We start from the raw sequence: 64556 nt of genomic DNA, 5'->3' as shown, positions 1-64556 counted from the left end.
TCCTGCACTCTTTGCGACAACAACGAAACAGGGATTCACATTGTGCTTCACTGCAGCTTTGCTTGGTCCTTCTAGTCTCTAATTATGCTTAAGTGCAACACATATTGGGTTGCTCCGTTTTCTCTTGAAAAATTCTTCTTGTTTTGGAATTCATTGGCAATTGGAAGGCATCGTATCTTGTGGCGGCTTATTTGGTACTTTGGAGTTTGGCATCTTTGGAAGCCTAGAAATAAACGGGTATTTAAGGATGAAGTGGAAAATCTCCATAGTCTAGTTTTCACGACTATTTACAAAGCGGTGGAATTCTATCGAGCTAGGAATTATAGTTTCCCTTATAGTGCGAATGATGTATTTCGTTCTATTGATTTTTTCTGTAATTCTTAGTTGATCTGTGACTTTTTTGTCTTCCACTTATTTTGTGGATGTGCTAATACACCTACCATTTATCTAAAAAAAATGTTATTAATTATACAAAAATATCATCTTCTTTGAAAAAATTAACTAATAATAACTATTTAATTTATACTCCCTCCGTCCCACTTTAGAAGTCCCATTTGACTTTACACACAGATTAAGAAAACATTAATTATTCTTGTCTTTTCATGTTTTGCCCCTATTAATGATAGTGGAATTTTCCATAAAACTCTTTTAAGATAACTAAAATAAGGGTAAAATGGGATATTCAATGGAAAAGTATTGTAAAGATAGTAATGAGACTTTTTAAATGCGACATCCCAAAATAGAATATGGGACTTCTTAAACGGGACGGAGGGAGTATTAATTATCATTAATTTCTTTAAAATTTAAAAACTTAATGATGAATCACCAAACAGAATCCGAGCTTTACCGACCTGCACACCACAAGCAAACAGAGGTCAGAAGGAACTCCGGTGGGGGTCACCGGACGTTCACTCCGACGCTCAAGTAAGGTTTTGAGGTAGAGAAAGAAGAAGAAGAAAAAAGGAGAGTGCTTAGAGTAGAAAAGAGAAATTACCTAGGGTTTGTCCTTAAACTCTCTATTTATAGTTAGGGTTTAAGGACAAACCTGCCTTACTGGCAAGCTGTGAGCCCAGTGGTCCCAGAAATCAGTTATGCTGACGTGGCAGAATATCCCTGCGGGAGGCACGGGTTGTTAGGTGTGTCAGAGGGAACATTCCTCGCGTACCTGTCAGAAGATCTTTTGTGGTCCCAGGATCTGGCACACGAGCGTGTGCTCACAAGCAGGACCTCGGAGCCTGGTCAAACCTTGAAGCCCGGATAACTTGGGGACCAAGTTATCATGGTTCTGGTATTTGAGAATGTCTCGAAACTCGGGTCGTATGGTCCGGTCTTTTCGGGTTTATGAACCCGGAGCTCGGATTGGGTCTGAAGGGAATACAACCCGAAGCTCGGATAGAATCGTGGATCCGACCTTATCAGTCCTGAATGTCTCGGATGATGTTCGAATGCCCATCGATCTGGTGACCCCCCAAGCCGCATGATCTATGATTCTGAGAAGGTCGGGAGCAATTATCAGGTCGGCGAAGCAACCTCGCCAGGAACGAACATCGCTAAATCAAGCATTCCGCCGACCTGATAATTGGGCCCGACCTTCTCAGAATCATAGAACATGCGGCTTGGGGGGTCACCGGATCGATGGGCATTCGAACATCATCCGAGACATTCAGGACTGATAAGGTCGGATCCACGATTCTATCCGAGCTTCGGGTTGTATTCGCTTAAGACCCAATCCGAGCTCCGGGTTCATAAACCCGAAAAGACCGGACCATACGACCCGAGCTTTGAGACATTCTCAAATACCAGAACCATGATAACTTGGTCCCCAAGTTATCCGGGCTTCAAGGTTTGACCGGACTCCGAGGTCCTGCTCGTGAGCACACGCTCGTGTGCCAAATCCTGGGACCACAAAAGATCTTCTGACAGGTACGCGAGGAATGTTCCCTCTGACACACCTAACAACCCGTGCCTCCCGCAGGGATATTCTGCCACGTCAGCATAACTGATTTCTGGGACCACTGGGCTCACAGCTTGCCAGCAAGGCAGGTTTGTCCTTAAACCCTAACTATAAATAGAGGGTTTAAGGACAAACCCTAGGTAATTTCTCTTTTCTACTCTAAGCACTCTCCTTTTCTATTCTTCTTCTTTCTCTACCTCAAAATCTTACTTAAGCGTCGGAGTGAACGTCCGGTGACCCCCACCGGAGTTCCTTCTGACCTCTGTTTGCTTGTGGTGTGCAGGTCGATAAAGTTCGGATTCTGTTTGGTGATTCATCACTTAACAAAATTAATACATAATTAAAATAATTAAAAAAAATTCCGATTTTTTTCCGATCAAATCTGCCAAGGGAGGAGGAGCAGCTCCTCCTTCCATGGAAGGAGGAGCACGCAGCTCCTCCTTCCATGGAAGGAAGGAGAAGAGCTCCTCCCATGGAAGGAGCATAAAAATTTAAAAATATTTTTTAAAAAAAATATTTAATGACAGGTTTTTAAATCGGAGAAGTATTATGGTAGATCAGATTTTTTTAAAAAAATAATTTATTTTTTAATTAATGATTAGGATTTATTTAAATATTTTAAAAGTTAAAGGATATATTTGTATTTTTTCAAATAAGAGAAAAGATGATATAATCCTTCTATTTGTTGTTATTAACATTTTTATCCATAAATTATTCAAATTATCAATTGTACCCTTAGTGGGGGTAAAGTTGAAAATGAAAAACCCGAAATAGAGTATAATTGAAAATTTTCCTACGTCGGGGTATAAACGAAAAAAAAAATTAAGGTGAGATGTTTTTAAGTAATTAGACCATTTGGGATTGGAAAGTTATTGCTTTTCATCTTTCTCGCAACAATTGTATTAACTTTTTATAATCTATATAAATATTCAATATTCTATTTAAATTTATTACCATGTTTTATTTTAGAGCATTTAACTTTTAATTTCATCAATCATTATTTTATACAATTGAATCAATTGATGTTTTACTTTAATTTAAAAATAATTGTGAGTTTAAAATGGAAATTATTTGTTCGAGACATATTTCAATTGAGTTTGATATACTTATTACAAATTATAAATTTAATGTATCGTATTGTATAACTTTTATCAAAAAATATATTATTATTTTAATTAAAAGTTTAGATGTATAAAATTATATACATAAATTTTACTTGTTTTTTCATCTGATCAATCTTTTTCTCTTGTCTTTGTTGATGGGCTTTGGACCACCATGTGTGGGTCAGAATATCACATGAATGGCTTGGCTACTAATAGCAAAGCCCTTGAGAAAATTAGAAAAAATACTCTCTTTTTAAAAATAATAGGATTTCCTACCTCAAGAAGGAAAAGATAGAGAAAATACCTCACCCTTTTACTATAATTATTTTTTTACTCTAAGACATATTTATATTATAATTATACCTACTTTTTATTATTATTTTACTCTAATTATATTTTTTTTACTCTAATAATATACCACCTGTTACTCTTTTTTTTCCTTTCTCTTTCCTTTCTCTTTTTTCTTCTTTCTCTTCTCTGCTTTCTTTTTTTTTCGTCATTTTTCTTCTTCTTCTTCTTCTTCTTCTTCTTCTTCTTCTTCTTTATTCTTCTTTTCTTCTCCATTTTTATTCTTTTTTTCATCATCGTTCCTTCATCGATCCGTTGTCGCTCCGCCATCGTTTCGTCGTCGCTCCGCCGTTCTTTCATATTTGATTTTATCGACTTTTTTCTTAATTCGTGGTGATAAATACAATTCATTTTAACTTTCAGATCTAAATAAATTAATCTTGATTTTTTTCAATTTTAGATCTAAAAAGCTGCATGAAAAACGATTTTATGATGAAAAAAACGATTTTCTGCAAACAAAACAGCATCTGATTATCATATGAGTATCACTGCATTATCATCACATTATCATAACACTGCAGAAAAAATTATTTTTTTATAAAAAAACAGCCTCTGATTATCATATGAGTATCACTCTATTATCATGTAGTTATCATAACATTGCGGGGAAAAAAATTCTGCATAAAATAATGTTTGATTATAAAATCGTTATCATAATATTATCATATTTCGTTATCATAACATTATCATATGATACCGAGATGATATTTATGGTATCAAGATGATAATGTTATGATAATATCTATGATTATGTTATGATAAAACAATATTTGATTATCATGTCAGTATCAGTATATTATCATGTTGTTATCATAACACTGCAGTAAGATAACTAGATGATAATGAAATATGATAATGTTAAGATAATATCTATGATTATGTTATGATAAAACAGTATCTGATTATCATCTCAGTATCAGTATATTATCATGTTGTTATCATAACACTGCAGTAAGATACCTAGATGATAATGAAATATGATAAGATTATGATAATTGGATGATAACGTGCGCAAAAATATAATTACAAAAGGATTTATGATAACCAGATGATAACGGAGTAAAATCATAAATATTTTTAAACCCAGAGTAAAAACATAAATCTGAAAAAAACGTGAGGTATTTTCTGCAACTTTTTTGTGTTGAGGTAAAATGTGCAAATATTTTTATTTTTGGAGTAAATACCTAAATTTCCCAAAGCCCTTTGACACGTATGTAATCCGACTCTATACATGGCCAGAATTAGGTGGGAACAGAGTGGACGGCCCCTCTCCCTCATTTTATCTCTCTTCTAAATATAGATTATTTTGTATTTTTTTTATTATATTTTCTAAATAATCATTAGTATTTTTTTTTGTTCTCTTTTCTAATAATTATTATTCTATAAATTCACAATATTAATGTTCAAGTATATACAAATTTACTACCGCATTATAGTTCAAATGATAACATACGCTAGACATAATTATACTAATGTCGTTGAATTAAATCTTTATAATCGTCAAAAAAATACCATCCCCAATAATAAACTATTTATATATATTACTATTTTATTTAAAAAATAAAGATGGAATATTAATTTTGTTTTTATAAATTATCACTATAAATAATTACTTTATCTAAAATAATTAATAATCAATTTAAACCTTTTAAATTTATTTTTAGTGTTAAAAAGAATTATTATGAGATTTTTATGCTACAGTTAGAGAATTCAAAGTAATTTTTTATTTTTAAAATAATGATATCAAATATATTTAAAACAATTAAGTATAATTAAAATGGATAAAGAATAAAAAATAATTAATTTAACTATTATTTTTAAGTTTGTATAAAACAAATCTTGTCTTTTGAAATGTTTTTTCCGCCACTGAATTATTGGTAAAAAAAACTAGTACTATTTGTAAAATTAAATGTTTTAAGTTGTATTCTTTTCGATACGTAATATTTGTGGCTTTAGCATTTGACGTAGGAATTAAGCAAATAATAAATACATCCAAATTATGAATATTTATATTAAATTAATTTCATTTCATTTTTAAAATTTGCTAATAATTATGACTGACTATTTGTTTGTATTAGTATGTTTTTTAATATAATTAAAGATAAATTTAGAAAACATAACACATTTTACTTTAATATTATAAAAAAATAGGTATTTAATTTTTTTTTATTTTCAAAGCAATAAATATTACAGATGAATAATGTTGCGAAGAGTATGAAGAGTGAGATTCATTCAGAGTGTTTATCATATGTATTATCATATTTATAACAAGTTAATGATCATTTGCGATAGAATTTTTTTTAATTATTATATAATTTTTCTACATGACCAATATCCCATTAATTTGTTGCACGAATTCAATAATTTTTAATTCAGAATAATGTGTTTGTATTTCCGATGTGAATTCATGGGTTAATGCAGTCTTAAATGCAAAATGGAGTAATGAAGGTCCAGCACTTTGTTCAATGTCTAAAGCTAGGAAACGGACATCATTATCCAGCTTGTACTAAAAGGGACCACGTGCAAGAGACAGCTAGATTACCACCTTCCTTCACACATTGCCCTCAAATGGTGGTGCCCTTTAGAAAAGATTCTCAAATTTAAATATCTCAACCCCTGAAAAAACACCTATAATATAATTATAATCCATGAGAGACTAGAAGTTTATTCATTTCAAAAGTATTTCTGAAAATGTAAAAAATACGCTGAAACATAAGATTCGAGAAGTTCTCGTGCAACTAAGATGTAATATAAGTTGACAAGAGAAGAGATAGATTTACTACATTTCCAGGAAGCTAAATGTATTAGAAAATCTGATGAATTGTCATCAGCACATAAGTTACAAGAATTAAAAGAATGATGATTCCAATAAATTAAACAAGGAACTCAGCAAGAAGGAAGATTCTAAGAATTACAAGTCAAAATCACTGTAAAAATTTCTTATCGACAGGACTAGAATTACACACCTAACACTCAAAAGTCACACAGGCTCAAACTCGAACACGCAAGACAAACAGCAAGTCATCCGAAAGCAACAATCAGCTAAAAACTCGAAATCAGGGCATAAGCACTCATCAGCAATGTGAATAACAGCTTTGTTCTGTCACCTCTCATTGATACGGCAAAAGAAGAGATGTCTTGTGGCCTGGCATAAGAGAAAACGTAAAATCAGTGTCAGAATTCATACTTCTGAGCTATGTAGCACGGAATCGGAAATGTTGAAACATGATGTGCTTAAACGGAAAACCACTAGATAAGAATAGGTTATATTTATAAAATTTTGGAGTCTCAAAGACATTTCTTAAAATGAGACACGACAAGTTTCTGTGTAACCTAGCTTCAGAGAACAGCAAAACAAGAAAAATAAACAGAAAAAAAAGGAAAATATTATGTACTTCTGCATTTTGCTGAGAGCACCACAAAAGAGGGCATTGTCCGGCATAGGCAACTCGGTTTTATTAGTTGCCTCTGGATTCACAACTCTAACATATGTTTCTTGCCCGAGATACCAGGAGTCGAGATTTTCGGTTCTCAGGTTCCACACTCCAACATTGTCAAGTGATACCAAAATTGCTGTCCAGGCTCCAGGATAAACCTGTATAGCAGCAATCACATAAAATTAGAGATTTACCTTGGGTACAAGCAGTCAATACAAGAATCTTATATTCAAGAGCTAAGATGAAATATAGGTGTCCTCAGCTATAAACAGCTTTGTTAGAAAGAATTAGCATAAAACCCAAAAAGCGGCAAAATGAAGATCAGATTAAGTTCAAAATTAGATACAAGCAATATGTAATATAGCTAGTGAACCATCGTTTTAGCACACCTGTACTGTGGAGCGTGCAATTCCGTCCCATTTATTATATGTGCCCCTGCTGTTCTCTGACCATTCACCATAATCCATCCTGAAATAAATTGATTGCAAAACAGGTGACTAAAAGCACAATTTTAAAACACAAATGAAGTATAGAAGTCGGACGTAGTCTCACCCAACAACAAAGACTGCATATCCACTCAAGTGGTAGCTCTGCATCTTTGTGTCATTGTTCTGCAGGATGACTTCCATAAATCCTCTGTATGTCCCATTAATTACTGATGTTTCCATTTTAGGTGGTCCAGTAAGTGGCTTAGAAGGGAAGTCAAGCTTATAAACGCCCTTCACTTTGAACCGGTCTGCAAGCCTAATTGGAGTAGAAGGATTGACAAATGATACCCCACTCAGAGTGGTTCGTTTTTTCCCATTAATAGTCACCGGTGCCTTATTTTTCAATACATAAACATCAGTCACGTTGATTGAGCCGTATCTAAATGAACCTTGTGGATTAGGACGTGCACCACTGGCAGACACATTCCACCTGCATAATTCGACCACAAAACAAATAAATTTCTTCATAATAAGAAAAATATTTTTCTCAAAATAAAGTTAATTCATGAGAATAATATGCTGAGATATTTCAAATGCAAACCTGATAGATCTTGCCTGGTTCATTGAAAATGTTTTGTCGAATTCATCATTTGGTGCAACAGGGAGAGGGCCCTTTGCCTTGCCTTTGGAATTTGTGTAGTGCAAGATAGCAACACCGGTAACCCTTTTCCATTGTGATTCATTTACAAACCTAGCACTACCTACAATGTAGTAATCAGAACTTGCATTCTGATCCATGGTTACCAGGAATGAATAAGATTGTCCTACATGAATATCTAAGCTAGTATAATTCTGTTGCACTGTGTATGATCCCTCCGATTCTGCTAAAAGCAGGTTATGGTTCTGAATCCTGAAATTCAAACTAGTTGATGTTCCGACGTTGTGTACGCGAATCCGATAAGTTTTCCCTGTTCAACATAGGAATTTTCATCATTCAGAATCAGAATTGTGAACTTGAGTCTCACGAGCTAATCAATGTAAAGAAAGCCTCTTGATAATAAAGTTTTTTTCAAAGCGACATCAAATCATTGACCCTCATATTTACCCTTTGATGGCAAGAAGAAAGCTGAAAAATACATCATCTGGGGAGATTTTAATTTTCTTGAACAGATCAAACATAGGTTTTCAGCTAAAACTTGGAGGCATTTGACAAGCAGCAAAATATGCTACTTTTCATTGTTCATGGCAGTTTCCAATTAGCAACTAAGAGAACACAATTTCTAACTCAAAAACAACTTCCCATTTACACAAGTAATGCAATATTCATTCAACCAGCACCAAATTCCACAATAATTATCACACAAACAAAAGAAATACACTACTCAATAAATAAAAGTGGGAGATTCCGGTGCCTAGACACATAAACCGCATTCAAAAAAACTGAAAAATGTTACCATGTGTCTAACTACTGCTATGAAACTCGGAACATGTATTATTACTTCAAGAGAGAACACAGCACAGAACCATCTACGCAACTAGAACATCAAACATATGCCGAATTGAAGTGTTGAAAAGTAGTCCTTGATGAATTATCCACGAAGCACAAAAGCCGCGTCTCATTCAAACAGAAAGAAATGGACGCGAATTCATTAAACTTTCACGAAAAGCATCTTATGAATGGTAGTCACCTGGTTCGACTTCAATAGTCTCATAATCAATGCCGTCAGGAACAAGAGTAGTGTTATACTGATAAGGGCCTTTGCCATTGATAAGAACTCCATCAGGCATCCCAAGATCCTTCCCATCATCAAGGGCCTTCCTCAAAGCCTATAATCCATAACCAACCAGTATCAAACACCTTATAGCTTTCAATTCTACTAGAAAAAAAAGTACATAGATGCAAAACTCAACCGACACTAACCGTATGGTTTCTTTTGTACCAATCACCGATCATAATGACAATGTCCCCAGATGGAGTATCAAAAGGAATTGAAATAACAGGACGGTTATTAATAATAAAGCCACCATATCCACCAGAAGCTCTCTGCATATGAAGAGAAGGAAAGTAAAAGAAACTGCCAATTTGATCCTTAACCTGGAACTGATAAGTCCAGTTCCACTTTGGAGGAATTGGACAGTTAGTGCCAAGAACTCCATCTTGCCATGAACTCCTCCTTTGTTGAATTCCAGACCTATAAGACACATCAAGTTCCATATTATGAAATTAGTATACAATAACATCTAAAATTCTAAATATCAACAAAAGAAACAAAGTTAAACACTAACACAGTAAAAATTCATACTTCAACTAATATCAGTACAAAATTTGCAATTGAAACAAAATTCCTACCAATGCATGAGAAGACTTTCATCCAATTTGTTTCTAACATTGACAACGACATTGTTGTTAGTGGTCACATTTATAGTAGGACCAGGAAACTTCCCATTTATAGCAATAACCTGCAAAACAGTGCACACATTATAAGCAATTAGTACAGACTATAGAGCTTCTACAGCGATTCAAAATAAACTATAAGCTCATTATGCTACCATATCAGCTAAAACTACAGCAAGCAACAAACTTAGCAGATCTGAAGCTAAACTTGGCAAAATGCAGAACAAAAAAACCAAAAATAAAGAGATCTAACAAAACCAACCTGCTGAGGCACACCAAGAGGAGAAGCTTCAATGTAAGAGACTACAAAATTGTAAGAAACAGTAGCATCTTCAGCAGAACACAATGTAAGAAGCAGGCAAATGTAGACAACAAGAAAAAAAGGAAAGAGTTTGGACAAAGCCATTCTTCTTTTTACAAAAAAAAAAAACAATCTTTTTGAAGTTTTAAGTACAACCCAGAAAAATAAAACAAGAACCCAGTTGCTACAAAGCTTAATTCTTCAGTTTGTTTTACATTATCAGGAGATGAATGAAAAAGAGAGTGGCTTTTTGGTGGGTTTAAAGCAAAAGAAAGTGCTTTTGTAATGTTATAATCTTCACTTTAGTTACTGTAATAATAAGGTATTCAAACTTCAAATAAGAGCTATGGAAGAAAAAAATGAGTGTAAAGTGTAATATTGGGGTTTTGGATGACTGATCCCTAAGCTTTTGTTTTTGTCGGTCACCAGTCATAATCCATATGAAATTGAAAAAATAAAATATTTTTATTTTTCTTCTTAGAAAGAGAATAAGAGGGTGACAGCCAATAGCCAGTTCACAATTTGAAGAACATCACACAAATAGATAGTAGTAGAATGGAATTGTTTAATGGAAATCTTGTTTGTTCAAACAAAGAAAAAATGTTATTCACTAATGACTATATTCTCTAATAGATTATACACCGAAAGTATTTTAAACTTTAATCAACTTATGATACAATAATATAGGCAAAAGGCTCACTTTAGCCCCTGAGGTCAAACCGAAATAATTAATAAGACCCTAAGGTCGAAGGTAGCTCAAATTAGACCCCGAAGTTGTCCAAAATGGTTCACATCCCACTGAAAAATTTGACACCGTTAGTTTTCTGTCAAGTGATGACGTGGCACGTATGAAAAAAGTTCAAAAACATCCTTAACGTTTAAAATACTTACCAATTTTTTATTTATAACTTTTTTTAACCATTTTCACCCTCTTCTTCATTTAAATATCAATAATTAAATAATACTTAAAATTAAAATATTTATTAAAACAATCGAAACTCAATTAGACTCCTTGAAACCTAATTAAACAAATCGAAATTCAATTAAACAAATCAAAATTCAATTAAACCAATCAAAATTCAATTTAAAACTGATTAAATCAACTAAAATTAAAATTTCGTAAAACCCATCGAATATTTTTCGAATCTATTTTTAAAAAAAAATATCACCGCCTTCTACCGACCGCCGGATTTTTTCCGGCGGTCTTCTCCGGTTCTCCCATGGGAGAACAGCCGGCTGTTCCCCCATGGGAGAACAGATCTGTTCTTCCCAACTTGGGAAGAACAGCCACTGTTCTTCCCAGGTTGGGAAGAACAGACCTGTTCTTCCCAACCTGGGAAGAACAGACCTGTTCTTCCCAACCTGGGAAGAACGCCGCTGTTCTTCCCAACCTGGGAAGAACAGATCTGTTTTTCCCAGGTTGGGAAGAACAGCACTGTTCTTCCCATGGGAAGAACAAGAAGAAATCTTGTTCTTCCCATGGGAAGAACAGTGGAGCGGAGATGACTGCCGGAAATAAATTCCGGCGGCCGGTAAAAGAGAATGGTCAAAAAATAATACCGTTTTTTTTTTCGATTAATTTTCTTTTTAATTTTTGTTCGGAATTTTTTTATCGAAAGTTATAGAGGTGTTATCCGGCGGGTGTGTAGCGGTGGGCGGGTGAATTAGAAAATCATAAAATATAAAATATTGTTTCTTTTTTATTAGATTTTTTATTTGATTTTTGATCGGAATATTTTTATTTGAATTTTGATTGGTTTTATTGAATTTCGAAGCGTTTAATTATGTTTCGAAGTGTTTAATTGAGTTTCGATTGTTTCAATAAATAAAAAAGAGGGTGAAAATAGTTAAAAAAAATCATAAATATAAAATTGGTAAATATTTTAAACATTAAGGATGTTTTTGAATTTTTTTCCTAACAGCCATGTCATCAGTTAGACAGAAGAAACTAACGGTGGTGCGATCTGAGCCAGTTTCGACAACGTCAGGGGGATAATTGAGCCAACTTCGACCTCAGGGCCTTATTAATTCTTTCGCTCTGACCTTAGGGGCTAAAGTGAGCCTTTTGCCAATAATATATAAGATTTTTTTTATTGTTTCTTCCATCTCATAATATGAATAAATTTATTATTTCCAATATTTAAAAATAATTATTTTAGTTTAAATTGTTAATTTAAATTATAAATATCATAGTTTAGTAACTTTAATTATTATATTATTGTCTTAATTCTTATTAGTTATTCAATTATCTAATATAAAAATTCATCTTAAACTTAGTTTATTTAAATTAGTTTTGATCCTAAAAAGCAATAAATATTTATAAAATACATATTTAATAATATTTAAAATATTTAGATAATTAAACTAATGATATGAGTTAATAAAAAATAATTTTTTATTTTTATTTTTGTGCCAATTTAATTTTACTTATTTTGGTGATACCGGAAGAATATAATTTTATAGGTATCAAATTTTTGAGTCACTAATATATATTCCATGTTATTTTTTTAAAATTTATTTTAGTTGAGATTTAAAAAGTAAAAACATGATTTCAAATCAAATTAAGTTTATATGGCAACTGTATTTTGCCATGTCATCGAATATTGCAAATATATATGCCAAAAATAATCACAAAAATTTTTTATATATTATTTGTATATCAACAAATATGACCGGCATAATTTTATTACTACATAAATTCAATTAAGTCAAAAATTATAAACAATTTCTTTTTTACTACGACCTAATAAATTGTTGTCAAATATTTATAATATTTGAGTGGTATCTCACTGGAAAAAAAAAATTGTTTGTTGATTGTAATTATGGAAAATTCTTACCTAATTCCGATTCATGAATTTTTCATGCACCTATCCAATAAGGTGTTAGAAAATCAAACACAATTTTCTCTTTTTTTTATTATTTTCTCTTTTTTCTCATTTCTCTAATGCCTTATTGCGTAGGTACGTATATGAATTTATCATGAACCGGGTTTAAGTAAGAACTTTCATGTGATTATAAAGGTCATTGTATAAGTTAAAATATTATCACCAAATGAAATGATAGAGGTAATTAATGTTTCTTTAGGTTTGAAGTAATATTTTTTTTCTAATTTTAATGTTTGATTACATTTATTATTAGGCTAAATCACCGGGGAAAAAACCCCCACCTTTTAACCCCTTTTTAATTTCATCATAACATTGCAATTTTATCAGTTGCATCCAAATTTGCACCTTTGGATTTTAATTCCACCCTTAAGTACTAAATTGATCTCTTCTCCATTTTAAAAAAATTAAAATAGGTCCTTTATTTTTAACTTTTTTTGTGAAAAAGAGTTCAAACAAATACATTATTATAGTTTTTATAAATGTTTTCCGAGTGGAAAAGAGTCCAATTTGATTTTGAGGGTGGAATTGAAATCCAAAGTTGCGAATTTGGGTGCAGCTGACAAAATTACAACGTCGGAGTGCAACTCAAAAGGTGCTAAAAGATGGGTTTTTTTGGGTGATTAAGTCTTATTATTACTACCTTTTATTGGTTAACTTTGTTTGCCAACTTGGTTAAAAATCATATTACCAAGATTAAAATTCAATTTAAATCCAAAAAAAACTAAAATTATTATAAACTTTTTTAAAAAACTATATGAATTGTTTTATGAGTTTTTGAGTTTTTATGAATGAAAAAAACATACAAACTAAATTAAATTGTATTTTTAATCATTAGTGCCATTTAATTAACAGAAAAGACTAATAGCAAATTTTATTCAAATTTTATGAAAAAAATTATTGACTTCCAAAAACTCGAAGATAGTATGAGTTTATCTAGAATGAGAGGCAAATAATACTTATTTTGATTATTATTCGTGAATTTATTCAATACAAAGAGTGTTTATCTTATGCATTGGTTATGCCATGTCATATTTATAATAATCCAATAAAAATTTGCGATAGAAATTTATTTAATTATTATTTAATTTTTTAATTATTAATTTTTTTACAAGGCTAACGTACCATTGGTTTGTTGCACATGCCGCAACGGTTGCATGCATAATTTTCCCGGTACAAAACACAATTTAATGCAAAAAATATACTATATTATATTATTGAAATTTGAATTTTAAAATATAAAATCTCAATTTATATTATAATAAAAAAATAAAAAAAAAACCTTACACATAACTATTGTAGTTCTATAAAAGAGGAAAGTAAGATACCCTTCAATGTTCAAAATGGCTAATTACATTTTATTTTTTATATGTGGACCCTATATCATAAAATAGCTTTTGCCCCTTTTTGGGGAGATGAGGCGGGGACTACCTATATTTTGTGGTACCAAAACAGTTTCATTAGATTATATTCAAATTCTTTATAGTTTTTATTAGGTTTTATTAAATATCACCCTTTTTTACTAGGCACCGCCCCTCCAAATTACCCTTTTGCCCTTTTAAACAAAATCAAAAAATTGTTCGCTCAGCCTCATTTGAATCGTGAAACTGTAATGACGGATAACGCTTCTAATTTGTCGGAAAATGAGTATCAAGAACTCGAGACGAGTATTCCAACCTTTTTTCGAGGTAATTTTTTTATCGATTTAAAAGTTAATTTTGAAAATTTGTTTGTAAAAAATCATGGGTCAACGCCCGCAGATCGCCTCGGCCCAAACAGGAAATCTCTAGGGTTTGCACGTAAGGTGCCTTTTATAGTTCACCCCATGCAAACCTGATGTAGCATATTATTTCCCTTCTTCGATCCCCACAATTCTGTTAGCTGATGTGGTGGCTTTTGGTTGCGTCTCGATGTAGTAAAAAAAATAGCATAAAAGGAATATAGTGATTTTTTTCTTGTTTTTATACATCCTCTTCTATTTTTTCTTGTCATGCAGACTAGAATTCCTGCGCATTTCTCCCTTATAGAAAGTTGAAGGGTGGATCCAAACGTTTCCCCATAGGCGGCGGCGGTGACCGGAAACGTCGCCGCCGCCAGATAAAAGCAAGCTACAAATATTGTACATATACATTCCTCACTAGCTAATAAATTCAAATTCTTAAAGAATAGCTTCTAATAAACCTTAAATATAAACTCTACACTAATAAACAACAAATTCTAAATAAAACCCGCAGTCAAATGCTCCTGTGATATCCTCGTCTATACCTTAATTTCTTCAATATTTTCACCACTTTCCACAAGCACCATACCGACATCCCTTTAATTATCACCAATAGGATTCCCATAAACCTTCGTAGATCTCAAAACATTGGTACTCCAATCCCCCAACTGTGAATAATATTGTCTGTTGGGCCATGGTTAAAATATGTGGTTGTATAGAAATTATCATCGAGAAGTGTGAAAACGCTATTGAACCGTAGCGGTTCAATAAGCATTAGACAAGGAAGGGTTAATAAATTCGCTTCCCTAACAGGACGATTCACTCCCACATTCTCGAGATAGTAAGTTCTCAGGGAGAAAATACTATTAACCAGTGCAGGAAAAGAAAGATTAGGATATCCTTGATCAAACGATACTTCCATCGGTATGTGTCTGCTATTTGGAAATGCACTTTCTTCATTTTTTCCATCCCAATGACCTTCCAGCCATAAATACTTCGTTACTAAGCTTGAATGCGATGGCATAGAAATTGACCCTTAAAATTTTAATGTCCATCGAAAACCCAGCCATATCAAAACGAACAACAAAATACTGATGATCGACCAATTATATAGCGACAGAATCCGTCGCCAAACACGTTTAGCGACAAAATTTAGCCATATAACGGCAGATTTTGGCTGTTTTCTAGTAGTAAATGACAGATTACGCTTCTAATTCGGGAAATGAATATCAAGAACCTGAGACGAGTATTCCAGCCTTTCCCGAGGTAACTTTTTTTTATCAATTTATAAGTTAATTTTGAAAAAAAATTCGTAAAAAATCATGGGTCAACGCCCGCAGATCGCCTCGGCCCAGACGGAAAAACTCAAGGGTTTGCACGTAAGTTTCCTTTTATAGGTCACCCCATGCAAACCTGATGTAGCATATTCTTTTTCTTCTTCGGTCCCCACATTTTTGTTAGCTGATGTGGCGGCTTTTGGTTGCGTCTCAATGTAGTAGAAAAAAATAGCATAAAAGAAACATAGTGATTTTTTTTCTTATTTTTATGCACCCTCTTCTAATTTTTCTTGTCATGCATACTAGAATTCATGCGCATTTCTCCCTTATAGAAAGTTGGAGGGTGGATCCAAAAGCCGCAAGAAGGATTCAGAATTTAAATTTTTTCCCTTAGGAAACGTTGCAGGCTTTAAGTTCAATCCACGCTTGGTGTCTGCATTTTGCAATCTATACAATGTAGACATTAATCTCTTCGAAATTGGCCAACACACGTTGGGGATTTCATTAAAAGACGTCTACATGTTTACATAACTTCTCATTGATGAAAAGCTATTAGTGATTGCTGAATCACCCGAGCCTCTCGATGTTTGCTCAAGGCTTCTGGGACGGGAAAGAGTCGGAAGAGATGCCAAAAATTTGGGCATCATAGTAATTAGTGAGCTAAAGAATAGGTTTATGATTGTTCTAGAGCACGTTGTGTATGATAGCTCAGAGTTTGACCACTATGTTAGGGGTACTTGCTTTGCATTATATGGAGCATCTTGTTTCCTTTCTCGTCGAGTGATCGCGTACCAGTTACATATCTGTAGTTTTTGAAGGACATTGACCAAATCGATGATTATGCTTTGGGTGCTGGAGTTCTGGCACAGCTCAAGAGTGGAGTCAAAAGATTTGTAGAAGAAGAGATAGAATGTGGTTATAGAGCATCATGGCTAGTTCAGGTGAGTCTTCGTTTTGTAATTCTTTTTTCTTTTACTTAATGATTTTTCTTTTTTTCTATTTTATGTAATAATTCGTCTTATTTTTTTCTTTGTTGTTTGTGGTCTAGCTGTTTATAATGGAGCACTTTCCTTCGTTGGTAAACTTTATCACTTTGTAAAAATTTCTGGGCTGATGGCCGCGGATCGCCTCGGCCCAGACCTATGACGTCCCAAGGGAACGTCGTCGGTCTGGCTTGACGACCCTACCGGGAAGCATTTCCTTTATGGGGAAACGTCTCAAGGAAACGTTCCCCCTTGTGGGGAAACGTTTCCTAACATTTCCCAATAAACGGCGGCGGCCAGAAACGTCTGTCGCCATTAATTTTTTTTATTTTTTTTCAAAATAAATTAGGTTTTTTTATTTAATTACTTATTAATATTAATACAAATGTTAATATTAGTTATTTACATTTTACAAGTTCAGTTTGAAGATTTTGGCACTGACGGTATCGATTACAGTGAATAGTTCTGTCTTGGAAAAATGTTTGAAAGTGATGCTGAAGCAATTAACTAGGCAAAAGGAATTGTTGTTCGTATTGGGTTCGAGTTCGTTTAGCCGCTAAATGAACGAGTTTGTTTAGTACTTATCGAGCTCGTTCGCGAGCTCGTTCGAGAAGCGGCTAAACGAACGAACACGAGGTAAACACGAATTGAACACGAACATTATAATCTAAACGAACCGAACATGAACACATAATTCAAAACTCGATTGAACATGAACGGAATATGAACATCTTGTTCGCTAAACGAGCCAAACTTGAACACTACAAAATTCCGCTCGGCTCAGTTTATTTACACCACTTTCTTCTTCTTCTAAATTAGTTCCTTTTCTTAGCATCTTATAACAAAAAAAGGACAAATTTGGTTGGAGCTCTCAAATTAAAAATTAAATCAACACTATAATTAATAGGTCAAATGAATGAATTTGTTTTATAATTTTCTAAAATTCAGAATAATATCTACAGGATTCTGATATTATAAATAAAAATAATTGTAAATCTATTCATCAAAAATATTGTAAATCAATGAATTTGCACCTTTCTTCCAACTTCGGGTGATACAATTTGATAAATAGCAAAAATCTATATTGAAGATGACAATCTATTATCTAACTGGTTGCAGATTCCTACTCTATATAATATAAAGTGCACCAAAAGAAAAAAAAATTGCTGTGATCGGCATTTCATTAATTAAATCCAATTAATATTTCTTAAACAAATATGTATTCCCAACTTACATAATAAATGAAAATGATTAAATGTACATGGTTAGGTAAGTGCATGCATTAATTAAGACCAATACTACATATATATATATATATATATATATATATATATATATATATATATATATGCTGGTGAGTTTTGTGATTTATGGGCCATGATAAATTATGGTTGCTTCTTGAATTAATAATACAATAAGCCTAAAAGGTGAGTTTAGATCATTATCTTTCACGTGCTTTGATAATTATTTGCTAGGTTATGCCATAACCAAGGCAAAATTTTGCCAGCTAACTCATCACCAAAATCAATTTGCTATATCCAAATTAATACAGCAAGATTGATTTTATCATATTGATAATTGGGTAAAATAATTTTTAAGTTTAATTATCTATAAATATTTTATATTGTTGATTTTTTTATTTAACTTCACCTTAAAAGAAAAGGTTGAATTTAACAAATTTTTCAATTTTTAGTTTCAATCAGAACTATTTACTCAAATTGAAGTGTAAAAAATATAAACATCCACTTATATCGCTTTATTTTATTCCAATTTTCATTTTTATTATAAAAATTCCAAATATAAAACAATATAAAATGTATATTTAAATATTTTCTCACTCCAATTTAAACAGATGATTAAAATTAAAATCTGAAGAGCTAAAATTGAAGATTTGAAAAAATAAGTTCATAAACCTTAAAGAATTTAAAAGTGAAGTATTTTTATTAAACCTAATTTTTATATAAAATCCTTGACCCCTGTATATGTCCATTTTTTAAGAAAACAATTAATCACAATTACATCCAGCCACTATATTAAATTATTAATACTATTAAATTGGTAAAATAGCTATTTAGATCCTCACACTTGTATTATCTTTTCTGCATTAGATCTATATAATTCTATTTGTTAATATTAAATTTTTATAGTTTTAATTTCGTAGATGTTGAGTCTCTTTATCGTGAAAATGAAGGGGATAACCGATGTTAGTTCATGTCAATAAAATCAATTTTAGTCCCTTAATCGTTAACTTTTACATGATTTATTTTTGTCAATTAAATTCTATTTTTTAAAAATAACTCAGCTTGTTGAACTATTTAAATTTAAGTCATTAGTTTTAATTACTAATTATAAATGTTTTTTATAATTTAAAAAATCATAACATATTTTGTAATCAATACCAAACTTTAATAAATTTGTAACTGAATCTAAGAAACAATTATGTAATTTTTTTAATTAAATATAGAAAAGGGCAAATGACTAAAAAGGGCAAATCATTCATGAAAGTTTCATAAAATTCCAAACCTTGCAATTTTATCAAATTTATCCTGAAACGCAGGATTTTGTTTCAATTATCTCCAATTACGCAATTTTGTTTATGTGGCGCTGATGTGTGACATTGCCACATCAACGCCACGTAGGTGCCATATCAGCAAAATCACGTAGTTGGACATTATTGAAACAAAAACTTGTATTTCAAGACAAATTGGATAAAATCAAAAGGTTATAGAAAACATTAAAAGTATAAGTCTGAATACTTTCTTGCTATTTAATATATATGTATCATTTGTCTAACATATTTATATATACATTTTTGTATAAAAGCATAAGTAAATGTGAAACTAAATTTATATTATTAATTTTAAAATTAATAAAAATTATTTGTTTTTGAAAAAAATATTGAACTTTTCATTCTTCAAGTAATTGAATAGGATAAAAAAGATCAATTGTTCGGTTTGATTTTGAATATAACCTTTTAATTAAATAATAATATAAGTCGAACCAACAAGTTACCGGTTCAGTTTAAGAATTTCGATTATCTTAAACTTAATTTGATTGTAAAAAGTAAAAAAAATCGGTTTGAGCCGAATGGACACCCTATGCAAATTGCAACTAATGATTTTATTTTTACTTCTTTTATAAAGTGAAACCAAGTGCTTCGGTGGATTCCTTGCAATCCTAGAATGATGTAAACTAAAATGCTAAAGATCAGTTGAAACCAGAATTAGCATATCTTTTTTTTATAAATGGGGAGGAGAAAGCAGTTGTGAGAAAATTAGAATTCACGACTTAACAGTTTGTTATCCAACATTTATATCATTTGAAATATGACTCATTGTACTAGGATTAGAGTTTAATGAAGGTCAATTATATAAAAATTTAAATTGAATAATTAAATTTTTAAAAATAGGAGTTAATTATATAAATATATAAACTTAATAATCATATTTTAAACAAATAAAATTAAAAGAGCACCCTTTAAAAAAAGCCTCATCCTAAAATAGCTGATTTGGCCCCTGATACAGTATATGTATACATCCTTGATCGACGCATATATGAACGAACCTATTGTCATTGAGAATCCAAATCCACAACACGCACTTACCACAAATCCAGCAGCAATTTCCTCCAACATTTTCAGTACTTTTTTCTTTCTTTCACACGCTAATAATTATATCTATTTCATCAACAATTTAATTAATATTCTAATATTTTAAAAAATAAATTCATAAAAAGTAGTATATTGTTATTAATTTAAATAAAAAAAATAAGACAATATCTTAAATAAGCGGCGGAGGTTGGGGTGGGGCAGGGGATGGTCGCTCCACCACCAGTTGACTTGAGGAGTTCAATTAGTCAAAAAAATTGAAAACGGGATTTGCTGGAAACAATTGAAAATAAGAATTTAATAATATGTATTTAAATTATTAGCACAGTCTAAGTATAATATGGTGAAATGAGGACATTTAAAATTCCCTGAAAAATAATGACATTCAATTTTCCATTTTATGCTTTTTCATCAATAAAACCATTCTCATAATCTAAATACCGAAATGAAAAAAAACTAAAGAACCAGGCAAAAATTACAATATCAAAGAAGCAACAAAAAGAAAAAAAGAATTATGATACAGGCTGAACCAAATTAAGTAGGCTTGAAATGATCACTTTCAGTATGCCGCAAATTGGGATAAGGGCGAATAAATGCAGAATTCATTTGCCATATCTTAACTGAAGCTTTAACATTAGCCATCATGGCATTGTTGAATAAGAACAGCTTGGCGCCTCCGTAAATTGCGCGTGTCGGATAAACCCTGGAGGTTATGCATGTCCTACCACCTTGTGCAAAGCTTTCGATTATCGAATGATCCACCTGTCATTTATTACATTCAACGGATTGTTAAAAATCATTTACAGAATATTCATTCTTGGTTAAGTGAACAATGATTATTAGGCTCAGCTTACCAAAATCCTGAGGGAGAATTTTTCACCCTTTAGGACTGGGACAATGTTTCCATAGATTTGTTTGTTTACATCATTTGCAACTGATGACCTGCAAAATAGAATCATTGGTTTAATTCTCCAAACATAATAAGATTAATAAAATTGTTGCACAACGAGTTAAAGATCTATTGCAGCCGAGATAAGTAGAGCAGATTAAAAACTGTTTTGAAAGATTTAAGATTACGATACTAATAATACTATGTGTATGAATCATTTATGTAGTACGGTATAAGGGGTTAAAAGTTTTTGCCATTATCAAACATAGTATTTGTATTTTAAATTCTTACTACATAATCAAACTTCGATTTTATCAACAATGGCCACTAGATGAATTCAAGCGAAAAATTACTTATGTGGTCGGTGAAAAAGTAAAATAAGGCGAACGTTTTATCTCTCTGCTGTCTACGTAAGGACTTACTGTTGTTGGTAAAATTAAAATTTGGTTTGTAAAATGTGAAGATTTAAAAATCTGTAGTCAAATACTATATAGAAATTACCTATGTTGGTCTGTGCAGAAGAACGTTTTCAGAGTTCCATTGTTTCCTTTTATAACATAGAAGTACACAGGAGTCTGCTCGGCAAGGCTCTCATCTGCAAGAATCAAAAGACCGAATGGTCCTAATGCGTTGCGGTGAGCAGCTCCACTACTTGTTCGGCAGCTGAACTCTTCGTTGGACGCAGCTGCATTCTCCAAAACTGTTGTGTCTAAATCGAACTCTGCTGTGATATCTAACTGCATAATTTAACATGTTCTTGTCAATTGAATATATGTTTGTTGACATCAGTTATTAGTTAGCCGACAGAGTTAAATGATTAGAATTAAAGTTAAGCAAACCTGAGTTGCTGCTTCAATGTCAAGGTGCACCGTTGACCCTGGCTTGACCTCAATGTTGTTGAATTCGTCGCTTCTTAATCTTAAACTCTCTATCTCTTCAACAGGCCATTGAAGCAAGTTGGTGCGAGTTTTTGTGTCCAATAAAATTGTCCTTGGAATGCCCTGCACAAAATCATTCCACAACACATGAATAGAGACACGAGTTGAGCTAACATGATACTAAAATATAGGCCTTTTACACAAAATGATTACCATTTTTCTTTAACAGAACAATGGATTATCGTTGATAATAAGGAATCGACTACATGAGTCTCAATTTTGGTAACTGGTTTTTAACACTAACGAAAGTTACTTTAGCAATTTAGACCAAAAAATTAGCAACAGAGATTCAAATGGTTATCCAATATATATTTTGCCACATAAGTAATTTTTGACTTAAATTGCTATAGTAACCCCTGTTGATATAAAAAGTATAAATGTAATTAATAAAATACAATCATATAAAATGATGGTAACATTTTTGTAAAAAGTCTACAGTTTAGTAACCGCTTAAATTTTTTCCAGTAAACGACAATACTGAAACAAAGGAAAACAGAAAATAGTAAAACACCATCTTTGTAAAATAAGTTATAAACGTAGGATTTTGAAATTTCAAAATCGTTTCTTGAAATGAAAATGAAATGTCAAAATGTAGAATTTAAGAAGTTTCCGTGCAACATAGCGGAATGCAATACCTGAAGAGATGCCCATCCTTTCTTGACATCAGCAGATTCACTATCAGACTCACCAATCCAACCCCACAAAACTCTTCTCCCCTTATGCTGATCATAAAATGTCTTGGAAGCATAAAATATACCATAATCATACCTAAGCCCAATACCAGCATCAATCTCAGGATTATCAGGAAACCATTTCACATTCTTCTCATCATAACTTCCAAGTGCATAATAATCATGTCTATCATCATCAAGGCTTGTTTTAAGCACATGCTTCACTTGAGGACCATTAACAGATGTATCCAATCCACTGGCCCTCGTTTCGGACACAGGATAAAAGTCTACACACTCCCACATACCAGTACCATCAACACCATGAAGTATCCCTGATTTCAATTCGTAATTTATAAAATCTTCTGTGTCATAAATCAAAGCTATGCCACTTCTATTAACTTTGGACCCTATAGTGAACCTCCATTTCCCTTCTGAAGTCAACCAAGCAGTCGTTGGATCGCGAAAGTCCAAGCTCTTGATCCCTGGTGGTGGGACTAGAACCGGGTTGCCCGCATACTTGACCCAATTTAAGAGGAGTGGATCGTTGTGGTCAGCAGGGTACGCGAGATTCTGAACCTGAACTGATTCGTTGGTGGATCCGGTGTATAGCATGACAATTTTACCGTCTTGCAGGATCGTGGCAGAGCCGGTCCAGACGCCACCTTGGTCATACCATTGATCAACAACCATAGCTAATGGAAGGTGGAGCCAGTGGATTAAATCTTTTGAGACAGCATGACCCCATACTATGTCACCCCAAACTGCAGCATTTGGATTGTACTGGTAGAAGAAATGGTACCACCCTTTGTAAAACAATGGACCTATAATACATGTAGAGTTTTATCAGCAACTTGATATAACTTTTAAGATCAAATGATTGCCCTAATGTTCTAAATAATTTTATTCTTCTCTATCTACCATGTTATTCATGGACAGAATCAATGAGAAATTATAACATTTTACAATACTAAATTGTATTAATCGTATAATAATTTTTATTCATTTAATAACGTGTTATAACTTTACTTCTATCTTCCCACGGATGACGAAGTATATAATGAGATGCACATTTTAGACTATTCGACTAAAATTTGTTGGTTTAAATAGTTGACAAAAATGCAATAAATTTCTATGATTGTTCTTGTTAAACTTCTTTACAATCCATGACTGGTTGCAGAATTTGTTGAGCTGGAAAAGTTTGAATGATTCATGTTCAGCCATGCAAGCAATCAATTTAGTCTTAGTCAGATTTAGATAACCATTAAAAATTGTGGAATGCTAGGATACACATATTTTTAAATTAAAAAACAAAAAATCATATTTACAAAAAAAAAGACAAAAGTCTTACCATTAGGATCTGAAGCACATAGAACCAAATTCCCCAATCAGATCAATTGACAGTTGCATATGGCCAACCAATAAAAAGGCAAAAACATCAGTATTAAATAAAATGCAATAATAATAATAACAATAACATTGAAGGAAATGAACTAAACGACAGAGTATTGAGTAACCCAGCCTAATAGATTATTAATTAGCCAGAAAGCAAATCTAGCACATGCATGAGAGAAATGAGAGGTATCATCATAGACATTTGTTTATTAATTAATCATGTGCAGTTAAATAAGTAATTAGACATTAATTCAAAACAAGTGTGCTCTAAATTTTGTGTTAGATTTCTAATAAAAATAAATGGAATCACAACTGCAAACATATATTCTACCTTATGAATTAAAAATAAATAAATTTATTAGTTCATCAATAAAAGGAAATTTTGGAGACAGAAAAGAGAAGAATTGTCATTGCCATCTAAGCATCCCATTTCCAGACTGCCCTTTTGAAGATATGGATCCTACATGTCAGGCCCCACAGGTGTATGATCTAAATTGAGGTTCCACACAACTTAATATTGGATACATATTTTTAATATTTTATATTTAATCTATTTAAATTATAATTTTAACTTCATTAATGAATAATAATATGTATGCTGAATATAAATAAAAATTTCAAGTTCAAGTAAATTTTCTTGTTAAATTTTAATTATTTTCTTGCTCCTTAAAAACTATGAACATGCGAATGAAGCAGCGCATTCGTAATTGGTTCTGATTTGGCTTAATAAAATGACAGCTATGTGAAAAAAAATGGCAAGGAACAGATTACGATATGAGCTGGATTGTAAATTGTGATTGGGCAGAGTTAAAAAGTATGGTAATGAAAAGAATAATTAGGAAGGTGTTTAAGCTTATGATTAGTTCCCTTTTCAAATTGTTCTAAAGTTAATACACTTTTAAAGAAAGTGAACAATAATTAATGAAAAAAATAACAAACAAATATCAAAGCAATCAAACAAAGCAATTCTATTGGATAACATCTTTTTAAAATTAATAATTCAAATAGGCAAAAAATCATATAATCATCAAAATTCAAAAAAGAATGAGGCAAAAAATAAAATTTACCGTTCATCCAGTTCTTTTCAGGTTGGAAATGGAAAGCAGTTCTCTGCCATGATAACATGCTATTATTCCATGGATATGCCTGCGTTTTTGGACTGCTAGAAATCAAGTTTGCCTTCTCCGACACACCGGCGGCGACACCACGAGACACCGGTCGCAAAATCTCAGGTTTCGCCGTCTCTTCAGAGATAGTCGACGTTAATGGCACTACATTTTGAATATCTTGTTGAATAATACTGTTTTTGGTTTGGTTATCGTTTAAATCGACCAAAGCAACGTATAATAAAACCAAGAACAACCCAGAAAAGACCGTCAAGAGAATTTTCTTGGAGTGCTGGCGGCGGTGGGTGGTGGCCGGAGAATCGCCATCAGGGAGATAAGTGTAGGTGGTGGAATGGTCTGATGTTTCAGAGACCGGAAGGAATGGATTTCGGTCCGCCATAATAGGCTATCTGGTTGAGGAAATTTCGACAAATTGACAAAGATTATGATATATTATATGTATTGTGTTTATATACGATTCTCTATATTTTCAAGAATTTATAATACAAAGAAAAAAAAATGGGAGAGAAAGAAGAAGAAGGGTAGCTAATGATATGGTATGGTTTTGTAATTGATTGGAGTTGCTATATATAGCTGATTTTCATTAATGGAGGGATTATTAAAATATTTAAGGGTCAATTGAGGAAGAATGAGAAATATATGATTATAAACTACTCCCTCTGATTCATAATATTTGTCGCATTTGGGTTGGCACAAGAACTAAGAAAATAATTAATATGTCTTAATTTGTAAACACTTTTACTAAGTTAACCCTACATTGGAACTTGTTTACATTTATAACTATCATTTTTATTTGTTTATTGTATTATTTCAATAAATTAATGGGGGGCAAACATGAAAAAATAGCAATTAATGCTCTCTTGATATTATAACATGACAAATATTATAGACCAACACAATTTCTCAAATGCGACAAATATTATGTACCGGAGGGAGTACATTTTTACCACAATGAGGAAAAAAATTATATTTTTTTAACTAAACTAAAAGAAAAAAAATTCTTATTAATAAACTATAAGTGATCAAGTAAGATAAGCGCTTGATCAAATAAATTTAAGTACATGCAATGGGATTCAGCTAAAAATTAAAGGGAAATATTCCATCCCGAAATTCCTATACTTTATCATTTTTTTGTTCAAAATGTCTATCCCGTAAAATTGTTTTTTTTTTCTAGTCTCTCTGTTTATCTAATTTTTATTTTCATGTCTTTTATTGGGGTTGGATTATAAGTAGAGGGATTAAAATAAAACAAATAAGAGCATGAAAATTAAAAATTAAATAACAAGAGGGACTAGAAGAAAAAAAATAACAGTAAAAACTTTTTGCTTAAAAATGATAAAGTACAAAGATATCGTTATGATACTAATTTAATGAATTTTCATGATTAATTAATATAAGTTTAAATTCAGGGGAAGATAATTAATTCTAATCTTGTGGGAGTTTGAGTATGGGTTTTTTTAATTAAACTTGTTTAATTTTATGTTTATATTTCGTATTAAAGATGATATAGTTATATGCTGGATATTCAAAAATCATAATTTGTATGAAGATTTATTTGTACTTATCGTATAGTTACATTGCCATCTTTATTTATCGGTTTACATCTCATCAGTTCAATAATAACCATAACCACTAACCTCTCAAACCTCAAAGTTCTAACAATTCTCCATAAACTTTTGTGGTTCCTACTCTTAATTTTCAATAAACAGGGTACCATGTTATCCTAAACCTATTTTTATTTGTCTAATGGTTAAGATTAAGGCTTCAAAAGTAAAAGGTTTCTAATTAATTTTTCTATATATTGCAACTAGAATTATGTTTGTTTTTTCAATATCTTCACATTCTTTTAATGTTTCCTGAAATATTGAAAAGAATATAATTGATTTTATTTTTAAAAAAATCTTAATTAATTTTTATAATCATTTAAATTTGACTTATATTAATTTATTGGTAAAAGATACAAAAAATTCTCGACTTCTTCTCAAAAGTATAAATATGCCCTTTCATTTTTTTTTCAGGCATAATAAAGCCCTCCTGTTTTTAAAATTGAACAATTAAACCCTTATTGTTTTAAGATCGAACAAATAAACCCTTATAGTTTACTTTTAAGACACTTACCAAATATTTTAAAAATTAAAATTATTTTTGAGATTTTTTTCTATATGATTATGAGATGCTAGCCATTAGCGAGGTCTAATGATGCTGGACGAAAGGAGTTATTTATTGTATTTGAAAATAAAGAGAGTTTAATTATACTCAAAAAAATAAAAAAGTTTATTTATACTTTTGTGAAACTATGAGATTTTTTTTTTTTTGTATTTTTTGTCTAATTCATTCAATAAATTTAAATATCAAAACGATGATTCACAAGATAAATGAGTTTGAAAAGGAAAAAGGTGAAGTTTTTGGTAAGATAGTTGTTGTGATAGCAAACAGTGAATGAGTACAGTAAGAAACCAACAATTTTCATGTGAATCACACACTGCCTTTGTGGCCCAGTCATGTATTTTCCGATTATTTTACTCTTTTCAGTTTAATTCTTACAAAATTACACTTTTTAAATTTTTTTTCTTGTAATTTGTAATCGGGCAATTCTTTTTTTTTTTACCTAAAGTTACACTCGGCAACACAACGAGACCAATCTTCTCCCTGATAACAAATTCAACAAAAGTTCATACTTCTCTCAATTATAAATGGTCCAGTTTTTTTTATCAATAAACTACAGCATAAATGTATAAACACGGATAACAAACTGTTAACTTGTGGGCTTAAATTCTTTCAAAAACGCTTCTTCCTTCTCAATTATAAAAAAATTATTTTATTGCTTTGTATAAGAAAATATTCACATATTAATTAATTTGTCTCATGTTACTCTCTTTAATAAGGTGGTAGAAGATAATCGAAAAAATTAAAATGGAGGTGACAACAAATTAAAGCCTCACTTGATTTTTTCAATAGCAATTTTTGGAAAATTAACTTTTCGAAAAGTATAGTTCTTCGGAAGTTAACTTCCCATAAAATTTGATAAATGTTACTTGTTGTTGAAATAAATTTAAAATTTAGTAATTAAATTAAAAAAAATGATAACTAAATTGAAACGATCAAAGTATAAAAAAAAATATGACAGTTAAAGTCATTTCTGAGTGAACTACCCACATTATCGATTTTCAAATATACAATAAATGTCATTACCGTTAAATAAAATTATAATTGATTGATTATTATAAAGAGTAAGGATATTATTTTAAAAAAACTATGATAATTTTGATTAGTTAATGAGTTGTATTGATTTAAATGATAAGACCCATTGCTAAGATTAATATATAGATTTTGGATTCAAATCATAATAAAATTAAGAGTGGAATTTTGTCTAATCCTTAACAAAAGTTTGATTAATTCTAAAACCATAAATTACTTGAAGCGATTTTTTATTTTTTGAAGCTTTAAAGCAATTTGTTTAATTTCCTGAACAATATGTCCAGGTCAGTAACATAACATCACACTGTGTTTTGGAATTATATTCTTCTAACAAATTCTAAGAGTATGGCATATGAAATCAGTATTTGCACAAGTGGATAATTTAATTAGGCAATAGTGTTGAGATTATCTGGCACCACTTATTTGATCATTTTCTTCAATTTCATGATTACCACTTACCAGGTCGAGTACTAGCTGGAATTATTTATCTTGACATGGCATCTATATCCTTTTGCATATAAATAATTCTTTTATGAATATAATTTATACTATATTATTATTGAAGAAAATAATGAAGTCTTATCGAATCAGTCCTCTTTACTATAAAAGTAAATTGAAGCTTGAATTAATTATTTGATTGTAAAAAAAATATAAAGTTAATGATTATAAAGTGGGGAAAAACTTGAGACTTGACTATTTAGTTATTTTTATACAACTATTTTTTGTGTATATAACAATTTTTATTTGAAAAGTATTTTGAAACAGTTTTTATTTCTTACTTATTAATCATTTGTTTAATGCATATTATAGTTCTTTACAAATGATTGTTGTTATTACTACTAATTTATTGAAAATCCCACAAATCGTAAATAGTACACCATAAAATAGTTAAATAATATATGCATATGAACCGTCTATGAGTAATGTTATGTTAATTTTGTATTTAGTTACATGAATCCCATTACTTATCACTCATCACATCTTCTTTTGTTTTACATCTATACTTATATAATATTTTTAGTCTTTTTTTTTATAAATTGTTTCATAATGGTGACTGTGTGTGTTTTCTAAGATTTTTTATATACACATGTGAATTTTGGTTTGACCGATATTTTTTAACATTTACGAATTTTCATTTTGAAGATTCTCGATAAAATCAAAATTTTACTGTTAAATTGCAGTTAGATCAAAAAATGAAATAATCTTAAAGATATTAATTCTAAAAGTGTAAATGATGCTCTCAAAATTTAGACAAAATACAATTTTTTATGCATTTAAACGACGAAAAAATATATTTTTCATCGTGTTAGACTATATTTCTATTTATTTGAATATAATTTGAATATTAAATAAATTATGTTAGAGGACAAGAAAAAGAAACTACAAGGAAATTGCTGCGAATAGAAGTTAATTACAAAATCAAATTAGTACTACTTGTTAGAAATAAGGGGAAATCTAGTTTGATTAGCAAATGCAGTGACGTGTCAAATTAGGGATCATCTCATGCAAGTAATTAAGTTTAAGACATCTTGATTTGTTTCAAAAAAAAAAAGACATCTTGATTAATAAAATGCCACGTCAAAAGAAAAGAAGATATACCAAGACTAAAATTCAACTATATCAAATCAATTTGATGACTTAGCCGCTCCTTAGACTTTAGATTCGAAAAGTCTCATTAAATAAAATAAATAAAAACAAGATTCAAAAATTTGGGTCGGTAGCAATTATTTGGAAAGAACAAAAGAAAAATAATACTCCCTCCGTCCCACTTAAGAAGGGACATATCCCTTTTACACATAGATTAAGAAAATAATAATTACACTTGGTTTTTCTTATTTTACCCCTATTAATTATTGTCTTATAGTTTGTGTGTAGAGTATTAGCTTTAATTAAAGAAAGAGAAAATGAGGGTATAAAAGAGAATTCCTTGTAAAATGGCACAAAAACCATGATTTGACCTTCTGATGTGGGACAAAAAAAATTGAGATATGTCCCTTCTTAAACGGGACGGAGGGAGTATTATAGTTTGATTGATTAAGTGCTGACTCAGCTTTAGAGTGACCCAAAGTTTCTTCTTGGCCACCCATTTTAGCATGGCCAAGAGACAGATTGAGAAACAGATGGATAGATCTTAAAAAATCGAACCAATTTGAACAATTGAGTTTAATCGATAAATTAAGTTTGATTTGATAACATAAAAAAAAAATCAGTTGGATTTGTTTTCAAATATATAAAAAACTTCAGTTTAGTTTAAGTACAAAACGAACAAAATTGCTCAAACTGAAGCCAGTTCAATATATACAATTTTTATTCAGTTCTAGTCCGTTAGATCTAATTTAAATGACTAAACTTTTCAAGTGCATTTTAAAAATCTCAATTTTAAGTTTTAATATAATTAGTAATTTTGGATGATTTAACATCTAACTGTCTGAGTATCGAACACTAGCCGCTAATATAATTAAATTTTATTTTTATCAAAAATTTCGATTTAATTCAGTTGGACTAAATAAAAATTGCCAATTCTTATGGTAATAACCCCACTTGCCGTTATTGTCGGAAGATCATTATTGGCCACATGAGCTATATATCATATATATAGTAGATAATAATTAATTATTGTGATATATATAATTCATCTTAATATAGAATTTGATGGTGATTTGTCACCACTCATAGACTTCATTATTGAAAGAAAAAACAAAAAAAACCTATCTCAAATTATGATCTCATGTTTAGTTCTCGACGGTTTAGTCTGTTGGTTTATGGGTCTTATTGCATATGCTCACATGCTAAACCTAAATATGACTCATGGTTTTTGCACATGCATTTGCCTCCATCTAAACTTACATTATGATCCTCAATCTCTTCAATTATTAAGTTCAATGTACGTATTCTTTGTTTTTTATACGTACAAATAAGTAAATTGTATTTTTAATTGTATTGGTTAAATTACCATAGAATTTTTGACAAAGTGAATAACGTCAAATTTACTAAAGTCCATTTCAGTTTTAATATGTATACCAAAATCAAAAGAATTTAAGATCACGGTTTTGAATAAAACACCCATAATTTATCAATTTTAGTTAATTTATACTTTTAACCATCAAAATTATCGTTAGATTATAGATTGATTTAAAATAAGCGGTAGTTTTTTTGAGTTAACCATCCAAATTATTTCACATTTTGACTTTTTTATTTATGGTTCCATTTTTGAAAATTCTAAATTTTATTTTATTATTCAATTTCATTCCATTTGTTCAAATTGTAAAGAAAAAAATCAAATCTATATTTTACATTGTTCCGATTTATATTTTTATTATAAAAATATATGATGCAATATGAAAAATAAATTTAAACTTTTTTCATTTTAAGAACAAATGACGATAGTTGAAACAAGAAATTAAAAATAAGTTGAAATTGAAAATTTTAACAGGTGAAGTTAAAAAATATGAAATATTTTTAAATGATTAAATTTAGATTTAAACTCTTCTGATTTTTTTTTATCTAATTTTTATATTGAGTTTACTACAGTATTGCCACTTGGATCATTAGCTTTCTTAACACTTTTGATTTATTTATCATCACACTTTTGATGTTAATTACTACTACTACTTTGATAGTTTGAGATTCATTTGATCTATCTATGAATAGGTTGAGATTGGAGTGATTTAATATATGACTAATAATAAGGGACGTGAAATCATTGGGATTAAATAATGTGGAAGTTGTGGGTCTAGGTGGCTGAAGAGGATTGACACGTAAGGAGTTTGCATAAATTATTAGCAATCAGACAAATCTTTGTCCGACATAATATCAATTAGTGGATCAATGTCTTCTGGTTGCCGCGTGTAAAATAAATTTGACATTATGTCACTTAACTTAATTTAACTCTGATTAATCCCTCTATCTTTTAATTATACATTTAGCCAAAATTATACTAATACTACTCTCTCCGTCTCATTTTAGAAGTCCCATTTGACTTTACACACAGATTAAGAAAACATTAATTATTCTTGTTTTTTCATGTTTTACCCCTAATAATGATAGTGGAATTTTCCATAGAGTTCTTTTAAGATAACTAAAATAAGGGTAAAATGGGGTATTCAATAGAAAAGTATTCTAAAAATAGTAATGGGACTTTTTAAATGGGACATCCTAAAATAGAATATGAGACTTCTCAAACGGGACGGAGGGAGTATTAGTTAATAAATGGATTTATAAGTTGATTCATATGGTCACTTATTAAGAAGATAATAATAGTTAAAATTATAATGAAATTTTAAAAATACAGATAATTAAAAACAGATTTATTTTACTAAATGGAACTGAAGACCCATCAACTGTCCTTTTAAAATTTCATTATAATTATATATACTTGTTTAAGTGTTACATACCATAAACTTCAACTCAGGAACTCAAGACCCATCAACTTCATAACAACTCTTAGGTAGATGCTGGGAAATGCACGACTCTATTGTCTTTACACGGGGCCCAATTGAATCAATATTCTTGCCTTAAAGGATCGTGGTGTTTTTCGCTATAAATTTAAAGTTAAAATTTTATAATTTTGAGATCTAAAAAATTTAAAAATAATTTTATAATATTAAAACTAATAAAATATGAAACATCATGATTTAAATATAAATTATTTATTTATTTCAACATAAAAATAAAAAAATCAATAGGATACTTATTAGGTATGATATTCTACTTAATAGAAGTAATAGTTTTATAAAATTGATATATGATATTTAAGGAGTATTAAATTATGTTGGGCAATAACCAATGAGGTTTGGTCCAAGTGGTAAGCGGCTTGTTATCGTTTAAGCAAGTTCTTGGGTTCGAGTCTTTTGAATGCAGAAAATCCCCACTAGTAGACTCACCCACCATGCCAGGTGCGCGACGCGGGTCGGATTCGGATCAGTTAGGGCGAAACATTGGAAACCGGATAGGCTTACCAAAAAAAAAATTATGTTGGGCAATAAATTTTATTTTGTTTTATTTTGATAATGAAATTTAATTTACACATTGTACTTCAAAATTACAAATGATTGACTTCCTTTAGTAGTTTCAGATTAAATAAAGATTACGAGCCAATTAAATCTTGCCACATTATATTTCCCCTAATATTTTTTTAGTGAAATATTGGAATTTTTAAACTAATTTATGCCACCGACCATGTAAGCAAGCATTAATAACGTATATTAAAGACATCAATAACGTGTATTAAATAGTATTACTTGAAATTGAGATATATGGGTCATAAATCATAATCTAGACTAAAGAGTCTTTAAATCTCACAAAATATATGGCTTGGAGCAAACAATCCACAGTCCACATACATAGTCACATAGGCTTGACTGACAACAGAACATTTATTAACCCATGAAGCAAAAACAGCTTCACTTCCAAAGCAAGAATGAGCAAATTCACATCATCTAATCCATTATCATATGAATATCAATGCCTATATGTCTTAAATCTTAATGCTCACGTTCGTCAAAAAAACATATTATAACAAGCAACAACTTTAAAATATGAGTTCAAATCTAAGGCGAATTTGGATAGGGGCAAATGGATGCAGAATCCATTTCCCATATCTTGAGCGAAGCTCTAACACTGGCCTCCGTAGCATTGTTGAACAACAACAGCTTGGCGCCTCCATCGATAGCCCTTCTCGGATAAACCCTGGAGGTTATGCAAGTCCTGCCGCCTTGTGCAAAGCTTTCGATTATTAAATGATCCACCTACCATTTATTACATTTAACACAATAAGAATTATTTACAGAATATTCATTCTTGCTTGCTAAAATGAAATGAATATTAGGCTCAACTTACCAAAATCCTTAGAGAGAACTTTTCAAACAATGTAATTCCTCAATTTTAAAAATAAAAATAATTAAAGTGTTATGTTAAAATTTTATGAATTTGTTGTTAAAGATGAAGAAAAAATAAGTATAGTTGTCCCTTTGTTTAGTGGACTACTAAATACTGCCTCTAAATTACTAGGTACTACCTGCTTTTTTATCTAAATACTCTTCTATTTTTTTATAATTCTATAATTTATATTAAAATCCTCTCAGTTCATATTCAAACACGAAGAACAGATAACAAAAATTTTGAATAAAAATATCGAAATTTAACCGAGGAAGAGACGGGATATCCAATAAATATTTTTTTTTTGAATTTTTTCTTGATTGCGTCCCACAATACAACTTTTTAAAAAAAAAATTACTTTTTTTTATTATACTCTTAATTAAATTATTTAAAAAAAATTCCGTTTCATTATATATTTAAAAAATATTACATTTTGACCAAAAACTATTAAAGCTTTCTTAACCTTTTGCTATCTGTGTAACCCTAATTTCTCAAACAAAAAACCAACAATGCCTTTTGAGCGACGAGGATCAGATCCAGCTGACACAAACACGGAGCAGCCTCCGCCTAAAGAGGAAGTGAAGTCGGAGCAGCCTCCGCCTAATGAGGAAGGGAAGTCGGAGCAGCCTCCGCCTAAAGAGGAAGTGAACACGGAGCAGCCTCCGCCTAAAGAGGAAGTGAAGTCCGAGCAGCCTCCGCCTAATGAGGAAGGGAAGTCGGAGCAGCCTCCGCCTAAAGCGGATGTAATGTTGGCTAATAAATTGGGGCCAAGAGAGTGCAGAGCGGATAAGGTATGCAATGTTGCTCATGATCATCCCCTAGGTTTCTCTTATGGGCAACAAGTATTAGATGTCTATTTAATGAGGCTTACTCGTGGCAAACCCTATGGGGATGACGATTTTGACGGTTTTTCTTTTAAAGGCATGCTCAGTGGCTTAATTCGGAGTTATGATCTGCGCACCCGTGATTTTATCTACTTATACAAGGTCAAACCTGAGGATGCAACCCAATATCTGGATTTTGATCAACAAGATGAATATTCAATTACCCTAAACGGTCCCCAGAGTATGAATCAACGACTCATTGATATTGGCTGCACTACATGTGTTAGCTTTGCTCTTTTGCTGGATGAACAATCTATGAGTATACAACCTCCACTGCACTATGTGGACTACGGTCAGGAGGTATTTGGAGAAAGGAAAGTTGGTTCTTCTCTTATGGGCTTTAATTGTATATTGCATGATCAGGTACCCGTTCATAACAAACCCTTTAAGCGGTTACTCATGCCTGGATGGGGGTTACCAATTGACATTGCTCTTGAATGTGCTGTTATGAAACCTGGTGCTGTGGCCAATATTACTATTCGAATCTTGAACAAACCCACGAATGTCCACTCAATTCGTGGTTCTATCTCTGCGCGCCCGTGCTCTTTCACCCATCGAATCCCCTTAATTCCCGACGACGAGATTACTCTGCTCAATACAGATTCCACCATTCAGCTGAAGAGACGTCTTTTAGCTGTCCCATTACAGGCGTCTCTCGTTGTTGAAGTTGGACCACTTAGGGATCAAGATGGAAAGCGTCTGATTCCTTATCTAGGAGCTACCTTTGTTCCATCCATAGACGGTTCTGAGGTACAAACTGTTAAGGATGATGGTGGTGACGAGCGCTTGTTTTTGCAGGTCAGATGGCAAAATCCATTGTACTGATCATGACATTATTCGGTGAATTGTGTTTGTTATTTACTTATTTAATGTTTTGTTTCTTCAACTTTAAAACATATGCTTATTATTTATGCTTCAAAATCTGACTTTATTACTAAATGCTTATTCGTTTTATTTATACTTGTTAATGTTGAAACATATATTTCATCTATATAGAAAGGAACGATTTCAGTGAAAATCTCTCTTTGTGGAGACTCGCCATTTATTATAGACATCATAATCCCTGTCAATGCGATAGCAAGTAGAGCCCCGACAAGACCAACCGTTTCCCATAGAAGCCACCCCTTTTGTAGATTGAAAGGTTTCCTCAAATCTAAAACAACAAAATTCTACATTATAGCTAAGAATCTGAAAAATGTAGCCTAAAACCGAATAACAAACTGAAATCATAGATTTTAAAAAGTAATACAGGAATACTGAGAGACCGTATTTCATCCTATTTCAGTATAGGCAATAGCATAGTGACCACAAACTACTAATTTGATGGGATCACACAATGCATAGAATTTAAAGATTATACCATACCGAAAGATATCGTCGGGAAGTGGTTAGAAAGTGTTGGTAAATAACTCCAAGTGCAACTGTGGTCGTAATGCTGCATTAAAGTAAAAACAAAATTGTAAGAAATTTTTTATCTTCCAAATTAAGAACCTTAACTCTGCGGCGGTAATACTACAATGTTAAGTGGAGCATAGCACAAAAATTATCTGTTGCAGGGATTGATGATTTATGGAAGATGAGTGTTGTAGTTGTTTCTACCACGCCATTATAATGTCCAGTTCTTTTTCTTTTTATTACCATAGTTTTGAATGTTCTCTAGCTCCTTTCTTTTTATGATTCATTTCTTCTTGTATAATACATACATATATATATATATATATACATACATATATATATATATACATACATATATATATATATACATACATATATATATATATATACATACATATCTATATATATATACATACACATATATATATATATATACATACATCTATACTATATATAAAAGCACGGATGGGGGGGGGACAGGCACTTTTACGCAAATGTCCTTAGTAATATTTTAATTATTATTAATTAAACACTTTAATGCTATTTTAATTATTATTAAATAATAATTATTTTATCTAAATAATAGCTAACTTAAACTACTTTTACTACAATTAATTATTTTATCTAAATAATAGCTAACTTAAACTACTTTTACTACAATTACAATACTAAACTACTTAATAGTGCACGGAGATGAAAGAAAACAACAGAGACAATACATTCAAATTTCAATTAAAAATCAGATTGGTTGATTCATGTTTCAATTTGTACAAAAGAAAAAACCACTACGTGACAAAGATTCAAAGAATATGGTGCTAACAAATATGCACAGTTGTGGTTCTTCCATGGCGGTTAACAACATATGGTTCTAAAAGTGTAAGATTTTTTATTCTTGATATGTCAAAAAATAATTACATTAATAGAATTTGTAATTAAAACAGCTGATAATAAAACAGTCGGATGCAGTCAGGTGAGGAAGATGTGGATAGCTTTAGAGGAATCACTTTTGATGAATAATTAGGCACTTGAGATTAAGTGTGCTCAAAATTAAATCAAGATTTTATAGACTTCTTAAATAGAATTTACAGTCAGTCTTCACTTTTTTCTTTCGCTGAAAGCAAATACATAAGAATATTCTCATGCTCTCTTGAAGTAAGCATTTTGGTTCAATTTCTTTTTCAGTATATGATTTCTTGATTTGTTTGAGATTAGTCCTAAAAAAAGATTCAAATTTTTGTTTGCTTTCATCTTGAATTTATTTTAAAACACAGTAGCATTATTGTAATAAATTTAATTAATATAATACTATACATACTACTATTTTTAGTTATTAATATAATTAATAAATAAAATTATAAAATATTTTATAATCCAACAAAAACTCTAATTAATTTAAGTATACATAAAATATTTTAGTGTTAGTATAATAAATTTAATTAATATAATTATTGACGCTAATTTAATATCATAAATAAAATAAATTGCTATTAACTATAATTGAATTACTTACTATACAAATTGACGAGTCACATTACGCGCCACGTGCATAGCACGTAATGCGAAACTAGTATATATATATATATACATACATATATATATACATATACACATTATATTTTCTAATAGTTATAAATATGGGGTTCTTTCGAAAACCACAAATGTTGTACTTGTAACCCATTTTTCTGTTCATTAGAAATATATGATTTATTTTTGAAACTTTTTCAATTCATAACAAAAACCTTTGTTTGGTCTTTATCACGACAATGTTGATATTTATCATAATTCATACTTACATATATTAAAGACATCAATAACATTAATAGTATTAATAACGTATATTAAAGACATGATCAATAACGTGTATTAAATAGTATTACTTGAAATTGAGATATATGGGTCATAAATCATAATCTAGACTAAAGAGTCTTTAAATCTCACAAAATATATGGCTTGGAGCAAACAGTCCAGTCACATAGATGTCGCTGACAATAGAACATTTATTAACCCATGAAGCAAAAACAGTTTCACTTCCAAAGCAAGAATGAGCAAATTCACATCATCTAATCCATTATCATATGAATATCAATGCCTATATATGTCTTCCTGCTCAAATATTATTACAAGCAACAACTTTATAATATGAGTTTCAGTCTAAGGCAAATTGGGATAGGGACGAATGGATGCAGAATCCATTTGCCATATCTTGAGCGAAGCTGTAACACTGGCCTCCGTAGCATTGTTGAACAACAACAGCTTGGCGCCTCCATCGATAGCCCTTGTCGGATAAACCCTGGAGGTTATGCAAGTCCTGCCGCCTTGTGCAAAGCTTTCGATTATTGAATGATCCACCTACCATTTATTACATTTAACACAATAAGAATCATTTACAGAATATTCATTCTTGCTTGGTAAACTTAAATGAATATTAGGCCCAGCTTACCAAAATCCTTAGAGAGAACTTTTCACCATCTAGGACTGGAACGAAGTTTCCGTAGATTTGTTTGCTAACATCATTTGCAACTGAGGACCTGCAAAAACAGAATGTTCGCTTTAAGTCTGCAAAATATTACAAGAAATAAGTATGTTAACGATTGACTTCGCAAATGATTACCTTTGTTGGTCTGTGCAGAAGAAGGTTTCTAGAGTTCCATCGTTTCCTTTTATAACATAGAAGTACACAGGAGTCTGCTCAGCAAGGCTTTCATCTGCAAGAACCAAAAGACCGAATGGTCCTAATGCATTGCGGTGATCAGCTCCTTTACTTGTATCGCAGCTGAATTCTTCGTTGGACTCAGCTGAATTCTCCAACACAGTCTTATCTAATTCGAACTCCGCAATAATATCTAGCTGTGTTGTTTACCATTTATTGTAAAATGAATGCGTTTTTCTTGACATCAACTATAATTAAGTTAAATGATTGGAAACAAACCTGTGTTGCTTCTCCAATATCAAGGGGCACAACGGACCCTGGCTTAACCTCAATGTTGTCGAATTCATGGCTTTTTAGTCTCAAACTCTCTACCTCTTCCACTGGCCAGTGAAGCAGATTGGTTCCGGTCTTTGTGTCCAATACAATTGTCCTAGGAATGCTCTGCACAAAGCAGTTAGACAAGTCATAAATTAAGTCTATGAATGTTACAAATGTCAATTGCACTGAACTTTCATACCTGAAGAGATACCCATCCTTTCTTGATATCAGCATCTTTACTATCAGACTCAGGAATCCAGCCCCACAACACTCTTCTTTTCTTATTCTCATCGTAAAACGACTTGGATGCATAGAACTTACCACAATCGTGACGAAGCCCAGTAGCAGCATGAACATCTAGATTATCAGGATACCATCTAGCATTCTTTTCGTCATAACTTCCAATTGCATAGTAATCGTATTGTGTATCAACATGACTTATTTTGAATACATGCTTCACTTCAGAACCATTAACCGATGTATCCAATCCATTACCACTCGTTTTGGACACAGGATAAAAGTCCACACACTCCCACATGCCAGATTTATCAACACCATGAAGCATCCCTTCTTGCAACTCATAGTTAATGAAATCTTCAGTGTCGTACACTAAAGCGCTGCCGTTTTTGTCAACCTGAACCCCTATGGTAATCCTCCATTTCCCTTCAGAAGTGAGCCAAGCAGTTGTCGGGTCACGAAAATCCGTACTATGGACGCCTGGTGGTGGGACTAGAACTGGATTGCCAGAGTATTTGACCCATTTTATAAGGAGTGGGTCACAGGGGTCTTCAGGATATGCAAGATTCTGAACCTGAGCTGAATCTTTGGTTCCTCCAGTGTATAGCATGACAATTTTACCATCTGGAAGAATAGTAGCAGAGCCAGACCAGACACCAATTTGGTCATACCATTGATCAGGAACCAATGCTAATGGGAGGTGGAGCCAATTTATTAAGTCCTTTGATACCGCATGACCCCATGCAATGTCACCCCACACAGCAGCATTTGGATTGTATTGGTAGAACAAATGGTACCAACCTTTGTAATAGAATGGACCTATACAAAGTTTGTAATGCTGATTAAAACAAAATTTGCATAATGAATTTGACATAACCACATAATAAAAAACTGCCTAAGCAATCTTTACAATTAAGTAGCAGCATAGAAAATTCAACATTGTCGATTTAGAATTTAGACGATGGAATAATTATAATGACTTTTGAATTAATATACATAAAAAAGGTTGTCTTACCATTAGGATCTGAAGAAAAAAGATCAAATTGCCGAATCAGATCAATTGACGATCCATCAACAAAAAGAAAAAGGAAATAGTTAGCATCAAAGTGTAGCAGCAGCAGTGAAGCAAACGACAGAGTATAATTGGCAACAAAACATATTTATCACACACCATTTTGGTGTTAAAAAAGAAACAAATTATTTCTGGCTCGGTGGCTTTCCAATCTACTACTATAATCAAAATTAGATTGCGACGGAGGGAGTAAAGATTTAGATTCTATTATCATTAAACCAATTTACAAAGTTCACGATCCTTTGATTTGGGGTTAAAGATTATGGGGGTCACCCAACTTTGCCCAAGCTGCAAAATGGTCACCCAATTTCAATTCGTTACAAAATGATTACTATACTCACTAATATTGAACTTCCGGTGGTTTCTAAATAATTTCCGGCGATATATGTCCTACGTGGGTGTCGGATGCTGAATCATGCCTTCCCTCCTTCGCCATGTCATCGTCTCTTTCCTAATTTCTTTTAATTATATTTTAATCTCTAATTATATCTAATTAAAATAATAAAGCCCTAATTAAATTAAATTTAACCCTAATTTAATTAAACCTAACCCTAATCTATCAACCAGCTGCCGCCGCATATCATCTTCCTCACATCGTCCAGCTGCCGCCTCCGCCTATCATCTTGCTTACATTGTCCATCGCCGTTGTCTGTCTCTATCAGCCATCTGTCTCCTCTGCCGCAAGATGAACAAGCAAAAGATATAAAATGCAGCAGCAGTTGGTGGCGAACGGTGTTGAACGAGGAGTAGCGTTTGCAACAACAGTGGTGGAGGATTGTTCGATCTTCTTTATAGCAGTGTTGAATGAAAGCAGCAGCACCGAAGAACGACCTAAGGTGAAAGGCGGCAAGACGAGCAACAGAGGAGTAAGGCGGGAAGATGAGTAATGTTGAACAAAAAAGCTGATGCTCGTCGGAGGTTTTTAGATTTAATTTTGCTGGTGGGTGTGGGTAGTTGCTAGTGGCTGTGGTGGCGTGGGTAGTTTCTGGTTGCTGTTAGGGTGGTTGCTAGTGGTTGTGGTTGTAATCGTGGGTGGTTGCTGGTTGCTGCTATGGTGGGTGTGGGTGGTTTCTGGTGGCTATGGATGGCGGTTCTGTCCTTGCCAAGAAGGAGAAGCTGACGTGGCAAGCTGACTTGTAATTTTCAAAAGAGAAAAATGACATAGCAAATAAGGAATGGAGTGAGTCAGCATCCGGTAGCCATGTAGGACAAATATCGGCGGAAATTATTTAGAAACCACCGGAAGTTCAATATTAGTGAGTATAGTAACCATTTTGTAATGAATTGAAATTGGGTGACCATTTTGCAACTTGAAAAATGTTGGATGACCCCATAATCTTTAACCCCAGAAATCTGTTAGGTTAGGCCGTGGGTTCGATTTCTCATGCACAAAGAAGGAATTGGCAACTAGTCCAAGCAATAAGTGCAATTATTAAAAACATCCGGAAATTAAATTTACTACTATCCGCTCCGTTAGGTAATTATGTTAATTTATAAAATTGTAATTTATTTTATTTAAAATTATGATTTGTTTTAAATCTTTTTGATAATAATATTTAACATATTAAAAAATTTATAATATATTTTTTTGTTTTCTATTTTATTTTATTCTGATCTCAGGGGTTTAGTAATTCTCCCATAATAAAAAACAAGGACAGAAATGATACCGTTCATCCAATTTTGTTGAGGTTGAAAATGGAATGCACTTCTTTGCCACGCTAACATCTCATCATTCCATTGAAATTCCTGCGCTTCTGAACTGCTACAAATCACCTGCTCTACTTTTTCAGACACACCGGCGGAGACATCAGACGACCTGAAAATCTCAGGTTCGTCCGTCTCTTTGGACACTGCATTTTCATTTTCTTGATTAACGTATTTTTCCTTGCTGTTAGAAGGGTCTGCCATGTTAGGATAGCTTACAGTTTTTCAAGAAAATTATGATATTTCTGTTAATGAATCTTTTATCTTGCAATTTTATCTTAACATAGATTATTTAATATATTTCTATCATTTCTTGGATCATTCATCATTGTCTAATACAATTACAATAGGAATTGACCTGCTAAGTCTTGGAAAAAAACATTATTATACAGATGTGATTCCACTACTTGACACTATTAATTGTTAATCTTCCACCAGACACTATTCAATGTCTATTGCCACAAGAAACTATATTATATATTATAATTATATGTCAAATTTCAGCTTATTATATAGTAGTATAGATTTTGATTGGTGATCTGTCACAGACTTACCGGGTCTTTTAATAATAGTTTTAGGTTCAAAACCAATAATTCATTCATTAATTCAGATGTTATGCTTATTCCTGATGGCTCAGATTGCAACCCATGGTTAACACTTCTTTTTTTAGTTTGTGTAATTGCCTTTCACGATTTCTGTTTCGATCCGCAAATTGTGATGCACATAGCTTAGATAGAGCTTTTAATTAAATGTTCGGTCATATGCCGTGAGAGTCTAGCCCACCAGATCTTTTGTTTTCTATTTTTAGCTGTGATGCTAATTATCAATGAAGTTTACAATTTGGATTTTTAAAAAATAGCCTTTGAACTTGCATTTCATATCTTCAATAATTCTTGATTCTAACTAATTCAGACTTAAGTCAAATGTATCTATAAGAAAGTAAATAATATGTAGGTAAACAATAACTTTTTATTAATCAAGTATGCAACACTCAGAATACTTACCATATCCAAGGACATTGTGGTGTAAATACATCCAAATGTGTACATACATCTGTTTTAGGTAAAGAAATGGTGTACATGTTAAAACAAGATAGGCAGACTTGACAGGATAGGTTTCCGTCTACTGCATATTAGGATAGGGGAGAATGGATGCAGAATCCATTTGCCATATCTTGAGTGAAGCTCTAACACTAGCCTCTGTGGCATTGTTGAACAACAACAGCTTAGCAGCTCCATTGATAGCCCTTGTTGGATAAACCCTGGAGGTTATGCATGTTCTACCGCCTTGAGCAAAGCTTTCAATGATCGAATGATCCACCTATCATTAATCGCGTTGAACAGATTATTAAGAATTAGTGATAGGATAGCCATTCTTAGTAAAGTAAATAATGATTTTTAGGCTCAGCTTACCAAAATTCTGAGAGAGAACTTTTCACCCTCTAGGACTGGAACAGAGTTTCCATAGATTTGTTTGTTATCATCATTTGCTAGAGAAGACCTGCAAAAAGGATTTAGCATGGAAAGATTATAGGAAATGAGTATGTTAAGAAGGGGTTAGTATGCGAAATTCGCAAATGATTACCTTTGTTGGTCTGTGCAGAAGAAGGTTTTTAAAGTTCCATTTTGTCCTTTTATAACATAAAAGTATACCGGAGTCTGCTCAGCAAGGCTTTCATCTGCAAGAACCAAAAGACCGAATGGTCCTAATGCATTGCCGTGAGCAGCTCCTTTACTTGTCTCGCAGCTGAATTCTTCATTTGCAGCTGTATTCTCCAATTCTCTTTTATCAAACTCGAACTCCGCAATGATATCTAGCTGTGTTGTTTACAATTTTCTTGTAAATTGAATGTGTTTTTCTTAGCATCAACTATATGTTAGCTTACAAAGTTATATGATTAGAAACAAACCTGTTCTGCTGCTCCAATATCAAGGGGGACAACTGACCCTGGCTTTACTTCAATTTTCTCGAAATCGTAGCTTTTTAATCTCAAACTCTCTACCTCTTCCACTGGCCATTGAAGCAGATTGGTACCTGTCTTTGAGTCCAATAAAACTGTCCTAGGAATGCTCTGCACAAAACAATTAGACATCTCATAAATTAAATCTGTGAATGTTCACTGTCCATTGAACAGAGCTTCCATACCTGAAGAGATGCCCATCCTTTCTTGATATCAGCAGCTTGACTGTCAGTCTCACCAATCCATCCCCACAACACTCGTCTCTCCTTATTCTGATCATAAAACACCTTAGATGCATAGAACTTGCCATAATCGTACCGAAGCCCCATAACAGCATCAATATCTTGATTATCAGGATACCATGCTGCTTTCTTTTCGTCATAACTTCCGATTGCATAGTAATCATGTTGGTAATCAAAAGGACTTATCTTGAGTACATGCTTCACTTCAGGACCATTAGCAGATGTATCCAATCCTTTATCACTCGTTTTCGACACTGGATAAAAATCAACACACTCCCACATGCCGGTTCCATCAACACCATGAAGCATCCCTTCTTGCAAGTCATAGCTTATGAAATCTTCAGTATCATAGACTAAGGCTCTGCCGTTTTTGTCAACTTGAGCCCCTATGGTAATCCTCCATTTCCCTTCAGATGTCAACCAAGCAGTTGACGGATCACGAAAATCCGTACTTCCGACTCCCAGTGGTGGGACTATAACTGGATTACCTGAGTATTTGAGCCATTTTAAGAGGAGAGGGTCATCGCAGTCTTCAGGATATGCAAGATTCTGAACCTGAACTGTTTTATCGGTTATTCCAGTGTATAACATGATAATTTTACCATCTTGAATGATGGTAGCAGAACCAGACCAGACTCCATTTTGGTCATACCATTGGTCAGGAACCATTGCTAATGGGAGATGGAACCAATTAATTAGGTCCTTTGAGACAGCATGACCCCATGCTATGTCAGTAGCCCACACTGCAGCATTCGGGTTGTATTGGTAGAAGAAATGGTACCAACGATTGTAGAACAATGGACCTATATGAAGAAAGAATTTGATTTTTAATGTTAACAGAACATTCAATATTGTCTATATCCTAATGATCAAAGAATTAAAACAAAAACTAATGAATTTATGGACGGTCTCACTTACCATTAGGATCTGAAGAAGAAACAACCAAATTCCGCGATCAGATCAATTGACAATCCATACAAGTTATCAGCCATTAACAGCAAAATAAGCAGAAATATTATTAGTATTAAGAAGTTGCAGCAGCAGCTGTAATAGTATTAGTGACATTTAGTGGTTATAAAAAGAAAAGAAAAAGTACCATTCATCCAGTTTTTTTCAGGTTGAAAATGAAAGGCAGTTCTTTGCCATGATAACATGGCATCATTCCATGGAAGCTCCTGCAATTTTGGACTGCTAGAAATCAGCTGCTCTATTTTCTCAGATGTCAAAAGCTCATGTCCATCTGTCTCGTTAGACACTACATTTTCATCGTTGTTGTGGCTTCTTGCCGGAGATTTTTCATCGGAGAGAGGAGTATAGGTGGCTGATGGGTCTGCCATGAGAGATCGTCTGAAAGTTTTCTAGAAAATAATGCTGTCTCTATATGATGCCTTGGTTTTGCAATTTTCTTGATAGAGATTATTGGCCAATATATATTTATTATCGTACTCGTACATGTGAATAATTGATTTTATAATTTCGAAATGTTTCGTTTTAACTTTTGAAACTTAATGTTTAATGTTTATTTATTCCTAATAATAGATGTTATTTTTTAATATGCTTGCCTATGTTACAATATACTTCTGATATAAAAAAAGGTATTGCTATAATGATTAAAAATTACCTATTTTTGATAACATATTATTAAAAATATTATCATAGATATATTCCTATAATGATTTGTTGGTTTTTAAATAATTTTCCAATACAACTGAAAGAACACAAATAGAGAAAAAGCAAATGACCTGCTTTTTTTAAAAAAAAGTCAGCATAAAAGTAGTATTTATATGAAAATAATACCTCCACAGCTCCACTAGACATTATTAAATGTCATCGGCCACATGAAACGATATCATATACTACAATTATATGTCATTATTCAGCTTAATGTAGTCTTTGATTAATATAAGATGCCACACAACTATTAGGTCTTTTAATATTAAGGAAAATCTGTCACGGTCACAGAACTACTAGGTCTTTTAATAACAAGTCTTTCAAAAGAAACAATCAAGCCTGGCTTGGATAATAAATTTTGTTTCAAGCCTGGCCTGTGCCTTAAAAAATCTTAGTTTATATGGTTGGACTTGGACAATAGATTTTGTCTCAACCCCTGCCCGAGCCTTTAAACAGCTCAATTTTTTAATGGATAGGCTCGGCCATTCATAATTATTATAATTCTCGATATATGTCCAGAAAAATCCAGCCCGGGTCAGCATACATATAGAGTAAGGACCGGGTTTGAGTAACAAATATAAGGTCTAGACCAGGCTCGGGCTCGGGCTCAGGCTCAGGCCAGGCTCAGGTTTGCATTAAAAATCATAAAGCCCGCCCATGAACAAGTTTAGTTCAAAGTAGTACATAGTCAGAGCTGACATTCAGAAGCAGCTTAAGATCATGTCCCATACCACAGAAACAAACAGCATCTGAAGCAATCGCACGTAGCAAAATGACAATCTTTATACAATGTGTTTAGTTCAAAACTCATAATTATCCCAAAATGTGGATCGGGTGCATGATGTCTATACAGTAGCTCCGAACACTTTTGAGTAAAAAGTTCGTGAACCTGCATTTCCTTTTTATTCCATGAAGCCTATGTCTTTCGGAATTAAACATGAAAATTTTACACATTTGGAGGTGGCCAAATCTTCGTGAACATCTCCTCGACTCTTCTTGATTGATCAACATAGCCATCAAGACCAGTAGCTAGAAGCTCCACTGCTGCAGGTCCCATAGCCGATGCCAGGCCTAACTGGTCCCACTTCAGAAGCTGAACATTAAGAGGCAATCCACTTAAACACGGAAATTCACGATGGCTAAGATGAAAAAGTTTATTGAGAAAGAAAAAAAACCTCTTCTTCACTGAAATTGTAGGCAGCAGCAGACTGCGGAGATAACCTTCGAGCAAAGGAGTACTTCTCATCAGGAGTAGTTACAGACTCTTTAAGAGACTGCAACACCTTTAGTGGTGCAATGATATAATCAACCCTGAAAAAGAAAACAGACAACCGGCATCAAAAATCATTATCTATGTTCAGCAGTTCAGCTGTCAAAATCAGCCAACTATGTTTGTAAAGGCTGCAAAACGAGGCGTAGTACCCCAGAAGACTGAATAAATCTTGTTTGTTACGAACTGCCGCTGCCATCAACTTTGATTTATGACCATATTTGTGGATATAATTATAAGTCTTCGTCACCTGGAATGAAATAATTGTAGAGAATCAAAATCAAAACATCCTGATATTTCACAGTGCAAGTGATACGGAACTTCCTCTGCCTCGAATGTTGCATGTTTCAATGTCTATGCAACCTTCAACAACATGACCCAAAGTGTTTGATACACAGAACATGATAGAAACACTGAAAATGTTAATACATTTAGATACATAATTTAAATTTTAAACTGATAAAAAAAACTTTGAAATCAAGATTCTTTCACATTATGCATTTTTGAAAATCAAAAATCAACAATATTGACATCAATAGGTCATTGTTCCACTAGTTAGAATGAAATATGGCATAAGCTATATTTTTAAGTTCACTAACAGTATGTTCTGTGTGCAAAATACTCTTTAAGTATTCTGCATAAATGATTAAGATCTTGGAAACTATATCTGCAAAAGATGTCTGAGACTAAGTACACTAGCTACAAATTGCTGAAATGTAACAGATTTTCCCAAGGGAAAGTGGAGCCAAAATTGTGCCTAGAGAATTGACTGTTTATGATTTCCAAGTAAGCAATGAAATGAATATTCATTGTACCTTGAAATTAATTTCATGAAGTGGCTGCTCGTTAGATAAAATGATCTCAACAACTGCGTACATTCAGTAGGCCAAAATGTAACAGTACAGCTAATAAAATCAGGAAAGTAATGCTGGGACTAACCAAAGCCAAACCAGGATCCTCTCCTCTCTTCAGAGCAGCTTCTATCTCAGAGTCACCAGAATGATTCCGTGCCCAATCCTGGAGGATAAGAGATGCACCTTAGCAATGGTAAACTAAGTTTTTCAAATTGTCATTACTTGGTAAAAAAGCATTGTTACCCTAAGGCGTCCAACAAAAATCTGAATAACAGAAGCACCAGCTTGAGCTGCAGCTGCTGCTTGAGCAAAGCTGAGAAACACATAGAACCGTCAAAATCAAAAATTGACTATCTTAAATGACTGTTATTGAATCGACAATTGAAAATTCTATCTAACTTCATTATTCGTCTGTATTAATTACACCTGCACACAATTGTATGTTAGGGTGAAAAGACTGAAATTTAAGTTTTAAATTGTAGAAATAAGTGTCTAGCTTGAAAGTTAACACACTGAACCAGGAAGACTCAGCACATGAGAATAGTATCTTTAGTCGACGTTGTTGCCTGTAAATTTATTTAAAAGAAACAAATCTAATCTGATTTTATAGATTGTTTTATGATGTTTATAACATTTGAAAGTGCAGCTCCAAAAAACATAGAATTTAGATAAACCATATCTTTGCTTATCTTTTTACAAACAAGACCCTAATCTTATTGGTGGCTTATAAATACTCATTCACCTTTCATGACTGACTTCATTTCAGATCACAATATACCTGTAAACAAACGTTAAATGAGTCTGTATGCCCTCAGATTCCAATAATCTTGACGCTTCTATTCCCTGAATAATAAATAAAAAGCGACACGGAAGGTTAAAATGATTCATCACTTTTCTGTTTGAGTTATATAGGTCAAGCTTGCTAAATTAGAGATATACTACACAGGGACTCACTTGCCAAGTTGAAGGTATTTTAAACAATAAACGTTCAGCAGGAACATCGATGTCATTGTACAACTTCAACAAGGCATGCACCTATAATTCATACGATCCAGAAACGCATCAGTAGCAATCAGCAAACCAAGGGATTCCCAAATAAAAATTAATGGCAAGAGACTGCGGAAGTAAACGACTTACAAACAGAAACACAGTATGGGATGCAAGCCGCATAATCCACAAATCTAAAACAACTTTGAATGAATTGCAGTTTCAGCCATTTACAAACTTTTGCATATTCCATCTAATAACTTTAATTTTTGAAGCTCTACAAATTTAATTTACTGCCCGAGCTATCTCACATCAGATGCTCAAACAAAGAATGTATCACATATTGCCCTTTTTAAGTCTCATTATTCATTTATCAAGTTTGGTCAATTATTGCTTCTTGTCAGGCCAGTTACGTTCTTTAGGCAGAATTCAGGACCAATAAAGTGATTGGATGATGTAAGTTACTCAATGTATACACTAGAACAGCATTTGGAAGTGAATATCTTACATATACAGCATCAAATATACCTCAGCTGATGCCAGATCCATAAAATCAAAATGTTTACAGATAGATTGTACTGAGGCCCACAGGAAAAGGATGAATACAATTGTTGAGTTCCAGGAATCAGCCAAATAAGGTCAAAAAGCTAAGAATCGTAAATGATATTGGCAGAAAGAGAGAGTAACACTCTAATGTTTCAGTAAATATCATAACCTATTCACATGCAAATTCACTATTGCCTTACCACGGATAAATTAAGGTAGTAACTTGCAAAGAAGCGTCAAGACCAGAATATTGTATAAAAGAGATTTATTCAATTAAAAAGTAGACATATACATTTTCCAAATATAGAAACTGCAATTGAAACTACAAACTCGCAGATTTTAAAATTACTACCAAATTCAATAAACGCAATAAGTTGAGACCAGGACTACCAAATAATGGCCACTTAGTAATAGTACAGTGGTTTACCTTCCTGATAATGCCATGAGTATCATAAGCCAACCGCGCATCTACTTCGGTTGAAACTCGTCCAGGCACTAATTTCGCTAGATCACCTCCAACATTCACTAGAGCCTACATCAATGTCAGCTGTGTAATCATATCTATTCAACATTGCAATATCCACACACATTTTGTAGCAAAAATAATTGGCACTCCGCGGACCAACCTTGTTAGCAAAACAAGACAACCTCAAATCAGGATTTTCCAAAGCCGCACACCCTGAATCCGCCAGGGACATATCCACAGCATTCTACAAGGAAAGCATGAATTTTGAATTTAAACCAAAGATAAATATTTCAGCCTGATCGCTTAAACATAAAAAGATACAGTCTTGTCTAAAAAAATGAAGTTTGGGAAGCTTACTCTGAAAATGGTATCTGGCAGACTTAGTATACCCAAAAGGAGGGAAGAGCTTACAGTAGCAGCAGTTGGAGGGAACCTATAAAAATCATGAATGAAGCAAAAACAACAACTCTAATAAGTAAATTAGAGTTCTGAATAAACCTAACAAAAACAGATATGATAAAAGCTAAATAATACAGGAATGAGCATACTTTTGGAAATCATCAAAGATGACGGTATCGGGAACGATCTGACTGAAGGTAGACACAGCATCTAATTCAGTGGTTGCACCTAATCAAAGAGTACAAATTATAACAAAATCTTAAATGAAAATGCAATGGCAATGCACTACAAAATAGAGCGATGGAAAAGAAATTTAGACCAGTGTCAAGAGAAGAAGAGAAGGCTCGAAAAGAGGGATGCAACTTGAACGATACTGCATTCCAAGAACCTCTTCTTGCTCCCTTTAAACGTAATCAAATAAATCAGCTTCCGGTGATTATAAATTGCATAAAACAAAAATTAAAAAAATTGGAGATATGAATGGTACATATTATATACCTTAAGCAGCGAAGATGTGGAGGAGATAGCTGAAGACGGCGGAGATTGCAAGGAGGCTGACATTTTTGGATCAAACAGATTTGTAAGCTGATCAGAGACGGAGAGAGTAAAGGATTTTATATAAACTGGCAGTGGAAGATGCTCTTAAATTTCCATTTCTCTTATTTCCGCCATTTCTATTTAGTTCACTCAACTGGATAAATCGCATATTTTTACTCATTATTTATTTTTAATAACAGATATTGGTTACAAAGTGTACTCACGCAATTTTGTCTCTAATTTTTTAAATTATTACAACTCTTTTCAAAAAAAAAATTAATTTCTATAAAATACAATGTCTTTAAAAAAATTAATTTTTAATATTTTTTCGTTAAAATTATTATTATGGAGCTGACCGATCAACGAGTCTCATTCAAAGAATTCCGTCGACGCAATTAAAAAAATTAAATATAATTTTTGTAATTTTACTTTTTACATATATTAGTTTATTAAGTATCTGATCAAATTTTATTTTTATTTTTTTGTTAACGAATTTTTTATTAGTCTCAAACAAAATCTTGAATTGCATACAATATAGAAAAAACTAAATTCCAATACAGCCACGGTTGATAATATCAAGAAGATGGGCTTAAAAATGGCATTTTCATATTTTTCTTGGAGAGTCCGCCTCTAATTTTGTCAGATTTCAAAGCTTGATTAAATAAATAAATAAAAGAAATTCAATCCAGAATCTCATTATTCAAAGAAAACTTGTATTTAAACAAAATTCAAGATGTGTTTTTATACACAAAATGAAACAATCACAGCCCAAAATGGCTTTACAAAGAAAATTTAACAGTCTAAAGGATTAATTCTAATCAAGATTGCACCAAAGCTTATTAATAATAGATTATATAATCTATTAACATCTTAGAAACAAAATCCTACTGCTATTATTAAATTTATATGCTCCATCTGCTATTCATGGACCGACCCCCTTCTCCTAGCTTTTTCCATCTCACCAGTGAATTTAGAAATTTCATCACCTGAAACATTAACAAACATAAGCATTTCAAAATAACATCCCAACTAAGTTCAATCAAATCAAGAAATAAGAATCTGTGTAGACCTCTGTGGTATCTCTCAAAGAATAAAATGCATTGGTTTCTTTTGGTGCAGGCGATACCAAAATACCGTAACCTCTATTCCCTTCGCGAAGAACCTAAAGTAATTCACATCATATATAGCGTTAATGTGTGAAATAATTCATATCATATATAGCGTTAATGCGTTGTAATGAAAATCATAATAGTTATTTCAAAAATAAATGAAAATTTCTCAAGTTTTTCTACATTGATGTAGATTAAAAGCATTAGGACCACGCAGTTAACCTGAAGTAATTCACATCATATATAGCGTTAATGTGTGAAATAATTCATATCATATATAGCGTTAATGCGTTGTAATGAAAATCATAATAGTTATTTCAAAAATAAATGAAAATTTCTCAAGTTTTTCTACATTGATGTAGATTAAAAGCATTAGGACCACGCAGTTTCGTACCTTGAATGCATCTTCATCGGTCCGATCATCACCGATAAAAATTGGGAGCACATCATTATCGTTATTATTAAGACCTACATTGACATTGTTAAAAAAGAAAAATTAATTGTAGTCCAGATGCTATAGCATAAATGAATGGAGTTCATGCGAGAGAGATCTACGTAAGTACGTAAGACTATATTGCATGGAAACTTGTCGAATCCTACATTTTAGCTTTTCATTTCAGGAAATACTTTAGAATCTCCAAAACTTTATATATATAAAACTATTCTCATAATTAGTGTCTTTTGGCCGTTTCATATTTTAATATTTCCGTCTTCATTTCCGTGCAACATAGGCAGAGGATCCAATCTAAGTAAAAAATTCTCATTATACACATCTATGAGTTGCACATACCTAGAGATTCAAGCAAAAATTCAACTGCTTTGCCTTTATTCCAGTCAATCACAGGACGGATCTCTAAAACCTACCAAAAAGATAAAATATATCCAGATGTCTGTTTCAGCACTAATGAAATTCTTGCAAGGATCAGTTTATAGACAAACAAGAAAAATACCTTCCGGCCATGAGTTAGGCGTAAACGAGGATACTGCTTCAGTATGTCATGCACGCATTGCGCAATTGTAGACCAGTTCTGAAATCAAATGCATAATATCTCAAAATTTGGAGAAATTAAAACCGGATCTAATCAAAAATGAATATTTATGCAATGAAATTGCTTCATCATTCCTTACCTTCTCATCCACATTGCGATAATGTACAGAAGTACAAAACTTGTGATTCTCAACTTTTGCACCTTTGATGTCTTTAGTAATCTCAACAAGGGTTCTAAAAACCTGCATCGCAATTTAAACGAATTCATAACTCTGTTTTCAGATTAACAGAAAGAATTTCTACCAACATACAAAATTAAAGACCTCGTCGATCATAGGTATAAATTCTTTAGCAGGCTGGAACAGATTTACATCCTTACCCTACAACATCAAAACACAAAAGAAAACAAAACCAGCAAATCATTTAATTAGATTTGTAAAAGCTGTATATTTCGACAGAAAATCTTAAGTTGCATAATAAGATCAGATCGGATCGTTCACTACCTGTTGGTCAGTGTATTGAGTACAGTTTGGATGGCCATTGGACACTGTCTTATTGATAGGGCCCTTAATGTCCATCCCATGACTACCAGCATAATAGAGTTCTGTCAGTCCTACCAATTCATACACCTGGAAAGAATGTGAAATGAAATTCTCAAAACTAAAGAAATGATTTATTATGTAAAAAACATGAGATATTCATATGCAAACACAAAACTTAGAAAATGAGTAAGAATTCGCTGCCTACTTTATCACGGCTTCTTCCACTAATAATTGCTGTCGGAAAATACTTTGCAACATTTTTTACAGCAGAGCGCATCTGAGAACAAAAAACTTGATCTTAATTTCAATTTGATGGTCAAGACAACAAAACAAAAGATAACGTAGGGGAAATTCTCACATCATCCGACATAAAGGCCTGATCCGGATCATCAACAATTGGAGAAAGAGTCCCATCGTAATCAAGAAACATTGCAATTTTCTTGTTTTTGGCAAAGTTGGCAATTTCCTCGAAAGAGTTAAGTGCTGATGGATACTTGAGCTGCACAACCAGAATCTGACATTATGAATTACAAAAACACACAAGCAAGATAAGATTGATACAAGATTGGTTGAGGCATTACAATCCAGGAGTAGTAAGCAATATCAGACTCATCAGGCGCAATTTCGATGCTAAAATTCTTGCTGAGCTTCTTACGAGGAGGCGATGAGGCTTTCATGGCATCCAGCCATCCATTGGAGCGAACATCATCAAGCTTTCCGGGCTTTCTCCTAGGAATATTATGGTTCCCAGAGGAAAAAGATGTTCCTGATTGTGAGTAGGTTAACATATTAGAATGGATGCCAAGTCTCGACTTGTTTATCGGTGCAGGATCAGTAAGAACTGGAGATGAATTACTCGACTTGATATCCATCGGATTCACTTGCCAACTACTTTTTATTTATATAATCTAAGTGTTTGATTCTAAAGAAACTAAACCACGGATATTTGCAAACTCTGGCTACCCAACTCTTTTATCAATGAAAAACCACCTCTTCAATGTTTTCTTGTCACTACTGCTGGGTGAGCAGTCCATCAAGCATAGGCTTCTTGATAACTGTTAAAACAACAAATCATCGATTTGAATCAAAAGAAACTTTCAGAAACAAAAAAAAAAAGGTTTTCGAACAGGATTTATACCTTATCATCCCCAAAGGTATACTGCATTTATAGCAGGTGGCTGAACATCATTCACAAATGATTCCTCAAGACTGAACACTTCAAATATCTGCTTAAAATTAAAAATAATAATAATAATTATTATCTAACACTGCCTTGTGAAAATAAACAACTAAAGAAAGAACTATTAAAATATATACAAACAAGTATGCAGCATCAGTCAGAGCAGATTTTGTCTATATCACAAAAAGAGTAGTATGGCATAGAATTGCCTTTAATAGCATCATTTGCTCGAAGCAGGAGCTTTTACTAATTAAATAAGAAATCCTTATTAGGGTCGAAATAATTTCAAGGATTATATAGTAAGTGCTTTTTTTTTAACCGAAACGAGATCCATGCTAATATGGTAAGAAAAAACAAAGTTGATATAGAAAGCACATAATTATTCAATTAAAGCTAATTAACTAATAAGTATATTGTTTATCAAGGCAGAGATGGTTTCACTTGAAAATCAGCTTCAATAATATTAATGCTCAGAAATTTTTAAAGATCCTGGAACAGATTCATAATTTGACCAAAAAATTCATTCAAGTTAAGAAAATAGCTTGTCCACATCAAATCCAATTCATCTGACATTCTTGATATTGACAATTTGTGTTAAACCAATAAATAAACGTAGATCCTTAGCATAAACTTCTGAAAATCAAAATTAAAAAAAGTATTATTATACTTTTCAAGTGTTTACCATAAAATTATTTGTAATAAAACTTAATTTTCATGCACAAAAAGGACTGCTATGGAGTTGACTAAAGGGCTTCCCTTTTTTTTTACTGAATATGAAATTTAATGTGATGCAAGATCTCTTTTGCCTCAAGGAAGTCAGAAAATGACAACTACCCTTAAAAACTCCGCAATATGCATTAACACTAAGAAAAGTATACCAGCCTTCTTGAATTAAAATTTAAAAATAAAATGAAGAAACATTTAATCAGAGAAGTTCCAATATGAACCGCCAGCTTTTATTGTACTCTTCTGGCAGCAAACCAGAGGGAAATGAATGAAAAGATGCATGATCATAACAGAATTAGGCAGCTCTTCCCATATAAAAACAAAAGAGTTATAAATCAAGAATTGACCAATTTAATACACTAGACTTTCATTTATCTTTCTATCTATCTATCTTCAGCAAAAGTCCTTATCATCTTAAACATGTTCCTAAAGGCAAAAATGCTTTGTGTGGACCTATGACTACTGTTTCAAGGGGTCGACGACAAAACATATAGGTAAAGGAAACCAAAAAATTTAATCTTCAAAAAATAAAGAAGTAGACAAGAAACATTATTTAGCAAAGAATACAATTAAACTAAAAAACTTTTTAATTTAACTAGTATATATAATTGGCCAACTCACAGACTAAGACAAGAAATATGTCACTTCTTCATCTAGATCATCTACCAATAGAAGAAAATGAAGAACATTTATATTAATAGAGTTTATTGCACAACAGCAAATGGACATAATACCTGACTGTATATTATATGAATGAAAATTCATATATTATATATGTAGTTGTCTGTGAGTGCAGATGGTGAGTCAATGTGGGCCAAGATAGAGGCTAAAATACTTGTCCAGATCTAATAATACATCACTTTCTTAGTTCTATATAAAAATTAAGAATACTTGCAATAATTATAATTTCTTTGTTCCTACAATGACAAGACACTGCAACTACCAAAACGACCATATGCCCACCAAGAAAAATAACTCAGAAAACATCCAAAACTTTTCTGGAAACAGTTTAAAATGTCATTCATCAATAAATCTAGCTTATTACTATTACTTACAAATCAACATCAAATAAACAGTACCATTGGTAATAATTCCAAGCAACACAACATTTGTAACACATTAACTTAAAAAGGAGAGTGATTACTACACGTTTAGAACCTTGATAAAATTAATTAGCTGGTATATACAAGATGGAAAATTTTATACGCGTACAGATTAATAAAATAAAACATACAAATAACCGGTCAAAATTATTAAAAATAAAATATTTATAGCTCACAGAATTAAAACATCAAAACCATAGGCTACCATTACCAAAAGGCGCCCACCTCAAAATTTACAATAAAGATTAAAACTTTGTACAAAATTCAACTTGAAAACGAATAATAAAAGAAAAGTTGCTAGCTTTATCATTGAATTTTGCATGTTTAACCAAAAGAAACAAAACCCAGTACGGATCTCAAAAAAGGGTATAACAATAACACAGCATTACACATAGAAACTGAATTGAAGTTAGAGATATTGATATGGAGAATTGGAAAAAAAATCATATACAGATACATGAAATAAAATACCTGATCCGACGTGAAGTGATCTGTAGAATGTAGTTAAAAGGAGAGAATATGGAAATAGAAAGAAAAAATGAGAAGTTGCAGGGAAATAGAAACCCTAATAAGAGAGAGAGGAAGCGAAAAGAAAGGGGTATTTATAGAGATGGAATGGCGACGTGTTTGACAAGGTAACCCTTTCTTCTTCTCTAGCTACTCACTATAAACTTGGTTGTTGAGTCAGGAAAGGAAACACACATCATCCTAAATTTCTCTGCATTTTCTTTTCGCTTTATTTTATTACTACTTGAAAACTAATTTCTTTTATGACCAAAAAAGAAAAAAGTAAAGGGTCAATGCGTCCTAAACTTATAGTAACAGATAGTCCTTTAATTCAATTTTTATTTTTTTTAAACAATTAGTTTTAAAATTCTTCGTTTTTGGATCAAATTATTCAATAATTATATTTTTAAAATGCGTGCAATACAAATCGGAGATGAAGGATGCGGAAAAAAAAGTTATCTCATTGTTGCGATAAAATTATTCTAACCCTATATCTAATAATAAAAATATAAATTATGGAATTCTAATTCAAAAATGAAGAATTTTGAAGTTAATTGCTAAAAAAATATAAATAGAGTTAAATGAATATGTGTCACAAGTTTAGGGAGGGCGTTGATTTTTTATTCAAAAAAAACGACTATTCTTTTGAAACTTATTCTTTCCTTACATGGTGGAGACTTATTTATAAACAAATAGTAAGATCGTGCATTTACGCGAAATCTGATTAATAATTATCTAATAATTATATATTTTTTTAATCAAATCTATATAAGTAATGGCTAAAATTTACTCTTTTTGTCTCATTTTATTTATTATTTTTTCTAGTTTCTGATGTCCCGACAAAACGTATATTTTCTTCATTTTTCTCAAGTCCTCTTGGATGGATGGCACCTAAGAAAAGTGATAAAAAAAATTATTATGTTATTTTAGAATGTACTTAGGTGTTAACCACGTAAATGGATTGAGGGATCCATTCTCAAAATTTATATATAGAATAATAAACAAAACTAAAACATATTGTCTTAACAACCCCCACCTTTTAACCTCTTTTTAAAATGGTCAATTTTAACCAAATTCACATTTTTTGAGTTCAATTGCACCCTTAAATATTAAATTGACCTCTTTCCGCTTAGAAAATTTAAACAAATCTTTCATGTTTAGCATATATTACATGTAATCACAAATTCAAAAAATAAAATAATAAATAATAATACTTTTATTTTTAATATATATTAATGGTATTAACTTTTTCATATTTATATAGATATTTAAACGTCTCCGACTCCGTCGAATCCTTCCTCCGACCCCGCCACTGTCTTCCTCGAGATGAACCCAAATCAGGTTCGTCTCAAGCAAGGCAAACAATTTTAAATTGATTTAATTTTTAAAATAAATTAAAACATAAATTATTTATTTAAAAAAATATTTTGATTTAATTAAATTAATTCAAAAAAATTAATTAATTTTGAATGAATCAAAATTTATAATATGTTTTAAAGATGAGGAACTTATTTGAATTTTTTTAGAGTGGATAAGGGTATTAATTATACCCTCGGATTTAGTTAAATTTACTTAAATAATTTATTAAATAAAATTAATTGAATTTTTTTATGAAATTAAATTTATTTAAATAAATTAATTAAATTTTTAGTATTTATTTCTATTTATAAACTGGTTATTATTTTTATGATAAGTATTTTTATGAGTCCACGCTGACAAAAATAATAGATAGTTTATAAATAAATATAAATACTACAAATTTAATTAATTAATTTAAATAAAATGAATTAATTTTATTTTATTTATATTTCAATTAATTTTATTTGATTAATATTTAATTAAAAAAAATATTATAGTATTTAACTGAGATTTATTTAATATAATTAATAAAATAATAAATAAATATTTATAATTTAAATAAATTAAATAAATTATCTACTATTAATTTACAAGTTTATATTATTTATATTACGAAAAAGATGTGTATCCAATACATCCATACTTTTATGGTGTTGAAATCGATGGATACTAAAAATATGAGCGAGTTTTTTCATAAAGTGTGGTATCGTGATATTTCTTACTTTAAAATAATTTTATAAACATTAAAGATTTTTTACACTTTCCTTATGTTAGGGGTTTAATTATACTTTTCCGAATGTTAAAGGTCTATTTGACCCGATGGCCAAACATTAAGAACTTAACTGATCCGAAGAAGGTTACTGAGTACATGTTGGCGATTCACGCTGGCAATTAATAAGTCCACGCTGGTAAAAATAGACGGAGGTTGGAACGGTGTTAAAAATGAGAGCTTATATGATACGATTTAATAACGTTAGGGGTTTAATTGAATATTTCCGAAAGTTAAGAGTTTATTTGACCTAATGGCCAAATGTTAGGAATTTAACTGATCTTTTTCTGTAAATATAATTCATCGTGTTGATATAATTTGAAACGAGATAGCATGTGTTCTTTGGAAACATATCATTTTTTTTTAAAGAGCACACGTAATATCTGTGAGAATAAATATCATGAATTTATTTAATTATAATAAAATAATAAATATGTTCATTTTGGATTTCTAAATTATATAATGGAGCATGGCTCCATAAGGACATGTGGGCAGATCACTAATTCGAACGAATTATTTGTTAAACTTAAATTTTTGCTAATAATTGTTTTAGCTTTAAACATAATTTTATGAAAGAAAAATAATTTAAGTTTATTTCATATTCTATGACTCATATTTATGAATTTGGTCATAGTATGAATATATGAAATTATTTTTATTTCATTTTAATTACAATGAAATATAGTATAAATGAATCTATTCGTTATTTTATACACATAGTAAAAAAATTAAAATATATTTTATCTTTATTAATTAATTATTACCAATTGCCTCTTAAAGGCATTATTCTTTTACAAATGCTTTAACAATTTTTTTTCATTCGGATATAAACTTTTTAAAAATCGGATTGTATTATTTTTTCGTGATATAAATATGCGTTAATCCTCTTTTCTGAGTCGTGGTATCTAATGTGACACTTCATGCGCGCCGTTTTTGTGCGTGAACTCTCAAAGTGGAGTTTTTTTTATGCCACTTTTGTGGCCTCCTAATATAATTTTATTCATATAAAAAGGTAAAACAAAAAATAATGAAAGAAAATTGTATAAAAAAGCACCATGACACTATTTAAATGATTCATAAGAATAACAAAATGGACTTCATAAAAGGAAAAAAAGGAGTATTTCATTATAAGAGTTAAAAATATTTTTTTAATAGCTCTTTGTTTATTTTTTTTTATAAATATTATAGCATTGATTTATTTTATTTTTATTTTCCTATAAAATAAAATACATGTTAGTAATTAGATATAAAATAAAGAGTGAATATTAATTATATAATAAAAAATTTACATATTAAACAATAAATCTTCATATAAAAAATTACATATAAAATCTTCATATAAAAAAAGTTTGCATATGATCTTTTAATAAGAAAATGTATATATTTTTTATTTCTACTAAAAAGAGTTGCATATTAAAAAAAGTTACATAGTAATTATTGTATTTTTTTAAATAAAAATACATTTTCTTATTGAATTCGTTATATATACTCGGAAAAAAAAACTACATTTTGTATAATAAGGCTCAATTGTATTCATATACTCCCTCCGTCCATTTTTAGTTGTCGCTTTAGGCAAATATTTTTGTCTATCAATAGTTGTCACTTTAGGATTTCTATGTGATTTTTGGGAGATTCTAACCTAGACCCGGTTCATGTGAAATTCATGGACCAAGCAAATCAAATGCTAGCAAAATGTGAAGTGAGAGAAAAATATATTATATTTCTAGCATTTGATTGGTTTGGTCCATCAATTTCTCATAAACCGGGTCTAGGTAAGAATTTTCCGTGATTTTTACAATAATATTCCAAATTTGACCTTCTTATTAAATCACTTCATTAAATAATAGTTCAATTTTCAAAACTAAACCATTCAACAGTAGGTTAATAACTCTATTTTCAAAACTAAATCTTTCAATAGTGGAGTTTATAAATAGAATTATAGTAGTCTTTATATTTATAATTTAAGACAAAATAAATATTTTTTTAATCTTAACAATCTAGTCTAAAACGACAACTAAAAAACAACTAAAAATGGATGGTAGTAATTAATTGAAAATATCTTTCTGTCATGAATTCTGATTTGGAAACTAAGAAAGATATTATATTAATCATCGGTGATCCATGTGAATTTCATATGATTCACAAACTTTTTGGCCTCATAATCAAGCTGTGTGGATGTGAACAGATTCCTCACTAATCGTTTACGGGTTACCTAACCCTTGTTTTATTGTCCATTACATACGAAAAAGATGTACATAATCAAATAATTAATCACTTAAATAGCTAGCATGATATTTTTTTTATATAAACGTGGCAAACTATGATCATATATTATAAGTTTTGAAATCTTTAATTCAACATCTCTAGAAGCTGGTGATGGAATTGCTTAATTAGCGGCCACAAGCTATGTAACAGCTTCAACAAATAAAAAATAGGCCAAATGTCGTAAAAAGGTCAAATCTTTTATAAAAGTTTCACAAAAGTTCTAATCTTTTAATTTTGTCGATTTTGGCCAAAAACAGATTATTTGGTTTCAATTGTGGCCACTCTTAATTTGATTTCAATTTGCCTATCACTACTAGAAATTCGCTGATTAGTGACAGATTTTAGCGACGGATTTCAAATCCGTCGCTAAAATTAATATTACCGACGGATTTAGCGACGGATTAAAAATCCGTCGCTAATTCCTAATAAAAATTGGCGGGAATCATCCCGCCAAATTTAGCGACGGAAATGAAAATTGCACTTTTAGCGACGGATTGTTGAATCCGTCGCTAAAAGTAAATAAATAGCGACGGATTGTTTAATCCGTCGCTAAAAGTTCTATTTAAAAAAAAAATTAGTTCATAGAAAAAAATTTATTAAAAATTTATTATTAATAAAAGTATTTGAATTAAAAATATTAATGTAAAAAATAATTATATTAAAATGTGAGGGTAAAGTGTAAAAGCAATAATTTGTTGTTTTTATTTAAAATAATTATAAAAAAGTTATTAAAAATATTAAGTATAAAAAATAATTAGTATGAAAAAAATATATTTTATATCGTGGAAGTAAATTGTGAGAGCAAATATTTGTTACTTTTAGTTATATTTAAATATAATATACATACATATATAACAAGAATATGAGCTGGTTAAGATGGAGTTACGCGTGGGGGAACTCCAAAGTTAATGAGCTTTGGATGGAGCAATGGAAGGATGGGTGACCTACTGGGAAGTTGGGAAATTTGCGGGTGGATGACAGTGTTTGGTCTATCGCGGGTGGTTGGGTGACAGTGTGTGGTCTATCGCGGGTGGTTGGGTTCGGTGGGCTACCGATTAAATAATATTATATTTTATGATTTTAATTATTTTTTTTAATTTTTAAAATTAGCGACGGATTAAAATCCGTCGCTAAAATCCGTCGCTAATTTTTTAATAATCCGTCGGTAAAATTAATCTTCTGTCGCTAAAAAATTTTGCGACCAGAAATCCACCGACGGACAATGTCCGTCGGTAATCCGTCGGCAAACACATTTGCCGACGGATTTTGGCTGTTTAGCGACGGAAATTTCCGTCGCTAAACAGCGAATTTCTAGTAGTGTATGTGGCGTCTATGTAGCATGCACATATATTGAAATGTCTGGACTTTTGTGAAACCAAATAATCCATTTTTGGCCAAAATCGATAAAATTAAAAGGTCGGGACTTTTGTAAAAAATAATCAGTTTTTGGCCAAAATCGACAAAATTGAATGGTCAGGATTTTTGTGAAACTTTTGTGAAAGATTTGGCCTTTTTATTACATTTGGCCTAAAAAATATAGCAAAGATGAATCTTTTTTTTAGTTTCAAAACAAAAACAATACATATAAGTCGGTTTTTTAATATTTAATATTCAATAATCAAATAATTAATAAATCTTAAGAAGCAAGTCCTATTTCAGATAATTAATAATTTTATTATTTAATAATTTATGAAATTAAATTTTGTTTGATTTATTTTATATAACTATTAATTATTAGAATTATTTTTTCTAACACTATCATCCACTAGTTATTCATAGGGGCCACACCTAAAATGTTGTTCACACTTATTATGTTATAATGTTAACATAAAAAGTTTTTTTTATTCATCAAGTTGGAAACACGATGCAATGAACAAATATATTTCACTGATCATGAAGTACATTTAATTATTATTTTAATATTATGGTATTAATATGAAGTCCGTAAATGTGAACTACTTAAAATATATTAATTTATAAATTTTTTATAATTTTACTTTACAAAATTAATAAATTAATAATTAATAAAATTATAATCCATTATATATATTAACTATTAAAAAGTCTATTGTACATAGACAATTATATTGTGACAGCACTTAATATACATGCACTAAGATTTATTTATTTAAATTAATTTATCAATAAGAAACTAAGAAGATATATTTTATTAATATTATACTAAAATATAAAATTTTAATATATAAAATTAACTTTTATTATTTCTAAACTAATCTAACTAAAAATATATATTTTATATAAAGTAATAAGTCAAATAATAATATGTAG

The 64556-nt window shown here is 31.5% G+C and overlaps 6 protein-coding genes and 2 long non-coding RNA genes across 10 annotated transcripts; 1 reads left to right on the top strand and 7 right to left on the bottom strand.

The window, feature by feature from the left end:
- Positions 1 to 6189: 6189 nt before the first annotated feature.
- On the bottom strand, positions 6190 to 10369 carry LOC126677529 (monocopper oxidase-like protein SKU5). Its single transcript, XM_050372201.2, has 9 exons — positions 9928 to 10369; positions 9621 to 9730; positions 9192 to 9462; positions 8959 to 9097; positions 7872 to 8238; positions 7395 to 7760; positions 7232 to 7310; positions 6801 to 7000; positions 6190 to 6550 (listed from the first exon to the last, which is right to left on the bottom strand). Exons 1-9 carry the CDS (start codon positions 10069 to 10071, stop codon positions 6448 to 6450), a joined length of 1779 nt encoding a protein of 592 aa, XP_050228158.1. The 5' UTR covers positions 10072 to 10369; the 3' UTR covers positions 6190 to 6447.
- Positions 10370 to 20771: 10402 nt separating this feature from the next.
- Positions 20772 to 25988, bottom strand: LOC126677540 (acid beta-fructofuranosidase-like). Its single transcript, XM_050372214.2, has 7 exons — positions 25393 to 25988; positions 24282 to 24290; positions 22898 to 23754; positions 22164 to 22325; positions 21826 to 22061; positions 21290 to 21377; positions 20772 to 21197 (listed from the first exon to the last, which is right to left on the bottom strand). Exons 1-7 carry the CDS (start codon positions 25829 to 25831, stop codon positions 20970 to 20972), a joined length of 2019 nt encoding a protein of 672 aa, XP_050228171.1. The 5' UTR covers positions 25832 to 25988; the 3' UTR covers positions 20772 to 20969.
- A 12797-nt stretch (positions 25989 to 38785) lies between these two features.
- On the bottom strand, positions 38786 to 43059 carry LOC126678080 (acid beta-fructofuranosidase-like). The gene is made up of 7 exons (XM_050372950.2): positions 42751 to 43059; positions 41027 to 41035; positions 39974 to 40830; positions 39736 to 39897; positions 39418 to 39653; positions 39247 to 39334; positions 38786 to 39155 (listed from the first exon to the last, which is right to left on the bottom strand). Exons 1-7 carry the CDS (start codon positions 42989 to 42991, stop codon positions 38958 to 38960), a joined length of 1791 nt encoding a protein of 596 aa, XP_050228907.1. The 5' UTR covers positions 42992 to 43059; the 3' UTR covers positions 38786 to 38957.
- On the top strand, positions 41418 to 46498 carry LOC126678082 (uncharacterized). The gene is made up of 3 exons (XR_007640668.2): positions 41418 to 42560; positions 42704 to 42912; positions 46107 to 46498. It is a non-coding gene; the product is annotated as an uncharacterized LOC126678082 (long non-coding RNA).
- Positions 43737 to 46326, bottom strand: LOC126678081 (acid beta-fructofuranosidase-like). Its single transcript, XM_050372951.1, has 7 exons — positions 46086 to 46326; positions 45908 to 45916; positions 44933 to 45792; positions 44697 to 44858; positions 44372 to 44604; positions 44200 to 44287; positions 43737 to 44107 (listed from the first exon to the last, which is right to left on the bottom strand). The coding sequence occupies exons 1-7, from the start codon at positions 46324 to 46326 to the stop codon at positions 43910 to 43912; spliced, it is 1791 nt and encodes a 596-aa protein (XP_050228908.1). The 3' UTR covers positions 43737 to 43909.
- Positions 46499 to 47410: 912 nt separating the features above from the next.
- LOC126678456 (uncharacterized) lies at positions 47411 to 51892 on the bottom strand. Its single transcript, XM_050373354.2, has 13 exons — positions 51681 to 51892; positions 51502 to 51583; positions 51332 to 51410; positions 51141 to 51216; positions 50944 to 51027; positions 50745 to 50849; positions 49739 to 49819; positions 49563 to 49627; positions 49028 to 49097; positions 48870 to 48947; positions 48083 to 48180; positions 47836 to 47971; positions 47411 to 47753 (listed from the first exon to the last, which is right to left on the bottom strand). Exons 1-13 carry the CDS (start codon positions 51741 to 51743, stop codon positions 47607 to 47609), a joined length of 1164 nt encoding a protein of 387 aa, XP_050229311.1. The 5' UTR covers positions 51744 to 51892; the 3' UTR covers positions 47411 to 47606.
- Positions 51893 to 52415: 523 nt separating this feature from the next.
- On the bottom strand, positions 52416 to 55316 carry LOC126678294 (probable trehalose-phosphate phosphatase F). Its single transcript, XM_050373198.2, has 11 exons — positions 54940 to 55316; positions 54717 to 54857; positions 54564 to 54635; positions 54320 to 54445; positions 54140 to 54196; positions 53957 to 54058; positions 53779 to 53856; positions 53619 to 53688; positions 53223 to 53296; positions 52789 to 52881; positions 52416 to 52705 (listed from the first exon to the last, which is right to left on the bottom strand). The coding sequence occupies exons 1-11, from the start codon at positions 55228 to 55230 to the stop codon at positions 52622 to 52624; spliced, it is 1188 nt and encodes a 395-aa protein (XP_050229155.1). The 5' UTR covers positions 55231 to 55316; the 3' UTR covers positions 52416 to 52621.
- Positions 55317 to 55318: 2 nt separating this feature from the next.
- Positions 55319 to 58090, bottom strand: LOC130015439 (uncharacterized). 3 transcript variants are annotated; one of them, XR_008790599.1, is made up of 3 exons: positions 57839 to 58090; positions 55497 to 55584; positions 55319 to 55413 (listed from the first exon to the last, which is right to left on the bottom strand). It is a non-coding gene; the product is annotated as an uncharacterized LOC130015439 (long non-coding RNA). The 3 variants fall into 3 exon arrangements; XR_008790601.1 differs by lacking the exon at positions 57839 to 58090 and adding an exon at positions 56373 to 56809; XR_008790600.1 differs by lacking the exon at positions 57839 to 58090 and adding an exon at positions 56221 to 56808.
- Between the last annotated feature and the right edge of the window lie 6466 nt (positions 58091 to 64556).

The sequence above is a fragment of the Mercurialis annua genome, linkage group LG4 (genome assembly GCF_937616625.2).
Source record: "Mercurialis annua linkage group LG4, ddMerAnnu1.2, whole genome shotgun sequence".
Classification (NCBI taxonomy): Eukaryota; Viridiplantae; Streptophyta; class Magnoliopsida; order Malpighiales; family Euphorbiaceae; genus Mercurialis; species Mercurialis annua.
This window is presented reverse-complemented; position numbering and strand designations above follow the sequence as displayed.

Bases quoted from the DNA above. Each gene is read 5' to 3' on its own strand.
- LOC126678456 (XM_050373354.2), bottom strand. From the start codon at position 51,743: ATGTCAGCCTCCTTGCAATCTCCGCCGTCTTCAGCTATCTCCTCCACA. The intron at 51,584-51,680 runs GTATATAATATG...TTACGTTTAAAG, and splicing joins CCACATCTTCGCTGCTTAAG to GGAGCAAGAAGAGGTTCTTG. The intron at 51,217-51,331 runs GTATGCTCATTC...TGATTTTTATAG, and splicing joins ATCTTTGATGATTTCCAAAA to GTTCCCTCCAACTGCTGCTA.
- LOC126677540 (XM_050372214.2), bottom strand. From the start codon at position 25,831: ATGGCGGACCGAAATCCATTCCTTCCGGTCTCTGAAACATCAGACCAT. The intron at 21,378-21,825 runs GTAATTTCTATA...TCTATTTTGCAG, and splicing joins TTCTGCACAGACCAACATAG to GTCATCAGTTGCAAATGATG. The intron at 21,198-21,289 runs GTAAGCTGAGCC...AATAAATGACAG, and splicing joins AATTCTCCCTCAGGATTTTG to GTGGATCATTCGATAATCGA.
- LOC126678081 (XM_050372951.1), bottom strand. From the start codon at position 46,326: ATGGCAGACCCATCAGCCACCTATACTCCTCTCTCCGATGAAAAATCT. The intron at 44,605-44,696 runs GTTTGTTTCTAA...TAAACAACACAG, and splicing joins ATATTGGAGCAGCAGAACAG to CTAGATATCATTGCGGAGTT. The intron at 44,288-44,371 runs GTAATCATTTGC...TCCTTTTTGCAG, and splicing joins TTCTGCACAGACCAACAAAG to GTCTTCTCTAGCAAATGATG.
- LOC126678294 (XM_050373198.2), bottom strand. From the start codon at position 55,230: ATGGATATCAAGTCGAGTAATTCATCTCCAGTTCTTACTGATCCTGCA. The intron at 54,636-54,716 runs GTGAGAATTTCC...TTTTGTTCTCAG, and splicing joins AGGCCTTTATGTCGGATGAT to ATGCGCTCTGCTGTAAAAAA. The intron at 52,882-53,222 runs GTACGAAACTGC...GAATTACTTTAG, and splicing joins CCGATGAAGATGCATTCAAG to GTTCTTCGCGAAGGGAATAG.
- LOC126678080 (XM_050372950.2), bottom strand. From the start codon at position 42,991: ATGGCAGACCCTTCTAACAGCAAGGAAAAATACGTTAATCAAGAAAAT. The intron at 39,898-39,973 runs GTATGAAAGTTC...TGCTTTGTGCAG, and splicing joins AAGGATGGGTATCTCTTCAG to AGCATTCCTAGGACAATTGT. The intron at 39,156-39,246 runs GTAAGCTGGGCC...AATAAATGGTAG, and splicing joins AGTTCTCTCTAAGGATTTTG to GTGGATCATTCAATAATCGA.
- LOC126677529 (XM_050372201.2), bottom strand. From the start codon at position 10,071: ATGGCTTTGTCCAAACTCTTTCCTTTTTTTCTTGTTGTCTACATTTGC. The intron at 8,239-8,958 runs GTGACTACCATT...TATGTTGAACAG, and splicing joins GACTATTGAAGTCGAACCAG to GGAAAACTTATCGGATTCGC. The intron at 7,001-7,231 runs GTGTGCTAAAAC...GCTGCTATACAG, and splicing joins TTGCACGCTCCACAGTACAG to GTTTATCCTGGAGCCTGGAC.